This window comes from Bos javanicus, chromosome 15 (assembly GCF_032452875.1).
Source record: "Bos javanicus breed banteng chromosome 15, ARS-OSU_banteng_1.0, whole genome shotgun sequence".
NCBI lineage: Eukaryota > Metazoa > Chordata > Mammalia > Artiodactyla > Bovidae > Bos > Bos javanicus.
The window spans coordinates 576653-648741 of NC_083882.1; the positions used below are offsets into that span (position 1 = coordinate 576653).

The 72089-nt window shown below is 38.7% G+C and overlaps 1 long non-coding RNA gene and 2 pseudogenes across 1 annotated transcript; all 3 read left to right on the forward strand.

Annotated features, from left to right (window-relative positions):
- Positions 1 to 26013: 26013 nt before the first annotated feature.
- LOC133261585 (olfactory receptor 4A15-like) lies at positions 26014 to 26946 on the forward strand (annotated as a pseudogene).
- Positions 26947 to 49594: 22648 nt separating this feature from the next.
- Positions 49595 to 57906, forward strand: LOC133261613 (uncharacterized). Its single transcript, XR_009741064.1, has 4 exons — positions 49595 to 49681; positions 54189 to 54259; positions 54726 to 54847; positions 56692 to 57906. It is a non-coding gene; the product is annotated as an uncharacterized LOC133261613 (long non-coding RNA).
- Positions 57907 to 70974: 13068 nt separating this feature from the next.
- Positions 70975 to 72089, forward strand: part of LOC133261586 (olfactory receptor 4A15-like) — a 3665-nt pseudogene continuing 2550 nt past the window's right edge.

The window sequence follows — 72089 nt, forward strand, 5'->3', positions numbered from 1 at the left end:
GAACTATCCGACACTGAACTGACCCCACATTACCTGCAATAGCTCCAGAGAAATTCCTAGATATATTTTTTACTATTATCACTTTATAATTTATGTTTAAAAACTTAAATTCTTTATTACTCCTTTAATTTTCATTTTTATAACATATTACCTTGCAAAAAGGACCTTATTTTTAAAGCAAATTTCACATATACATTTTTTTAAATTTTGGTGGTTGATTTTTCTTTGTATTTTTTATATTGTATTTTTGAGAGTCTAACCTTTATTCTAGATTTTAATCTTTGCTTTTTGATATTTGTTGTCAATTTTGTACCTTTAAGAATCTAATCTTCAGTTTCCATTTTCACTTAGGGATTTGATTACTGGCTTAATTGCTCACTCCCCTTTCTCATACAGGTCACCTGTATCTCCTTCCTCCCTCTTCTCTTCTCTACTTAACTCTGTGAATCTCTCTGGATGTTCCAGGCTGTGGAGAACATTTAAGGAACTGATTACTTAGATTGCTTTCTCCCCTTTTGACTCTTCCTCTTCTCCAATTGGTCATCTCTATCTACCTCCTCCCTCTTCTCCTCTCTGTGTAACTCTGTGAATCTCTCTGGGTGTACCTCACTGTGGAGAATTGTTTCACCATTAACCTAGATGTTTTATCATCTGTGCTGTATGAATGGAGAAGTATTGAGGCTATTGTAAGAGAAGGACTGAAAGCCAGAGGCAGGAGGCTTAACTCCAAAGCTTGAGAAATGAGAAAACTCCTGATTCCAGGGAACATTAATAGAGCTCTTGCTCATCCAAAAGTCTCGATACCTACACTGAAACCAAGCTCCACCCAAGAGCAAACAAGTTCCAGTGCAAGAGATACCATGTTAATTCTCCAGCAAAACAGGAACACAACCCTGAGGATTAAAAGACAGGCTGCCCAAAGCTATGTCAAACCCATAGATGCCCTAAAACTTACTACTGGACACTTCTTTGCACTCCAGGGAGAAGAGATTCAGCTCGACCAAACCAGAACACAGACATAAACTTCCCCAACCAGTAAACCCTGACAAGCCACTAGTCCAACCCCACCCCCAGGGAGCAGACTCAGCAGTAAAGAGGAACCATGAACTTCCAGCCTACAGAAAAGGCATCTAAAACACAGTAATTTAAACAAAGTGAAAAGACAGAGAAATAGTCAGCAGGTAAAGGAACATGTAAACAAAGTGAAAAGGTAGATAAATAATTAGAAGGTAAAGGAACATGATAAATATCCACCAAACCAAACAAAAACGGAGGAGATAGAGAGTCCACCAGAAAAACAATTCACACTAATGATAGTAAAGATGATCCAAAATCTTGAAAATAAAATGGAGTTACAGATAAATAGGCTAGAGACAAGGATTGAGAAGAGGCAAAACTGTTTAACAAGGACCTAGAAGAAATAAGAAGAGTCAATCAATAATGAATAATTCAATAACTGAGATCAAAAGCACTCTGGAGGGGACCAACAGTAGAATAACTGAGGCAGAAGAGAGGATAAGTGAGGTGGAAGATAGAATGGTGGAAATAAATGAAGCAGAGAGGAAAAAGAAAACAAAGAATTGAAAGAAGTGAGGACAACCTCAGAGACCTCTGGGTCAATGTTGAACACCCCAATATTCAAATTATAGGTATCCCAGAAGAAGAAGACAACAAGAAAGGGCATGAGAAAATACCTGATATAGTAGTTGAAACTTTCTCTAAAATAGGGAACGAAATAGCCACCCAAGTTCAAGAAACCCAAAGTGTTCCAAACAGGATAACCCAAGGCAAAACACCTCAAGACACATATTAATTAAACTAAGAAAGTTCAAACACAGAGAGTGAATATTAAAAGTGGCAAGGGAAAAGCAACAAATAACACACAAGGGTATCCCCATAAGGATAACAGCTGATCTTTCAATAGTAACTCTTCAGACCAGAATGTTTTACAGGACATACTTAGTGATGAAAGAGAAAAACGTACAATGAAGATTACTATACCCAGCAAGGATCTCATTCAGATATAAAGGAGAAATCAAAAGCTTTACAGACAAGCAAAAGCTGAGAGAATTCAGCACCACCAAATCAGCTCTTCAACAAATGTTAAAGGATCTTCTCTAAACAGGAAACACAGAAAAGGTTTATAAAATCAAACCTAAAACAACAAAGTAAATGGCAACAGGATTGTACTTATCAATAACTACCATAAATGTAAATGGGTTGAATGCCCCAACCGAAAAACAAAGACTGGCTGAATGGATACAAAAACCCCCTTATATGCTGTCTACAAGAGACCAAACTCAAACAAAGGAACAGATACAGATTGAAAGTGAAGAGCTAGAAAATGATATTTCATGCAAATAGAGACCAAATGGAGAAGGCAATAGCACCCCACTCCAGTACTCTTGCCTGGAAAATCCCATGAATGGAGGAGCCTGGTGGTCTACAGTCCATGGGGTCGCTAAGAGTTGGACACGACTAAGAGATTCACTTCCATGCATTGGAGAAGGAAATGGCAACCCACTCCAGTGTTCTTGCCTGGAGAATCCCAGGGACAGGGGAACCTGATGGACTGCCATCTATCGGGTCACACAGAGTCGGACATGACTGAAGCGACTTAGCAGCAGCAGCAGCAACAGCAGAGACCAAAAGAAAACAGGAGTAACAATACTCATATCAGAAAAAAAAAAAAAAAAAGACTTTGAAATAAAGACCATAAAAAGAGACAAAGAAGGACACTACATAGTGATCAAAGGATCAATCCGAGAAGAAGATAAAACTATTATAAATATACATGCACCCAACCTAGGAGCACATCAAGGTGTAAGGCAAATGGTAACAAGTAGGAAGGGGAAAATTAACAGTAATACAATAATAGCGGGAGACTTTAATACCCCACTCACATCTGTGGATAGATCAACTAACAGAAAATTAGCAAGGAAACACAAGTTTAAAATGATACAATGGACCAGTTAGACCTAATTGATATCTATAGGGCATTGAATTTTACCTTTTTCCAAACAATGAAATTTACCTTTTTCTCAAGTGCAAACAGAACATTCCCCAGGACAGAACACATCCTGGGCCATAAATCTAGCCTTGGTAAATTAAAAAACAAAACAAAACAAACAAACAAAAAAAAACTGAAATCATTTCAAATGTCTTTTCAGATCACAATGCAGTAAGATTAGATGTCAACTATGGAGGGGGGGATTGGAGAAAACAACAACAACAACAAACTATTAAAAGTACAAACATATGGAGACTAAACAAGATACTTCTGAATAACCAACAGATCACAGAAGAAACCAAAAAACGCATAAAAGCAAATAAAAACTAAAACATGACAACCCAAAGCCTATGGGATTCAGTTAAAGCAGTTTAAGAGGAAGGTTCATAGCAATACAAATTTACCTCAAGAAACAAAAGAAACATCAAATAAATAACCTAACTTTACACCTAAAGCAATGAGAGAAAAAAGAAATAAAGAACTCCAAAGTTAGTAGAAGGAAAGAAATCATAAAAATCAGAGCAGAAATAAGTGAAGAAGAAACAACGGAGACTATAGCAAAAAATCAACAAACCTAAAAGCTGGTTCTTTGAGAAGATAAATAAAAAAGACAAACCATTAGGAAAACTCATGAAGCAAAAAAGGGAGAAGAATCAAATCAATAAAATTAGAAATGAAAATGGAAAAATCACAACAGACAACACAGAAATAAAAGGGATAATAAGAGACAACTATCAGCAACTATATGCCAATAAAATAGACAACTTAGAAGAAACGGACTAATTCTTAGAAAAGTATAACTCCAAAACTGAACCAGAAAGAAATAGAAAATCTTAACAGACCCGTCACAAACATGAAAATTAAAACTGTAATAAAAACATCTCCCTAAAAACAAAAGCACAAGATCAGATGGCTTCAGAGATGAATTCTACCAAATATTTAGAGAAGAGCTAACATCTATCCTGTTGTGGTCCTTTAATGGACCTGGTGGTCCAGAGTCAATGATAAGAAAATGAAAGAGAGAAAGAAGCTAATATTCCCTGGTTTATGCAGAGAACCAATAAAACCCTAGAACAGGGCTTGCACTGCTCACGAAGGCACAGGGCACCCTCTTGAGGAGGTCTTGAAAACCCGGGCAGGAGAGTGAGCTCGGTGGGTTTCCACACTCCAGAGAATTAGCTGGAGGGAGGGAGAGAGAGAGAGAGAAAGAAAGACACCAGGACCCAAGCCTCTGGTGGAGCAAGGGTGCTTTAATGATCTTTCTGTGAGTATATATAGGCTGTTGTACAAGGAATTTCTTTCAACAATGATAAATATCAGAAAACCTAATGTACAGCAACCATTATCAAGGGAACAAGGGATTAACAATGGTCATAAGGTCAGGAGACAATCCATATCTCAAGAAAGAAGATCGAGACCAAGCAGTTTTGTCGTTAGAAGAATATTTACTGAAGGAAATTCATGCATGTGTTTCATCTTATGACCTCCGTCCTGGGAGCAGCGTGCCATTCCACTTGTTCCTGTTGCCAGGAACTGATAAGGAATGGAGGGTTTATGAGAAACAGTATGCAGGAATCCTCCTGTTAGACGTTCCTTGACAATCTTACTCAAACTCTTACAGAAAATTGAAGAGGCAGGTAAACTCTCAAATTCATTCTTTGAGGCCACTATCACCCTAATACAAAAACCAGACAAAGATGCCACAACAAAGAAAACTACAGGCTAATATCACCAATGAACATAGATGTGAAAATCCTCAACAAAATTCCAGCAAACAGAATCCAACAATATATTAAAAATATCAAATATCATGGCCAAGTGGGCTTTATCACAGGAATGCAAAGATTCTTCAATATTTGCAAATCAAACAATGTGGTATACCATGTTAACAAGTTGAAAGATAGAAGGCATATGATTATCTCAATAGCTGCAGAGAAAACCTTTGACAAAATTCAATGCCCACTTATAATAAAAACTCTCCAGAAAGCAGGCATAGAAGGAATATACCTCAATATAATAAAAGCCATCTACAATAAACCCCCAGCACACACTATCCTCAATGTCAAAAAATTGAAAACATTTCCTTTAAAGTCATAAACAAGACAAGGGTGCCCACTCTCACTACTGCTATTCAACATAGTTTTGGAAGTCTTAGCCACAGCAATCAGAGAAGAAAAATAAATAAAGGAATCCAGATTAGAAAAGAGTAAGTAAAGCTCTCACAGTTTGTAGATAACATGATCCTTTACATAGAAAACCCTAAAGACCCCACCAGAAAATTACTAGAGCAAATCAATGAATACAATGAATTTGCAGGATATAATATTAACACACAGAAATCCTTTGCATTCCTATACAATAGCAATGAGAAAACAGAAAAGAAATTAGGGAAACAATCCCAATCACCATTGTAATGAAAATAGTAAAATACTTAGGAATAAATCTACCTAAAGAAACAAAAGACATATAAAACTATAAAACACTGATGAAAGAAATCAAAGATAACACAAATAGATGGAGAAATATACCATGTTCATGGATCAGAAGAATTAATATAGTGAAAATAGTATACTACCCAAAGCAATCTATAGGTTCAATGCAATCCCTATCAAGCTACCAATGGTACTTTTCACAGAACTAGAACAAATAATTTCCAGTTAACACACAAAAAAAATGTCAGATAGCCAAAGCAATCTTGAGAAAGAAGAATGGAACTGGAGGAATCAACCTGCCTGACTTCAGACTGTACTACAAAGCTACAGTCATCAGACATTATGGTACTGGCACAAAGATAGAAATATGGATCAGTGAAACAAAACAGAAAGCCCAGAGATGAATCTACACACCTATGGACACCTTATCTTTGACAAAGGTGGCAAGAATATGTACAATGGAGAAAATATAATCTCTTTACCAAGTGGTGCTGGGAAAATGGTCAGCCACCTGTAAAAGAATGAAACTAGAACAGTTTCTAATACCATACACAAAAATAGAAAATGGATTAAATATCTAAATTTAAGGCCAGGGACTATAAAACTCCTAAAGGAAAACCTAGAACACTCTCTGACATAAATCACAGCAAAATCCTCTATGACCCACTTCCCAGAGTAATGGAAACAAAAGTGAAATAAACAAATGGGACCTAATTAAACTTAAAAACTTTTGCACAATTATGGAAACTATAGGCAAGGTGAAAAGGCAGCCTTCAGAATGGGAGAAAATAATAGCAAATTAAATAACTGACAAAGAATTAATCTCCAAAATATGGAAGCAACACATGCAGCTCAATACCAGAAAAATAAGTGACCCAATCAAAAAATGGGCCAGAGAACTAAACAGACATTTCTCCAAAGAAGACATGCAGATGGCTATCAAACACATGAAAAGATGCTCAACATCACTCATTATCAGAGAAACGCAAATCAAATCCACAATAGGTACCATCTCATACCAGTCAGATGCCATCAAAAGTCTAGGGAACCATCTTACACTGTTGGTGGGAATGCAAGCTAGTATAGCCACTATGGAGAACAGTGTGAAGATTCCTTAAAAAACAAAAACAAAAACTGAAAATAGAACTGCCATACAACACAGCAATCCCAGTGCTGGGCATACACACTGAGAAAACCAGACTTGAAAGATACATGGGTACCACAGTGTTCATTGCAGCACTGTTCACAGTAGCTAGGATATGGAAGCAACCTAGATGTCTATTGGCAGAAGAATAGATAAGAAAGTTGTGGTACATATGCACAATGGAATATTACTCAGCTATATAAAAGAACACATTTAAGTCAGTCCTAATTAGGTGGATAAAACTGGAGCCTATTATACAGAGTGAAGTAATTCAGAAAGAAAAACACCAATACAGTATATTAATGCTATATATACGGAATTTAGAAAGATGGTAACAATGACCCTATATGCGAGACAGCAAAAGGGACACAGACGTAAAGAACATACTTTTGGACCCTGTGGAAGAAGGCAAGGGTGGGATGATCTAAGAGGATAAAATTGAAACATGTGTATTACCATATGTGAAATAGAGTACAGTCAAAGTTTGATGCATGAAACAGGGCACTCTAAGCTGGTGCACTGGGACAACCCAGAGGGATGGGGTGGGGAAGGATGTGTGTGGGCGGGGTTCAGGATGTGGACACATGTACACTCATTGTTGATTCATGTCAATGTATGTCAAAAACCGCCATAATATTATAAAGTAATTAGCCTCCAATTAAAATAAATAAATTAAAAAATTTGACTGTGTAAGTGTGGGTTTATTTCTGAGCTTTCTATACTGTTTATATGAATCTGTTTTCAGGTAAATACTAGAGTATTTTGATTGCTATAGATTGGTAATAAATTTTGAAACCAGCATTGTAAAGTCTGTCTCTGTATTTCTTTAGTCTCAAAATTGCTTTGGCTATTTGGGTTTTTAATGTGCTTTCATATGCATTGTATGATTATATTTGTATTTCTTTGGGAAAAAATGTATTTCTTTGAAAAATCAGTAAGTAGATTGATTTGGATGATGTAACCTTTTTTTTCATTTTTACAACTTTTATTTTATATTATTGAAGTATAATTTACAATGTTTTGTTAATTTCTATGATTTTGCAAAATTATTCAGTTTTGCATATTTTCCTATTAATTTCCATTGTGGTTTATCAGAGGATATTGAATATAGCTCTCTGTACTATATAACGGTAACTTGTCATTTATTCATTCTTTATATAGTAGTTTACATCTAATAATCCCAAACTTCCAACTCATTCCTCTCCCAGCCCCTACATATTTGGCAGCTGTAAGTGTGTTCTTTAGGTCTATGAGTCTGTTTCTGTTTCTTAGATAAGTTCATTTGTGCCGTATTTGACATTCCACATAAAAGTAATGTCATATTGTATTTGTCTTTCTCTTTCTGACTTTGATTATTATGACAACCTCTAGGTCCATCCAAGTTGTTGCAAGTGGCATTTTAATAATATTTACTCTTACATTTAATGATAACAGTATATCTCTCCATTTATTTGTCTTCAATTTGTGTCAATATCATATAATTTTCAGTGTAGATTTATAACCTATTTGACTAAAATTTTTCCTAAATATTTTATTCTTTTTAATGTTATTGCAAATAAAACTATGTTCTTAGTTTATTAGGATTGTTCATTGTCCACAAAGTAAATGTAATTAATTTTTGTATGTTGAACTTTCATCCTGCAACTTTGTTGGATTTGTTTACTAATTATAGTAGTTTTGGGTGCAACTTTTTTTTGCATTTTCTATTTGTGAGATCATGTATACTATACAGTCATATAAATTCTTTTATTTTTGCTCTTGGTATCATGCATTTGAGATTTATGCATATTATTGTGTCTATCATAATTTCATTCATTTTATTGCTAATCAGTATTCCATTTCATGGATGTATCAAAGCTTGTTTCTTTAGCATTTAAGAAATGTATTTATGATTTCCAGTTATTTGAAATTATGAATAAACCTGCTATAAACATGTATAGTTTTTGAAAAAAGCAACAATGCAGAAAAATATGACATAATTGTTTACAAAACACTAGATATCAGAAAAACAATGACACTGATTACTGAAAGGTGGTAAACAAACAAATTGATTCTTTTTTTTCTATCATTTTCATGTTTATTACTTTAAAGGATTTCAATGTGGTGGTATACAGAGAGATAATTCAAAAGATCCTGATAGAGTCTTTGAGTTGAGAGTGTGAAGTTGAGGGCTTGATGAAACTAAGTAAGCTAGAATTTTGGGAATAGAGACCTTGCTGTGGGGAGGGAGAGAGAGAGAGAGAAAGAGAATATGATGGAGAATTAATGAGGATCCTATTGCTTCAGTTCAGTTCAAACTGAACTTTATCAAATTTTAATTTTTTTGCATCAAAGACACTATTAATAGAGGCCAATAGCAGCCCACAAAATTGGATAAAATATTTGCAAATATATCTGATAAGAAATTAATATCAGAATAAAGATCTATATATCAACAATACAAAACCAAACTATGAATCTTTGAATCCATTACAAATTTCCATTGCCTTCTAGTTCACATCTCAACTTCCCTAAGATTCAAGACCCTCCCCAACGATAGATCTCATCTTTTTCTAAGATTCCCTCCCACTCAGTCAAGCCTATCTCTTATTCCTGAACACACCTCAGTCTATTTTATGCAGTGGAAAAGGCCCTGGGTTTCAGGGTGCACAGACTTAGCTCTCCACTGCAGTCAGGTCACTTACTAATCAAGTAAAATACAAATCCTAAACAAAACAAAACAAAACAAAGCAATAGTAGTTAAAGTCAGTATGTGTCAGGGAGTTGTTTGCAAGACTGTGATAAGACCTTTAAGATTTTTGGTTTTTAAGTCCCACAAAACCCATATGAAATAGGAACTAGCATTATCTTGATTGTTTAATGAAGTGGATAAGGCTCAGAGAGTTTGTGTAATTTGCCCAAAGCCTTTGGTGGCTATGTGGCTAAACTCCTAGTTCAAGCTAGTAATCACTCCCTTCTCAACCCCTCCAATAATTTTATGCCTTGCCTCACAACACTTTCATAAGAATCAAACAGGCATGAGAATATTTGGAGGGCACGATCCAAATAGTCATCATGATTATTTTCCATTCCTATAAGCTCTGGCCTTCCTGCTTCCTTTTGTTGTTGTTTAGTCACCAAGTTGTGTGTGACTCTTCATGACTTCAAACACTGTAGCATGCCAGGCTTCCCTATACCTCAACATCTCCTGGAGTTTGCCCAAATTCATGTCCATTGAGTTGTTGATCCTATCCTGCCAGGGTCCAGCCCCGGTGGATCCAGGGAATTCGAAGCAGGGACAGCGTCAGCAAACTGGATACAATAGCTTTAATTAAATATTAATTAGAGGTATAAAGAGTAAGAGAATAAGGATAGCTCAGCAGGAAAATTTAGTGGAGAAAAGAGGCTGAATAACTTGGTTTACATGGAAAACCAATAAAACTCCAAGACAAGGAGTTTGCATCACCTACGTAGGCCACAGGCATCCTTCCATTCTCCCAAAGGAGAGGAGACACTAAGGCCTCTCTGGTCAGATCTTAGAAGCCCAGGCAGAATTAGTAGGCTTGACGAGCCTCCACTCTCTAGATGGGAATTCAGCCAGAAAGTGAGAGAAAGGATGAATGAGGAGACCAGTCTTTCTAGGAACTGATCCCATTCTTTATTTTCCAGGGTCCACTTTTATACACAGAGATGTAATACAAAAGTCATGTGGGGTCAGCAGTCATGACTTTTATCAAAATCAGGTGCTTCATACAGATGTATACAAAGGTTTTAGGGGTGTTACATCATCTTCTGGCGAGGGGGCCTGCTTACAATTTATGACCCTCTCCTGGTGACAGCGGTTAGTCAACTAAAACACTTATTTCTCCCAGGGTGATTATTCTTAAAACAGACGCCACCTTCCGAAGGCACCAGATAAAGTTACATTCCTATAGGGTGAGGGTGCAGTGGGTTTTAATTAAGAAAAGAATCTGCTTAGCCTAAAGTCTAAAGTGATTAATATCAAAGGTTAATACTTATTTCTTCTATATATTCATTAATGTGTATAAGGGCAGGGGATGTGGAGACTTAGCAGCAAACATTGGCTCAGCAAATGAAAAAAACCCTTCACTAATATGATTACTAATCAGCTCACTATACTACACTAATAATTTCCTAACTTCTCAAAAGAATCTGTTTTTAGAAGGTTTAAAGCATCTCGTGCCTCTCACGGTTGGGAAGCTGTGGACAATCACATGTGGCCGGACAAACCTGTCAGGCAGGATAGAGAAGCTTCAGAGGAGTTTGTAGGTTGAAACACTCCTGTCACGCCCAGGAATTATTATTAACTGGAGCTGTAAGTTAACTCTTTCAGAGAGAGGTGGTGGGGGACAGCCCCCCATAAAGTCAGAGGTGTAGGTGAGAGCACAAAGCAGTAAAGTAGGCAGACTCTGGTTTTGGGGGCAGATGCTCGAGAATTTCCAGGGGGACTCCTGAGGCTCCATCATGCCTTTGCATATGCTGAGCCTCCTTCCTCATGACCATTGCCACGGGCAGAGTTCCTCATGCTGGCTCCCAGCACTATCCAACCATCTTGTCCTCTGTCCACCTCTCTCCTTCTGCCTTCAATTTTTCCTGCTTCCTATGTCTAAACATCATCTGTTAAACTAATACATGATTAGGTGTCTTTCAGTCCCATTTCATCTTGCAATCCCCCTTCACTTGTTATCCTAGATATCATCCACTCACTTAGTGGGAGTTATTTCGATAGGACAACAGTTCTAATGATTTTCAAGAATATTAAAATAGATGGTATAAGTGTCCAAAGATTTAAACAGAAAAATACCCTTATGGTTGCAAAAGAATTCACATTTCATCTACACAGTAAAGTAAACCTTTGCATGAGGTCGCCAAAGTACTGGAGTTTCAGCTTCAACATCATTCCTTCCAAAGAACACCCAGGGCCGATCTCATTTAGAATGGACTGGTTGGATCTCCTTGCACTCCAAGGGACTCTCAAGAGTCTTCAACACCACAGTTCAAAAGCATCAACCCTTTGGTGCTCAGCTTTCTTCACAGTCCAACTCTCACATCTATACATGACCACAGGAAAAACGATAGCCTTGACTAGACGGACCTTTGTTGGCAAAGTAATGTCTCTGCTTTTGAATATGCTCTCTAGGTTGGTCATAACTTTCCTTCCAGGGAGTAAGCGTCTTTTAATTTCATGACTGCAGTCACCATCCGCAATGATTTTGGAGCCCCAAAAGATAAAGTGACACTGTTTCCACTATTTCCCCATCTGTTTCTGATGAAGGGATGGGACCAGATGCTATGATCTTAGTTTTCTGAATGTTGAGTTTTAAGCCAACTTTTTCACTCTCCTCTTTCACTTTCATCAAGAGGCTTTTTAGTTCCTCTTCACTTTCTGCCATAAGGATGGTGTCATCTGCGTATCTGAGGTTATTGATACTTCTCCTGGCAATCTTGATTCCAGCTTGTGCTTCTTCCAGTCCAGCGTTTCTCATGATGTACTCTGCATAGAAGTTAAATAAGCAGGGTGACAATATTCAGCCTTGACGTACTCCTATTCCTATTTGGAACCAGTCTGTTTTTCCATGTCCAGTTCTAACTGTTGCTTCCTGACCTGCATAGGTTTCTCAAAAGGCAGGTCAGGTGGCCTGATATTCCTGTCTCTTTCAGAATTTTCCAGTTTATTGTGACCCACACAGTCAAAGGCTTTGGCATAATCAATAAAGCAGAAATAGATGTTTTTCTGGAACTCTCTTGCTTTTTTGATGATCCAGCAGATGTTGGCAATTTGATTTCTGGTTCCTCTGCCTTTTCTAAAACCAGCTTGAACATCTGGAAGTTCATGGTTCACGTATTGCTGAAGCCTGGCTTGGGAGAATTTTGAGCATTACTTTACTAGTGTCTGAGATGAGTGCAATTGTGCAGTAGTTTGAGCATTCTTTGACATTGCCTTTCTTTGGGATTGGAATGAAAACTGACCATTTCCAGTCCTGTGGCCACTGCTGAGTTTTCCAAATTTGCTGGTATATTGAGTGCAGCACTTTCACAGCATCATCTTTCAGGATTTGAAATAGCTCGACTGGAATTCCATCACCTCCACTAACTTGGTTCGTAGTGATGCTTTCTAAGGCCCACTTGACTTCACATTCCAGGATGTCTGGCTCTAGGTAAGTGATCACACCATCGTGATTATCTGGGTCGTGAAGATCTTTTTTGTACAGTTCTTCTACGTATTCTTGCCACCTCTTCTTAATATCTTCTGCTTCTGTTAGGTCCATACCATTTCTGTCCTTTATCGAGTCTATATTTGCATGAAATATTCCCTTGGTATCTTTAGGTTTCTTGAAGAGATCTCTAGTCTTTCCCATTCTGTTGTTTTCCTCTATTTCTTTGCGCTGATCACTGAGGAAGTCTTTCTTATCTCTCCTTGCTATTCTTTGGAACTCTGCATTCAGATGTTTATATCTTTCCTTTTCTCCTTTGCTTTTCGCTTCTCTTCTTTTCACAAGTATTTGTAAGGCCTCCCCAGACAGCCATTCTGCTTTTTTGCATTTTTTTCCATGGGGATTGTCTTGATCCCTTTCTCCTGTATAATGTCACAAACCTCCATCTGTAGTTCATCAGGCAGTCTATCAGATCTTGTCCCTTAAATCTATTTCTCACTTCCACTGTATAATCATAAGGGATTTTATTTAGGTCATACCTGAATCGTCTAGTGGTTTTCCCTACTTTCTTCAATTTAAGCCTGAATTTGGCAATGAGGAGTTCATAATCTGAGCCACAGTCAGCTCCCAGTCTGGTTTTTGCTAACTGTATTTTGACTTCCCTGGTGGCTCAGGCAGTAAAGTGTCTGTCTATAATGAGGGAGACCTGGGTTCAATCCCTGGGTCAGGAAGATTCCCCTGGAGAAGGAAATGGCAATCCACTCCAGTACTATTGCCTGGAAAATCCCACGGACAGAGGAGCCTGGTGGGCTACAGTCCATGGGGTCGCAAAGAGTCAGACATGACTGAGCAACTTCACTTTACCTATTGATAAATACTTGACTGTGTTTATACCATTATTACCCCTATGTTGAACCCTCTAATCTATACTCTGAGAAATGGTGAGATGGAAACTGCCATGAGAAAGCTCTGGATCAGAAAAAGAAAGTGAGGCAGCAGGGAAACATACTATCTATTTTCAAAGAATTGCTCTTTCCAGGAAAGTCTTGCATGATTATTTAACTGTATTAAATTTCTACTCAGAATTAGTAACCTGGGCATTTTGAAAGTATTTATGATTTGGATACTTAATGATCAAAATATGAATTTTAACAATTTCATCATTTAGTTAATCAAAGTATATATTTTGTTCTAAATGTAATTTTTAGATTATCAAAATTCTTATGAAATAATGTATAGTATGGGGGTATAACATTGTCTCTCTGGGGACTATAGATTTTTGGTCTCTGTGATAAGTTAAAGTGTAGCAAATACTGTAAAATTAGTCAGTGTAGGATTTTCTAATGTTTCTCAAATACTGTAGTCTTTTTCAGAATTAATAAGACACATTACGGATTTTGAAAAATAATGTCAGTAATACGTCATTAAACTTTTTGTTCATGTCTCTCTATACAAAGATCACCAATCTTGATATCTGAAGCATGTATTTTCATTTTATGTATGTAATATTGCTTACATATATTATTTTTTTAATATTGCTTAGCATGTTATTATCAAAGTAGAATGACACTTCAGAGTTAAAAGTATTAATCATAAAAAGCTAAATTTATAAAAATAATCTGAATGAACAAGGTTTATATACAGAAAAATAACCAATCTTAATTACTTTCCAGATTGGTTTATCATATCAAGTGGAACAACTTTGTTTGGAATTATATTTTCATAAAGATGATCCATTAATCTTCCCAGATAATTTAGAATGTCTGGTAATACCTCTGCTATTTTTCAATATCCCCATCTTTTTTTTGCTTATAGTGTTTCATAGCTTTCTACTGAGACCCAGGTTGTGCCTTTCATATGTTAAGCTTAGCATAACTCATAATCCATTAGCTTCAGACATGAATTACAGAGCTCAATACCATATATATTGGGTGATACAATTTTTAAGAAAGATGCCAATAATATATGCCATTCTTATTCCTTTATTAATGAAATATGGGTTACTAAGAAATAAATAGACCAGAATATATTATTTTACTTAATGGAGACATCCTTCATAAAATCCTCTCTCTCTCTCAATTAAACTTGAAATAAAATAGTATGTGCTTCAAAATGATGAAAGCATGTGATCAAAGAAATATTATGCTGCCTCTCATAATTTGTCTGGATTCATACTGGGCTAAAGCTATAGGGAAATGGGTTCTTTCCAGCAGTAAATCACACTGTAAGAAACTTCATATCCTGATTTTTATCCCAGTTACATGGAGATTTCTTATATTATCTCAAAGTCTTCTCAAACAAAATTGTTGTTTAGTCGCTAAGTCATATCAGACTCTTTTGCTACTCCATGGACTCTAGCTTGCCAGGTTCTTCCTTCTCCAGGGGATCTTCTTGACTTAGGGATTCAATCTGTGTCTCTTGCATTGGCAGGCAGACTCATTACCACTGAGCCACCAGACAACTCCCTCAAACACAATGCTACTGCTGCTAAGTCGCTTCAGTCATGTCCGACTTTGTGCGACCCCAGAGATGACAGCCCACCAGGCTCCCCCGTCCCTGGGATTCTCCAGGCAAGAACACTGGAGTGGGTTGCCATTTCCTTCTCCAATGTATGAAAGTGAAAAGTGAAAAGTGAAAGTGAAGTCGCTCAGTCGTGTCCGACTCTTAGCAACCCCGTGGACTTCGGCCTACCAGGCTCCTCCATCCATGGGATTTTCCAGGCAAGAGTACTGGAGTGGGGTGTCATTGCCTTCTCCATCAAACACAATACTATTCACAAAATAATACAAACCATTTGAATTGATCAGAACTTAGGAAATAAGTTCTTTCCACTTCTGAATGTTGCTATATAAACCTGAATGTTTGTGTTAGTCTCCAAAATCTTGCTAACTCCTTTAAAATGTGGTGGCATTTGGAGGTAGCTTTTCTCAGGTAATGAAGTTAGAGTCCTCATGAATGTGATTAATACCTTTATAAACATACTCCAAGTGTTCACTTTACCCTTCTGCCGTATGAGGAAACAGCAATAAGATGGCTGTCTATCAACCAAGGAGGTAACCTTATCAGACGTGGAAACTGTCGGTACTTTACTCTTTGATTTATAAGATTTTAAAACTTCAAAAAATAAATATTTATTGTTTAAACCATCCAGTCTATGATACTCTTTGATAACAGCCCAAAAGGACCAAGACAGAAATTTAGTTTTCGAATTTGTGCAGTTATTTCAAGTGGTGAGATAGATTTGTTTGTTAGTTTATTAAGTCCATGTTTATTGATTTGTAATCTCTTTGAAGTCAGGGAAAGTTACTTCATTGTCTTTTTGTTCTCTGATTCTTGCACAATGTATGAAACATAGAATTCATTCTTCAGACCTGTCAATTACTTGAATTCTTAACCTATTAGAGTGATATTTTTTACTGATAAATGTTGATTAGCTCTTTTTACATTATATATATATTTCAAATATTTATTTCATTATAACATTTTTGTTTTGAACATAAAGTTTTAATATAAAAATGGTGAAATAGTCTTTACTTTGTGATTAGTTTTATCATATAATTTTTGGAAAATTCCATGCTCTTCCAATGATCTTATAACTTTTAACTTTTTTAAAAATATCTTTTTAAAACACTTCATTTTTTCAAAACAAATTTATTTAATTTGTTTGTGATAAGGAAATATTTTATCCCAAAAAGGAAAAAAAATCTGTACATAATTATTAAATTCAGTAATAATTTGAAAATGTCCACTTACTATGCTAGGTTTTACACCATCTGGAAGCTTCAATTTAGGGACATTTTTTCTCCTCCTCTACATCCTTTTCCCCCTTTTCTAAACTTTAGAGTCATTTTTCAAAGTTTGAAAATTTTCTATAACATTATACTCAGGATATTATGACAATACATGTTCATTTTGAGGAAAACTACATTTTAATATCTTGATTTCTCATTAAGAGTAAAAAAATATTGTGAAAGATTGTTTGATGGCTCAATAAAAATTTGTAATCATCTCCATAGGTGTCATGAATCTTGCTTTATTGTTTTCTTCTTTAAAAAGAAGACTCTGTTATTTACATTTGACTCACAATTTCAATGACCCAGTCTGAAAGGGCTTCGTGTCTTTTGCTGGCATGAATTATATGGCACAATCCTCAAAGCTCGAGTGCCTGTGAAACAAATATTCATAGGCTTGGATTCAATAATGCAAATCTTAATATCCTACCATACTCTCAGATCTGTATCTAACTTCAGGCAAATCTCTATGACGACATGTAGGTATATATTCAATAATACGTAGGTGCGGGGATCGAGCTCCGCCCATGGCAAAGGTCATGAGGAAGGAGGCTTGGCATACGCAAAGGCAGGATCAAGCCTCAGGAGTCTCCCTGGAAATTCTCGAGCATCTACCCCCAAAACCAGAACCTGCCTACTTTCTGCTTTCACCTACACCTCAGACTTCACTGGGGGCTGTCCCCCACTACCTCTCTCTGAAACAAGAGTTAGCTTACAGCTCCAGTTAATAATTCCTGGGTGCGACAGTGTTTCAACCTACAAACTCCTTTAGAAGTCCTCTAGCCTGCCTGAATAGGTTTTTCTGGCCACATGTGATTACTCAGAGCCTCCCAACTGTGAGAGGCATGAGATGTTCTAAACTGTCTAAATACAGATTCCTTCGAGCAGTTAAAAGATTGATTAGAAATTGTATTGGTGAAGGGTTTTTCACTTGTTGGGCCAATGTTTGCTGCTGAGTCTCCATATCCCTTACCTGCTGTGTCCCTGGCAGTGTATTGATTAATATAATTGGTGTAAATAGTAGCTTTAATGTTTGTAAGCTGGGACCCTTGAATTAATTATTTTTATTGTTATAGCCCACCACACCTTTGCTCTGTAGGAATGCAACTTTATCTAATGCTTTTGGAGGGTGGCTCCTGACCAATCACCTTTAGAGAAAAATAACTTTTCTGAAGAAAGGGTCTTAAAATGTTAACAGGCCTCTGGGCCAGAAGATGATGCAAATCACCTAAGCTTTTGCATATGATAAGTTTGCAGGAAGAAAGCCTGGCTTGCTGCATGACTCTACCCCTTCCCCCATTATCCTCTATGCATAACTTAAGGTATACAAACTACTTTGGAAAATAAAGTGCAGGCCTTGTTCACCGAAACTTGGTCTCCCCATGTCGTTCTTTCTCTTACTTTCTGGCTGAATTATTCAGCCTCTTTTCTCCACTGAATTTCCTCACTGAGCTATCCTTATTTCAGCCTCTTTTCTCCACTGAATTTCCTCACTGAGCTGTCCTTATTCTATTACTCTTTATATCCTTAATTAACGTTTAATTAAGCAGTTGTTTCCTGATCTTCGCCAACGCCATCTCCACTTCGAATTCCCTGGATCCACCGGGGTTGGACCCCGGCACGTAGGTCTCTATTCAATTCAGAGAAGGCAATGGCAACCCACTCAACTACTCCTGCTTGGAAAATCCCGTGGATGGAGGAGCCTGGTAGGCTGCAGTCCACAGGGTCGCTAGGAGTCTGGCATGACTGAGCGACTTCACTTTCACTTTTCACTTTGATGCATTGGAAAAGGAAATGGCAACCCACTCCAGTGTTCTTGCCTGGAGAATCCCAGGGATGGCGGAGCCTGGTTAACTGCCGTCTATGGGGTCGGACAGAGTCGGACACGACTGAAGCCACTTAGCAGCAGCAGCAGCAGCAACAACAGCAGCAGCTATATTCAATTACATGTATACGTCTATATGTGAACATATCGGTCTGTGTATGACCACATATGGATCAGTATCAGACACCGATATGTATGTTTTTGCATAGGTACATTCACATTTATTTGATATGATCACACACAGGCCTGTATCTGTCCATAGACAGGGCTATATCTTGTCATATACTGGTCTGTATCTCACCATACAGAAATTTAGGCATTACTTGACTGAAAAATACTTCTGTTCCGTGTGGCATACACTGAAGTCGTTCTCTGGTATTCCACTGATTGCTTGATGTTTAAGAGGTGACCAAGATGATTTCAATTACATAAATGGTGCTTTGATACCAAAGGATAGAAGATCAGTTACTATGGGCCACTTTCCTCTCTGTGTAGATATAACAAAATGTAGACAATCTGTGTTCAGTGAAGTTGTCAGCATTGCAAACTGTCATCTCAGAGCTCCCAGAGGGAGGAGGCAAATGCTATCAAGTCTTTAAGTCTCATTATATCATGACATTAGCTTGAAGTCCAGGACCTCAAGTTCTAAATTCAGATTGCTCTTTCACACCAAAGAAAGCAAATCAACAAGGAGAAAACATGACCTATGAAATGGGAAAAAAAACATTTATATCATAGCAAATTAGTAAATAAAATGTGTAAGGAACTTCTACAAATTAATTTTTAAAAAGCAAAGAAATCAATTTACAAATGGGCAAAGATCCTGAATAGATATTTTTTCCAAATAAGACATTCAAATAGCCAATGGGAACACAACGAAGTGCTCATTATCACTAATCATCAGGGAAATGCAAATCAATCAAAATGAGGTATAACCTTATATCCGTTAGGATGGCTATGTGAGATATATATCAGGCAACAAATTTTGGTGAGGGTATAGTGAAAATGGGATACTACTATGCTATTGGTGGGAATCTAAATTTGTTCAGCCACCATGGAGAATATTACAGAGGCTTCTCAAAAAATTAAATATAAAACTGCCATGTGATTCTGGAGAAGGAATCGGCGACTCACTCCAGTATTCTTGCCTCGAGGATCCCAGAGACAGAGGAGTCTGGCAAGCTACAGACCATAAGGTTACAAAGAGTCAGACACAACTGAAGCAATTTACCACCATATGATTCAGCAATCCTACTTATCCTACTTTTGTTTATATATCCAAGAATGAGAAATTAGGAATCTGAAGAAATATATGTACTCTTATGTTCATTGCAGCATTATTCACAAAGCCAAGACTTGTGAAAAACTAAAATGTCCTCTGGTGGATGAATAGATAGAAAAAATATGATAGGCATATGTATATATACAGACAAAATTATGTGTGTATATATGTGTGTGTGTGTCAAAAAAAAAGATAATTTTATCCTGAAGATGGTTGTTACTAGATGGAAAAAGAAGGGGCAGATTTCTATGAATTCAGAAAGTTTTAGTAGTTTTATAGAAAGGGGGTCTTAAAAAAAGAATTTTTGTATGGTCTAGTTGAGATTAGATTAAATTTAATTTAGTAAATGGATTTAGTTATTAAAAGTAGGAAAAAAAAAAAAAAGTAAGATGGTGCATGCAGGACTAGATTGGTTCCTCTCTGTTACTCTCTGTTAGGAGAACAAATGTACTTAGGATGCTTCTTCATTTTTTTTTTTTTTCTATTTTTAAATGTTTTATTAAGATAAAATCTATACCATTTTTCCATGCAAAATGTATGATTCCATGTTTTCCTTTTTTTTTTTCATGTAATTGTAGGGTTATGCAATCATCATCACAGTCTCATTTTATTTTATTATTTATTTTTTAATGTTTCTAAATTGCTCTTAGAAAGTAATCTTCATTTATTTATTTTTTTAAATATAAATGTATTTATTTTAATTGGAGGCTAATTACTTTACAATATTTTATTGGTTTTGCCATACATCAACATGAATCCACCACAGCTTCTTGATAGTTTGTGTGAATTTCCTAGTCTTTAAGTATTCTTTGTTAGTGTTAGCTGCTCAGTCATTTTTGACTCCTTGCAACACATGTACTATAGCCCACCAGGCTTCTCTGAATCTTCCCAACCCAGGGATAGAACTGGGTCTCCAGAATTGTAGGTGGAATCTTTACCACTGAGCCACTTTGCTATAAAATCTTTTGTTACTTCAGTTAAAGTGAATAAATATCCACAGTGATTCTATATGACCAAACATTTGAATTTTTTGATATTTTTGTCAAACTGTTTAGCAAATTCAAAGTTTTTTTGACTTGCTAACTTTGGGATGCTTCAGAAGGCTCCTGAGTCACCTCATAGAGAAATATTAATCTAACTGTGATTGATGTTACATTGCATGGTTTTTTGTTGTTCAGGTGCTAAGTCGTGTACAAATCTTTGCAACATCATGAACTGTAGCATGCCAGACTCCCTTGTCCTTCATAATCTCCCATAGTTTGTTCAGATTCATGCCCATTGAGTCGATGATGCTATCTAACCATCTCATCCTCTGTCGCTGCCTCTTTCTGTTTTTGCCTTCAATCTCTACCAGCATCAAGGTCTTTTCCAGTGAGTCAGCTGTTTATATCAGGTGATGAAAGTATTGGAGTTTCAACTTCAGCATTCATTCATTCCTTCCAATGAATATTCAGGGTTGATTTCTTGTAGGGTTGACTAGTTTGATCTCCTTGCTGTCCAAGGAACTCTCAAGAGTCATCTCCAGCAGCAGAATTCAAAAGCATCAATTCTTCAGTGCTCAGCCTTCTTGATGGACCAACTCACACGTCCGTACACAACTACTAGAAAAACCATAGCTTTGACTACAGGGACCTTTGTCAGCAAAGTGATGTCTCTGCTTTTTAATATGAAAACTATAAAATAATTATTTTTTGACACTAAAAGTCAGAAAAAAAGAATACAATTATCACTGAGAGGTGTTAAACAAACAGGTTGAGTTTTGTTTAGGATTTTTTCTGGTTTATGATCATAAAGAATTTCCATCTATGGTACAAAGAGGACTAGCTCAAAAGATTTTGATAGTGTCTACTATCAAAATATAGATAATATATAGTCTACTTTGGTGAAAGGCTGATTAACACTTTGAGATGAATGGAATAATAGTTCCACAAATGTTTTCTTTATCCCCACTTCCATACTAAAACCGATTCTATCAACTTGCCTTTATGAAACTATGTGACAAACTCTATGGAAGATCTATCTGCATGTTAATAGGTTTTAAATGACTTGTTTTGATATTAGCATCCTTCATCTTCTGGAAATCAAGAAAGATTTCTTCTTCAAATATAAAGTTTAAATAGATTTGCCTATTTTGTCATCATAATTTAAACAAGAAAGTTTTTATTAACATACATTTTATTTCTGTCACGACTTTTCCCTCTTGGTGAAATGATCTCAAGTTGTTTTTATAACTTTACCCCTAGAGGACAGGGTTCTCTAAGTCCTATTCTTAGTAAGTAAATGCTAGTCATTCAGTCGTGTCTGACTCTTTGCAACCCCATGGACTGTAGCCTGACAAGGTCCTCTGTCCTTGGAATTCTCTAGACAAGAATACTGGAGTGGGTTGCCATTCCCTTCTTCAGGGGATCTTTCTGACCCAGGTCTCCTGAATTGCAGGCAGATTCTTTGCTGTCTGAGCCACCAGGGAAGCCCAAGTCCTATTCTACATGATGATTATCCTTGATCATCTCTGGAGGAAAATGGTGTGTTATCAAAATTATGACCAATGTCCCAATGAGTTTAACTAGTCAAGAATTATCCTTGGAGATGTAACAATTAAATGACTCAATAATGTGTGCCTATTTCAAATGTATATAATGTGTTTATGGATCTTTTGTCTCATCTCATATGTCAGACTTTTATGAATCTAAATAGTAGACTTAAATCATAATAAATTATGTGTATGTGTATGTAGTCATTCTCTATCCTTCAGGAAAAACAAAATTCAACGATGAAGAGAGGATACTAAAACTGAGAATCAAAATGCTATAAATGTTACTTCACCATTTTATTGTGATTTGTATAGAATACATACAGCAAAATTTTTATGTAAAAAATTCAGAAACAATTTTCCAATGTCTCTCCAATCAAAGTGTTGAGTTAACATTTGTTGGTGTTTAGGAGAAATCCTGACAGCAATCAATATTTAGGACCTCTGTTCACATTAAGAGTCAGGGTTCATTAGCTAACAGAACATTAATATTCATTTTAAAAATAAGAACAATTTGAAGGTAATATTTCTCTGAAATACTGAAGTGAATTCAGTTCAATTCAGCTCAGTTACTCAGTCGTGTCTGACTCTTTGTGACCCCATGAATCGCAGCACGCCAGGCCTCCCTGTTTATCACCAACTCCCGGAGTTCACTCAGACTCACGTTCATCGAGTCAGTGATGCCATCTAGCCATCTCATCCTGTCGTCCCCTTCTCCTCCTGCCTCCAATCCCTCCCAGCATCAGAGTCTTTTCCAATGAGTCAACTCTTTGCATGAGGTGGCCAAAGACTGGAGTTTCAGCTTCAGCATCATTCCTTCCAAAGAACACCCAGGGCTGATCTCCTTTACAATGGACTGGTGGGATCTCCTTGCAGTCCAAGGGACTCTCACAGTTCAAAAGTATCCATTCTTCAGTGCTCAGCTTTCTGCACAGTCCAACTTTCACATCCATACATGACCAAAGGAAAAACCATAGCCTTGACTAGACGGACCTTTGTTGGCAAAGTAATGTCTTTTGAATATGCTATCTGGGTTGGTCATAACTTTCCTTCCAAGGAGTAAGCGTCTTTTAATTTCATAGCTGCAGTCACCATCTTCAGTGATTTTGGAGCCCAAAAAAATAAAGTCTGACACTGTTTCCCCATCTATTTCCCATGAAGTGATAGGACCACATGCCATGATCTTCTTTTTCTGAATGTTGAGTTTTAAGCCAACTTTTTCACTCTCCTCTTTCACCTTCATCAAGAGGCTTTTTAGTTCCTCTTCACTTTCTGCCATAAAGGTGGTGTCATCTGTTTTCTGAAAACATGGGAGGAGTTAGTCACATGGAAACAATTCAAAGTAAAGTGATGCTACATGTATTTGGTTCTTTGTGTTCACAGAGTTGGCACCAGAAATGAAGGGCAAAGGAGGAAATACCAGAGCTCACAATGTGGATTGAATGGCTGTCTTCTTATGCAGGTAACTCAGACCTGCATTTATACACAATATTCTACACTAGATTTTTTATTTTGTAAGAGTACGTTGGTGGTGTGAGAGTTCAGTCTTTTAAGAGTTTTCCTTTGTGATTTTCTTTCTTTTTTTTTTTTTTTCTAATTTTATTTTATTTTTAAACTTTACATAATTGTATTAGTTTTGCCAAATATCAAAATGAATCCGCCACAGGTATACATGTGTTCCCCATCCCGAACCCTCCTCCCTCCTCCCTCCCCATACCATCCCTCTGGGCCGTCCCAGTGCACCAGCCCCAAGCATCCAGCATCGTGCATCGAACCTGGACTGGCAACTCGTTTCCTTCATGATATTTTACATGTTTCATTGCCATTCTCCCAAATCTTCCCACCCTCTCCCTCTCCCACAGAGTCCACAAGACTGTTCTATACATCAGTGTCTCTTTTGCTGTCTTGTACACCGGGTTATTGTTACCATCTTTCTAAATTCCATATATATGCGTTAGTATACTGTATTTATGTTTTTCCTTCTGGCTTACTTCACTCTGTATAATAGGCTCCAGTTTCATCCACCTCATTAGAACTGATACAAATGTATTCTTTTTAATGGCTGAGTAATACTCCATTGTGTATATGTACCACAGCTTTCTTATCCATTCATCTGCTGATGGACATCTAGGTTGCTTCCATGTTTTGGCTATTATAAACAGTGCTGCGATGAACATTGGGGTACACGTGTCTCTTTCCCTTCTGGTTTCCTCAGTGTGTATGCCCAGCTCTTTTTTTTTTTTTATCCATACCTGCATTTTATTTTTTTTTAATTTATTTATTTTAATTAGAGGCTAATTACTTTACAATATTGTATTGGTTTTGCCATACATCAACATGAGTCTGCCATGGGTGTACACATGTTCCCAATCCTGAACCCCCTCCTACCTCCCTCCCCATACCATCCCTCTGGGTCATCCCAGGGCATCAGCCCCAAGCATCCTGTATCCTGCATCAAACCTGGACTGGCGATTCGTTTCTTATATGATATTATACATGCTTCAATACCATTCTCCAAAATCATCTCCCCCCTCCCTCTCCCACAGAGAGCTGATTATACAGAGTGAAGTAAGCCAGAAAGAAAAACACCAATACAGTATACTAACACATATATATGGAATTTAGAAAGATGGTAACGATAACCCTGTATGTGAGACAGCAAAAGAGACATAGATGTATAGAACAGTCCTTTGTGATTTTCACAATCAGCAGTGTTAGGAATCTTTTGTGACTTCTAAACTATGTGAAAATTGGTTCTATTTTATAATACTCTTTTAGGTGTCTTCACATTCTAATGCTCTGAAGTAATGTTATTTTCAGTAAAATAAAGTTGTCTTAGATACTAATTTCAAGTGTAACTATTTGAGGATATTTTCATGGGCAGATATTTGCAATTCTGATGATATTTTCAATTACTGTTTTCTCTAAACATTCTTTGTTAAGCTGTTAAAATTGAAAAGGTGAGGTAGCATCTGTAGACCTTGATGCATTGACTTTCAATAAACAAAAGTAACACTTTAGTAAGCAAGCAGTTGCTGCAATTTCTACCTATCTGTTCACAGGTGAACTTCAGCATCTTGTTTTATGTTTGCTGGCTGTTTAGATGCATTCTTCCTTTAAGTAGTTGTTTATATTTTATTTATATTTTTATTCATACATTTCTCAGTTATTTATCTTTTTTAGTTATTAGCTCTATGTATATCCCCCAAATGCAAATCAATTTCCAAATTACTTTTTTCAATTGATGTTGCTGTATCTCTTCCTAAATCCTAAAGAGAAAATTCAAATTGTCAAATATATATATTTTAAACTTCAATCATTTGTTAAAAAGATCCTTCCATCCTAGAATGGAGACAGCCATCTCCTTAATAAATTGAAAGTAAAGAATATCTTTCTTTATATTTTAATTAAAACTTTGTTCATTTTTATCTCTGGGCTTTCTATTTTATTCCATTGATCAATATTTCTGTCTTTGTGCCAGTACCATACTGTCTTGATAACTGTGGCTTTGTAGTAAATTTTTATATAAGATATTAATTTTAAATACAATTTCATTAGCTTCCAAATGAAAATAGACTTGTGGCAACACATTTAGCTAGCAAATAAATTGTCCTTTTCCAATGTGTATCTTGATTATTTGCCACTCTGTAAGATTTTGAGATTCAAGACAATATTTTTATCAGCCTTATATGATAAGGTCTGAAAATACCAAATCATAATAAAGCTTAATGCTCAGTAGTTGGATGAGTAAACAAATTATCTTAAATTTCAGGAAGTCTCTAGTAATAAATAAATTTACAGGTAATTTTGTCCAAAACTCTGACATAAGATACAAACAAACACTATGGAACAAAGGAAAAATGTAACTGAGTTTGTCCTCTTGGGGCTCACTCAGAGCCTCCAGGGTCAGAGAACATTATTTGTTGTCTTCTTGCTCATCTACCTGACAATGATGGGCAACCGACTCAGTGTCCTGACTGTGGTGTTCAGCCCAACTCTGTGTTGCCCTATATACTTCTTTCTTAGTTACTTATCATTTCTCAATGGTGTTTATTCTACTACAGTTACTCCAAATATGATTATAGGCTTACTCTGTGAGGAGAAAACTGTTTCCTTCCAAACTTGCATGATACAACTTTTTATAGGGCACTTATTTGGTGGTGCTGATATAATACTCTTGGTGGTCATGGCCCATGACCGCTACATGGCCATCTCCAAATCCTTGCATTATTTGACAGTCATGAATAAACGAGTTTGTATTCTGTTGCTACTACTTACTTTGGTTAGTGGGTTTTTGCAAGGGGTACTTCATCCTCTCTTTGTTTACAACCTTCCCTATTGTGACCCCAATGTCATTGACCATTTCATCTGTGACATGTACCCATTGATAAAACTTGCCTGTCATGACACCTACATTACTGTCCTCACAGTGCTGGCCAATGATGGGACAATCTCCGTGGTCATCTTTACACTCTTACTCATCTCCTAGGGGGTCATTCTGTGCTCCCTAAAAAATGTTAGTCAGGAAGGGAGGCACAAAGCCTTGTCCACCTGTGGCTCCCACATTACTGTGGTGTTTCTCTTATTTGTGCCCTGTATTTTCATATATGTGAGACCACCCTATAACTTACCTGTTGATAAATCCTTGAATGTGTTTTATATCATTATAACTCCCATGTCGAACCCTTTAATCCCTTTAATCTATACTGTGAGAAATGGAGAGATGAAAAATGCCATGAAAAAAAAAACTCTGGACCAGAATAAGAACATGGGGTAGCAGGGAAATGTGTCACTTATTTTCAGAGAAGAATTGCTCTTTCCAGGAATGTCTTGTATGATTATCTGTATTAAATTTCTATTCAGGATTGAAACATGATGAAACTTGAACATGATGAAAACTTTTACTATTTTTTTATTATTTGAATATTTATATTGATCACAATACAAATGTTCATAACTTCATAGTTCAAAATACGTATTTTGTTTGAATTATACTTTTGAAGATTACTACAGTTTTTTATGTAAATATGTATAGTTGTGGGTTGTAATACACCTCTATAGAGGTTATAAATGTATGTTGTATGTGATGAAAAGACCCTTAGGCTGGGAAAGATTGAAGGCGGGAGAAGAAGGGTATGACAGAGGATGAGATGGTTGGAGGGCATCACTGACTCAATGGACATAAGTTTGAATAAACTCCAGATGTTGGTGATGGACATGGAGGCCTGGCATGCTGCAGTCCATGGGGTCACAAAGAGTCAGACAAGACTGAGCGACTGAACTGAACTGAACTTATATGATGAGTTAAAGGTATAGTAAATACTGTAAATTTATTTTAGCTAGTGGAAACTTTTATCATGTTTCTCTTTCCAAGAGTGCAATTTTGTTTTGGAATTAATGGGACACATTACAGATTTTGAAAAATACTAAAAGTGATGTGACATAAATGTTTTGTTCATTTCTCTGCACACAAAGACAGCTAATGTTAATATTTAAAGTATGTGTCTTACTTTTGTATCTATAGATTAGTTTTTTAAGTGAAAGTGTTTGTCTTTCAGTCATGTCTGACTCTTTGTAACCCCATGGACTGTACCCTGCCAAACTCCTCTGTCCATAGAATTCTCAAGGCAAGAATATTGGAGTGGGCTGCTATTCCCTTCTCCAGGGGATCTTCCCGACTCAGGGATCAAACATGGGTCTCCCACATTGCAGGCAGATTCTTTACAATCTGAGCCACCATGGAAGATTACAAACATTATTTAGTAAATATTGCTTGACATGTTGGTGTCAAAATAGAATGTAAAGTTACAGAAAAATAATCAAATCTTATTTGATTACTGGAAGTAGTCAAACAGGAGATTACAAGAGTGAACATTGACATTCTAGGAATCAGTGAACTAAGATGGACTGGAACGGGTGAATTTAACTCAGATGACCATTATATCTACTACTGTGGACAGGAATCCCTTAGAAGAAATGGAGTAGCCATCATAGTCAACAAAAGAGTCCAAAATGCAGTATTTGGATGCAATCTCAAAACCGACAGAATGATCACTGTTCGTTTCCAAGGCAAACCATTCAATATCACATAATCCAAGTCTATGCCCCGACCAGTAATGCTGAAGAAGCTGAAGTTGAACAGTTCTATGAAAACCTGCAAGACCTTTTAGAACTAACTCCCAAAAAAGATGTCCTTTTCATTATAGGGGACTGGAATGCAAAAGTAGGAAGTCAAGAAACAGCTGGAGTAACAGGCAAATTTGGCCTTGGAGTACAGAATGAAGCAGGGCAAAGGCTAATGGAGTTCTGCCAAGAGAACACAATGGTCATTGTCTGACCCTTTGCGACCCTATGGACTATAGCCCACCAGGCTCCTCTGTCTATGGAATACTCCAGGCAAGAATACTGGAGTGGGTTGCTATTTTCTTTTTCAGGGTATCTTCCCAATCCAAGGATTGAACCCACATCTCCTGCATTGCAAAAAGATTCTTTACCACTGAGCCAGATGGGAAGCCCTGTATATGTATGCTTTTGTATATGTGTGTGTGTGTGTGTGTACACATATATATTATATTTATATTTGCCTTTTCATAAATCACTGTGGTTGGTGACTGCAGCCATGAAATTAAAAGACACTTGCTCCTTGGAAGAAAAGCTATGACAAATCTAGATAGCATATTCTAGATATCACTAAAATGTTTCATTTTAGTAAAAGCAGACATCACTTTACTAACAAAGGTCCATATAGTCAAAGCTGTGGTTTTTCCAGTCACATATAGATGTGAGATTTGGAGTACTAAGAAGGCTGAGTGCGGAAGAATTGATGTGACTGAATTTTGATGCTAGACAAGACACTTGAGAGTCCCTTGACAGCAAGAAGATCAAACCAGTCAATCCTAAAGAAAAGCAACCCTGAATAGTCAGTGAAGGTACTGATGCTGATGTTCCAATACTTTGACCACTTGATGCAGTGAGCCAACTCACTGGAAAGGACCTGGTGCTGGGAAAGATTGAGGACAAAAAGAGAAGGAGGCAACAGAGGACGAGATGTTTGGATGGCATCACCAAGTCAATGAACATGAGTTTGAGCAAACTCAGGGAAAAAGTGAAGGACAGGGAAGCCTGTTGTTTTGCAGTTCACGGGGTTGCAGAGAGTCAGACATAACTTGGCAACTGGACAGCAATATATAATGTTTCTACTGTCTGTTAAGATCCTGTGAGTAGTGGAGGAAAAATAACTTCTAATATTATGACTTCCAAAAATTTGTCAGATTTGTCTCATAGACCCTAATCCTATCAAGGAAAATTCTCATTAAATACTTGCTGAGTGACTGTCTGAACTCATTTGACTGAATAAAGTGAAATAAAAGTGAAAATAAATGTTTGTTAAATGTGGTAGGAGTAAGATATATAGGAAATAGTGAGGTCACAAAGGAGAAATTAGTCATTTTCTTTGAAGACTTCAGGAAAGCAAGAAAATGAATTGAATGCTAATGGATGACTGGTTGCTAGTTAGTAAATAAAGGTAAATTGGGCTCAGTCTCTGTGGGGTCTCTGGGTCCTGGTGCACACAGGTTTTGTTTGAGCCCTCCAAGAGTCTCTGGAAGGTTTGGGATTTGAGTGTTTGAGTGTCTCCTTTGAGTGTTTGAGTGTCTCCTCCTATGGAGACATGGGTCAGCAGTGGCCTGCCATGGGGACAAGGTCTCTGGCTGCAGCATACCTGGAAGGCACAATGTGTGGTGTAAGTCCTCTTGGAGGAGGTCAACATTAGCTCCACCACAGAGCCACCAAGCAGACAACCCACAGACTGGAGCACAATTATACCAAGGAAGCTTTCACACTGTTATAAAGGGTCTAGGACCCACAATAGATCTGCCAGCTTGGGGATCCAGCAAAAGGACTTAAACCCCCCCGGGAATTTTACTTTGAAGCCCAGTGGGATTTGATTACAGAACTTCCACAGGACTGGGGAAACAGACACTCAGAAGGCACAAACAAAACCTTGTGTGCACCAGGACACAAGAAAAAGGAGCAGTGACCCCACAGGTGACTGAGCCAGACTTGCCTGTGAGTGTCCAGGAGTCTTGGATGGAGATGTGGATTGACAGTGGCCTGCCACAGGGTCAGGGTCACTGAATACAACAGTGCTGGCATAAGTCCTTTGAAAAGGTCACCATTACTGTGATTACCCATACCAGAGGTTGGCCTCAGGCCAAACAACAGGAAGGCGAAGCTGTTAACAGAAAATTGGATTAAAAATTACTGAGCATGTCCTTGCTTACCAGAGCAAGATCCATATTCCCCCACAGCCAGTTCTTCCCAACAGCCTTTTATCTTTATCCATCAGAGGGAAGACAGAATAAAAACCATAATCACAAAAAACTAACCAAACTAATCTCATGCATTGCAGCCTTGTCTAACTCAGTGAAAATATGAGCTGTGCCCGATAAGACCACACAAAATGGATGAGTCATGGTACAGTTCTGAAAAAAATGTCCACTGGAGAAGACTATGACAAACCACTTCAGTATTTTTGCCTTGAGAATCCCATAAGCAGTATGAAAAGGCAAAAAGAAATGACACTGAAAGATGAACTCCCCAGGTCAGTAGGTACCCAATATGCTACTGGAGATCAGTGGAGAAATAACTCCAGATGGAATGAAGAGACGGAGGCAAAGCAAAAACAATACCCAGTTGTGGATGTGACTGGTGATGGAGGTAAAGTCCAATGCTGTAAAAGAATAATATTGTATAGGAACCTGGAATATTAGGCCTGTGAACCAAGGTATTCAGTTCAGTTCAGTCGCTCAGTCATGTCCAACTCTTTGTGACCCCATGAATCACAGCACGCCAGGCCTCCCTGTCCATCACTAACTCCTGGAGTTCACTCAAACTCACATCCATTGAGTCGGTGGTGCCATCCAGCCATCTCATCCTCTGTTGTCCCTGTCTCCTCCTGCCCCCAATCCCTCCCAACATCAGAGTTTTTCCAATGAGTCAACTCTTCGTATGAGGTGGCCAAAGTACTGGAGTTTCAGCTTCAGCATCATTCCTTCCAAAGAACACCCAGGACAGATTTCCTTTAGGATGACTGGTTGGATATTCTTGCAGTCCAAGGGACTCTCAAGAGTCTTCTCCAACACCATAGTTCAAAAGCATCAATTCTTCAGTGTTCAGCTTTCTTCACAGTCCAACTCTCACATCCATACATGACCACTGGAAAAACCAGAGCTTTGACTAGACAGACCTTTGTTGACAAAGTAATGTCTCTGCTTTTCAATATGCTATCTAGGTTGGCCATAACTTTCTTTCCAAGGAGTAAGCATCTTTTAATTTCATGGCTGCAATCACCATCTGCAGTGGTTTTATTTTATTTATTTTATTTTTTAAATTTTATTTTATTTTTAAACTTTACAATATTGTATTGGTTTTGCCAAATATCGAAATGAATCCACCACAGGTATACACGTGTTCCCCATCCCGAACCCTCCTTCCTCCTCCCTCCCCATACCATCCCTCTGGGTCATCCCAGTGCACCAGCCCCAAGCATCCAGTATCATGCATCGAACCTGGACTGGTGACTCGTTTCATACATGTTATTCTACATGTTTCAATGCCATTCTCCCAAATCTTCCCACCCTCTCCCTCTCCCACATAGTCCATAAGACTGTTCTATACATCAGTGTCTCTTTTGCTGTCTTGTATACAGGGTTATTGTTACCATCTTTCTAAATTAGAGCCCCCCAAAATAAAGTCTGACACTGTTTCCACTGTTTTCCCATCTATTTCCCACAAAAGGATGGGACCAGATGCCATGATCTTAGTTTTCTGAATATTGAGCTTTAAGCCAACTTTTTCACTCTCCTCTTTCACTTTCATCAAAAGGCTTTTTAGTTCCTCTTCACTTTCTGCCATAAGGGTGGTGTCATCTGAATACCTGAGGTTATTAAGGTATTGGAAGTGGTCAAACAGGAGATGGCAAGAGTGAGCATTGACATTTTAGAAATCAGAGAATTAAAATGGGCTGGAATTGCAAATTTAATTCAGATAAGCATTATTTGTACTACTGTGGGCAAGAATTCCTTGAAAGAAATGGAGTATCACTCATAGTCAACAGAAGAGTCCACAATTTAGTACTTGGGTGCAATCTCAATAACAACAGAGTTGATCCCAGTACATTTCCAAGGAAAACAATTCAATATCACAGTAATCCAAGTCTATGAGGCAACCACTAATACTAAAGAAGGTGCAGATGAATTGTTCTATGATTATCTACAAGATCTTCTAGAACTAACACACAAAAAAAGGATGTCCATTTCATCATAGGGGGCAGGAATGCAAAAGTAGGAAGTCAAGAGTTACCTAGAGAAACAGGCAAGTTTGGCGTTAGAGTACTAAATGAAGTAGGGAAAAGACTAACAGAGTATTGCCAAGAGAACACACTGGTCATAGCAAACACCCTCTTCCAACAATACAAGAGATGACTCAACACATGGACATCACCAGATGGTCAAAACCAAAATCAGTTCCAGAAAGTTCCAGAAAAACATATGCTTCTACTTTATTGACTATGCTAAAGCCTTTGACGGTATGGATCACAACAAACTGCAGAAAATTCTTCAAGAGATGGGAATACTAGATTACCTTACCTGCCTCTTGAGAAATCTGTATGCAGGTAAAGAAGCAACAGTTAGAACCAGACCTGGAAGAACAGACTAGTTCCAGATTGGGAAAGGAGTATGGCAAGGCTGTATTTTGTGATCCTACTTATTTATCTTGTATGCAGAGTACATCATAAGAAATACCAGAAATGCAAATCAAAACCACTATGAGATACCATTTCAGGCCAGTCAGAATGGCTGTGATCCAAAAGTCTACAAGCAATAAATGCTGGAGAGGGTGTGGAGAAAAGGGAACCCTCTTACACTGTTGGTTGGAATGCAAACTACTACAGCCACTATGGAGAACAGTGTGGAGATTCCTTAAAAAAACTGAAAATAGAACTGCCTTATGATCCAGCAATCCCACTGCTGGGCATACACACTGAGGAAACCAGAATTGAAAGAGACATGTGTACCCCAATGTTCATCGCAGCACTGTTTATAATAGCCAGGACATGGAAGCAACCTAGCTGTCCATCAGCAGATGAATGGGTAAGAAAGCTGTGGTACATATACACAATGGAGTATTACTCAGCCATTAAAAAGAATACATTTGTATCAGTTCTAATGAGGTGGATGAAACTGGAGCCTTTTATACAGAGTGAAGTAAGCCAGAAAGAAAAACACCAATACAGTATACTACCACATATATATGGAATTTAGAAAGATGGTAACAAAAACCCTGTATATGAGTCAGCAAAAGAGACATTGATGTATAGAACAGTCTTTTGGACTCTGTGGGAGAGGGAGAGGCTGGGATGATTTGGGAGAATGGCATTGAAATATGTATAATATCATATATGAAACAAGTCTCCAGTCCAGGTTCGATGCACAATACTGGATGCTTGGGGCTGGTGCACTGGGACGACCCAGAGGGATGGTATGGGGAGGGAGGAGGGAGGAGGGTTCAGGATGGGGAACACATGTATACCTGTGGCAGATTCGTTTTGATATATGGCAAAACCAATACAATATTGTAAAGTTAAATAAATTAAAAAAAAAAAAAAAAGAAATACCAGTCTGGATAAGTACTAGCTAGAGTCAAGATTGCAGGGATAAATATAAAAAACCTCAGATATGCAGATGACACTACCCTTATGGCAAAAAGGGAAGAGGAACTAAATAACCTCTTGATGAAAGTGAAAGAGGAGAGTGAAAAAGTTGGCTTAAAACTCAACGTGCAAAAAATTAAAATCATGGCACCCAGTTACATCACTTCATGGCAAATAGATGGGGAAACAAAGGAAACAGTGACAGACTTCATTTTCTAGGTCTCCAAAATCACTGCAGATGATGACTGCAGCCATGAAATTAAAAGATGCTTGCTACTTGGAAGAAAGCTATAACCAGTATAGACATCATTTTTTTTTTCTTTGCCAAAGGTGTCATTTATTTATTTTTATTTTTATTTTGTTTTAGCTCTTTTTTTTTTTAATTTTTAAAATTAAAAAAATTTCAGGTATACACGTGCTCCCCATCCTGAACCCTCCTCCCTCCCCCTCCCCATACCATCCCCCTGGGCCGTCCCAGCGCACCAGCCCCAAGCATCCAGCATCGTGCACTGAACCTGGACTGGCATCTCGTTTCATACATGACATTTCACATGTTTCAATGCCATTCTCCCAAATCTTCCCACCCTCTCCCTCTCCCACAGAGTCCATAAGACTGTTCTATACATCAGTGTCTCTTTTGCTGTCTCGTATACAGGGTTATCATTACCATCTTTCTAAATTCCATATATATGCGTTAGTATACTGTATTTATGTTTTTCCTTCTGGCTTACTTCACTCTGTATAATAGGCTCCAGTTGCATCCACCTCATTAGAACTGATTCAAATGTATTCTTTTTAATGGCTGAGTAATACTCCGTTGTGTATATGTACCACAGCTTTCTTATCCATTCATCTGCTGATGGACATCTAGGTTGCTTCCATGTCCTGGCTATTATAAACAGTGCTGCGATGAACATTGGGGTACACGTGTCTCTTTCCCTTCTGGTTTCCTCAGTGTGTATGCCCAGCAGTGGGATTGCTGGATCATAAGGCAGTTCTATTTCCAGTTTTTTAAGGAATCTCCACACTGTTCTCCATAGTGGCTGTACTAGTTTGCATTCCCACCAACAGTGTAAGAGGGTTCCCTTTTCTCCACACCCTCTCCAGCATTTATTATTTGTAGACTTTTGGATCGCAGCCATTCTGACTGGCGTGAAATGGTACCTCATAGTGGTTTTGATTTGCATTTCTCTGATAAGGAGTGATGTTGAGCATCTTTTCATGTGTTTGTTAGCCATCTGTATGTCTTCTTTGGAGAAATGTCTATTTAGATCTTTGGCCCATTTTTTGATTGGGTCATTTATTTTTCTGGAGTTGAGCTGTAGGAGTTGCTTGTATATTTTTGAGATTAGTTGTTTGTCGGTTGCTTCATTTGCTATTATTTTCTCCCATTCTGAAGGCTGTCTTTTCACCTTGCTAATAGTTTCCTTTGATGTGCAGAAGCTTTTAAGTTTAATTAGGTCCCATTTGTTTATTTTTGCTTTTATTTCCAATATATTAAAAAGCAGAGACATTACCTTGCCAACAAATGTCCTTCTAGTGAAAATTATGTTGTTTTTTTTTTCAGTAGTCATGTATGGATGTGAGAGTTGGACCATAAAGAAATCTGAGCCCCTAAGTCTTGATGCTTTTGAACTGTGGTGTTGGAGAAGACTCTTGAGAGTCCCTTGGTCTGCAACTATTTCAAACCAGTCAACCCTAAAGGAGATCAGTCCTTAATATTCATTGGAGGGACTGATGCTAAAGCTGAAACTCCAATACTTTGGCTACCTGATGTGAAGTACTGATTCATTAAAAAAGACCATGATGCTGAGAAATATTGAAGGCAGGAGGAGAAGGGGTCAACAGAGGATGAGATGGCTGGATAGCATTATCAACTCAATGGACATGACTTTGTGAAGGCTCCAGGAGTTGGTGATGGACGGAAAAGCCTGGTGTGCTGCAGTTTCTAGGGTTTCAAGGACTTAGACATGATTGAGTGACTGAACTAGTAAAATCAGTTTTGAAATTAAAAAATAACCCAAGAAATGTACCCGAGCCATAACTATGGTGCCCTGAAGAAGTAAAAGAAGTTTTGGAGAAGGAAATGGCAACCCACTCCAGTGTTCTTGCCTGGAGAATCCCAGGGATGGGCGAGCCTGGTGGGCTGCTGGCTATGGGGTCACACAGAGTCGGACATGACTGAAGCAACTTAGCAGCAGTAGCAGAAGAACTATAAGTATTTTTATTTCATTGAATTTGAGAGGATTGGGGTAAAGCAAGGAAAGTCCTGGGTGCTTGGAACACCCACATCATGGAGAATACAATTTACTCATAATTTTGAGTTTTATACTGTATGAAATTGTGACCCACTGAAGAGTTTTTCAGCAATGAAGTAATATGGTAAATCATGCATTTTAGGAAGATTACTCTTGTATCTATGTAGAGGACAAATGGAGAAATTTAAGAGGCTGGAGAACAATTTTGGAAAATATGACAATAGTTGGGAGAATCTGAACTGAGACATTAACTGTGGCATTGGACTGAACAAATGAACAAAAAGTATAAAAATACAAACCTTATTTAAAACCTGTGGGAATAGGGGTAAAGGAATGTTTAAAAGATAGCTCCCAAGCATATTTCCTGAATGTCTTTATAGAGAAAAGTATTTGCCATCAAGAAAAGAAATATAGGAATAGTAGAAAGGTATCTACGGATTTTTTTTTTAATTGGAGTTTTCAAGTAAGTACTCTGATATACAGGACAAAACTTTTGAAGATGCTTTGTGCTAAATAAATAACCTAAAATCACCTACATAGAAAGTATTTGACATCATGGAAGAAATAAGTTCAAAAGTGAAGGGTGCATTAGAACAGGATAAGAAACAGGTTTTTAGGGGAACATGGGTGTAGCAATATATAGGAAGTAAACAAAGAAAGTATATTCAGTTACATTTTCAATATAGGGACTCTAAATTAATGATAAGAGAGACAGTAGAAGATAAGGCAGAATATGATGCAGTAATACCAGAAGCCAAAAAAAGGCAGTGTTTTAAAGACAAAATTTATTTTCTAATTAAGGGATAATTGCTTTGCAAAAATTTGTTGTTTTCTGTCAAAGATCAACATGAATCAGCCATAGGTGTACATATGTTCCCTGCCACTTGAATCTCCCTCACATCTCCCTCCCCATCGGACCCCTCTAGGTTGGTTCAGAGTCCCTGTTTGAGTTCCCTGAGACCTACAGCAAATTCCAATTGCCTATCTATTTTACATATGGTAATGTAAAGTTTCCATGTTACTCTCTCCATACGTCTCATCTTCTCCCCTCTCCCCATGTCCATAAATCTGTTCTCTACGTCTGTTTCTTCGTTGCTGCCTTTCAAATAAATTTACCAGTACCATCTTTCTAGATTACATATATATATATATATATATATATATATATATATTAGTATATGGTATTTATCTTTCTCTTTCTGACTTACTTCAGTCTGTATAATAGGCTTTAGGTTCATCCACCTCATTAGAACTGACTCAAACATGTTCCTTTTTTATGGCTGAATAATATTCCATTGTGCATATGTACCACAATTCTTTATCCATTCATCTGTCGATGGACATCTAGGTTTCTTCCATGTTCTAGCTATTGTAAACAGTACTGCAATGAACATTGGGGTACATGTGTCTTTTTCAGTTTTGGTTTCCTCAGAGTATATGCTGAGGTGTGGAATTGCTGGGTCATATGGTGGTTTTATTCCTAGGTTGTCTAAGGAATCTCCATACCACCTTCTATAGTGGCTGTATCAATTTACATTCCCACCAACAGTGCAAGAGGATTCTATTTTCTCCTTCTTCAGTATTTATTATTTGTAGAATTTTTGATGATGGCCATTCTGACCGGATTGAGGTGATATCTCATTGTAGTTTTGATTGTCATTTCTCTAATAATGAGTGATCTTAATCATCTTTTTATGTGTTCATTAGCCTTCTGTATGTCTTCTTTGGAGAAATGTCTGTTTAGGTCTTTTTACCACTTTTTACAACTTGTTTGTTTTCCTGGTATTGAGTTGTATAAGCTGGTTGTATATTTTGTAAATTAAACCTTTATCAGTGTTTCACTTGATATTATTTTCTCTCATTCTGAGGGTTGTCTTTTCAAAAGGCAGTGCCTTAGAAGTAAAACATAAAGCCTCTCAAAGTGTCTGTTGAGCAAACTATAAGAAGTAATGATGCCTGTTGTTAAGATATCTGAAAGTGAAATTTTGTCTGAAGAATATACTTGCAACCTTTTATTTAGCCTAGAATCCTCTAACATCTCATTGAATTGCTAAGTTCTTCTGAGATTAAATCCATCTCTTTGATCATCATAAAGTAGAGTAAAAGAAGAGACTCCATCATTGCAAATATGTAACTAATAATCTAGTTGGGTAATATGATTAGCAGTTGCTTACAGAAAAGAAAATAATGGAATGTGACTAAATGGCAAGACAAATTACATAAGTGCTGTGGAAATCCGAGGGCCTGAGAAGTCAATTTTAGATGAATCAGACTGAACAAAAACAAGAAGTGAATGCCTTGGGAGCAGTGTTCAATAGAATTATTGGTTAGATTTCTCGTATTTGTGGGTAGAAAAATGAAGATGAGTTCATTGAACAGACGTTTGGAATTGACATTATGTTTTGGAAAATCTTGGTGATGAAATAATGAAGAAAGATGGTATAGTAATATCACAAGCCAATGCAGCACTAATATTTTTCCAATACAGATTTTGTATATGACTGTGAGCTGAACAGAAGAAAACAGTGGGAAAGAAAACATTGAAAGAATAGGAGAAAAATGTTCTGAACAATATAATGCCTCAGCTTTAAGTACTAGCTATAGGTCCCTATAGTCAAAGTTATGTTTTTCCCAGTGGTCATGTATAGATGTGAGAGTTGGACCTCAAAGAAGGCTGAGAACTTAAGAATTCATGCTTCTGAAGTGTGGTGTTAGAGAAGACTCTTGAGAGTCCTTTGGACAGCAAGGAGATCAAACCAGTCAATCCTAAAGGATATTAACCCTGAATATTCATTGTAAGGTCTGATGCTAAAGCTAAAGCTCCAATACTTTGGCCACCTGATATGAAGAGCCAACTCACTGGAGAAGACCCTTGTGCTGGGGAACATTGAGGGCAGGAGGAGAAGGGATCAACAGAGGATAAGATGCATGGATGGCATCACCAAGTCAACGGATATGAGTTTGAGCAAATTCGGGGAGATAGTGAAGGACAGAGAATCCTGTTGTACTGCAGTTCATGGCGTCACAAAGATTGAACGCGACTTCGCAACTGAACAACAACACCTATCAGATCTTATCTACGTTGATATGACTCATGCTATGTGCAAAAAAGGGTGTAAATCCTCTCAGATGCTTGAAACTAGATACATTTTGTATACATCAACTAATGCTCCAGAAATAATGTCAAGACTGATTCACAATTCACACTCTTGATAAAGTGCAATGCCCAAGAAAACTATTGATTGGAAAGACTTTGTAAGAATTGTACTGATACAGAAGTTCAGCAGGTGTGATTAGGCGGTGAGAACAGACAAACCACAGGTAAATGTAGGAACAAGATTCTCATCCCCTTATACTGTAGAATAGACACACTTCCACAATCAATGGTCCTGGATGAAGAAGGATTTACCTGGTGACTTCCCAGCAGGAAGCTGATAGAGAGCAGTGGGAGAGATTTTCTTCCTTAGATGAATGGGAGTACGGACCCAGAGGAAAACAAGGCTTTCATACAGTTAAAATCTGCTAGGGAAAGACCTTGTGAAGGAAAGCTTTATGCAGAAACTGGTCACATGCTAGAGTTCTACACAAGAGGATGAAATATAAACTTCTCCCTATAAATAGGAATAGGTAAATATATATATATATATATTTGTAAATGTATATTCCTATAAATATAAACAGGTAAATTTATTCAAATCTTCAAACTGCTGTGCCATACAAATTTTTCTCAGGTTACTTAGACCCTTGCAAAAGCAACAAATAAAAAATGTTAAATATCCTATCCAGAAATTAGGGTGTTACTCTTAAATCTTCCTTTCTAATAAACTACAAAAGATGCTGTGATTCAGTGACACAAATACAGGACATGGTCATCAAGCAACTTCAATATAGATATAATTGCCTAATAGTCAACCTGTTCCAACTTTACAGTCTTATAATACATCCAGCATAAAAGCAAAGCAAAAGTTTCTTAAGCATTAAGAACTATACATAAAAGGTCTTAATGACCCAGATAAGCACAATGGGATGGTCACTCACCTAAAGCCAGATATCCTGGAGTGTGAAAGCTACTGGGATGATGGAATTCCACCTGAACTATTTCAATTCCTAAAAGAAGATGTTGTTAAAGTGCTCCACTCAATATGCCAGCAAATTTGTAAAACTCAACACTGGCCACAGGACTAGAAAAAGTCAATTTCATTCCAATCACAAAGAAAGGCAATGCCAAATAGTATTCAAACTACTGCACAATTGCACTCATTTTACATGCTAGCAAGATCATGTTCAAATCGTTTATGCTAGGGTTCCACAATACATAAACCAAGAAATCCAGATTGCAAGCAGGATTTAGAAAAGGAAGAGGAACCAGAGATCAAATTACCAACATCTGCTGTATCATAGAAAAAGAAAGAGAATTCCAGAAATTTCTGCTTCATTGACTTTGCTAAAGCTTTTGACTATATGAATCACAATAAACTGTGGAAAATTCTGAAAGAGATGGGAATACCAGACCACCTTACCTGCCTCCTGAGAAACCTGTATTCAGGTCAGAAAGCAACAGTTAGAATTGGACATGAGACAATAGACAGGTTCAAAAAATTGGGAAAGGAGTATGTCAAGGCTGTATATTGTCACCCTGTTTATATAACTTATACACACAGTACATCATATGAAATTCCAGACTAGATGACTCACAAGCTGGAATCAAGATTGTCAAGAGAAATATCAACAAAATCAGATATACAGATGACACCACTTTAATGGCAGAATGTGAAAGTGAACTGAAGAGACTCTTGATTAAGGTGAAAGAAGAGAGTGAAAGAGATGACTTCAAACTCAACTTTCAAAAAACTAAGATCATGGCATCCAGTCTTATCACTTCACGGCAAATAGATAGGGGAAAATTGGCAACAGTGACAGATTTCATTTTCTCAGGCTCCAAAATCACTGCAGATGGTGACTGCAGCCACAAAATTTAAAAACATTTGCTCCTTGAAAGAAAAGCAATGCCAAACCTAGACAGATGGAATGATTGTGGTTAGTATATAGGTTGCTTAAAGAAGAAATCATCTTCCAATAAATGTCTTAAATCCATCGATATTCCTTCAGGCTGCTGCCCCATTATCTCCCACTTGAAGCACATTTTAATCTTCATCCCTCCTCCCTTCATAAGGCATACCCGTGATTTTCACAAAACTTTGTCTTTTAACTTTGTGCCTCAACTTGTAGAGTTCCCTCTGCCTGAACTATTTTATCCATCTGCCTTACTGCTTACATTTCAAAGATTAACTACTAGAATCTCTTCAAACCTTAAACATTTGAGCATTTTCATTCTTTTGTAAAGTCATCCTTAACACTGAAATGATTCCAACTGACACATTTAGATTTTGTCTTCCCTATTCCTTTTCCCATTCCCTCCTTGTGCTTAAATACCTGCTTCCCATTGGTGAACTGTACCTCCCTTACCCTCTTGATGCTGGTAGATTTTTAATAAAGTGATTCCCCTCCTCCATGAAATTAAAAGATGTTCACTCCTTGGAAGGAAAGTTATGACCAACCTAGATAGCATATTCAAAAGCAGAGACATTACTTTGCCAACAAAGGTCCGTCTAGTCAAGGCTATGGTTTTTCCAGTAGTCATGTATGGATGTGAGAGTTGGACTGTGAAGAAAGCTAAGCACCAAAGAATTGATGCTTTTGAACTATAGTGTTGGAGAAGACTCTTGAGAGTCCCTTGGACTGCAAGGAGATCCAACCAGTCCATTCTAAAGGAGATCAGTCCTGGCATTTCTTTGGAAGGAATGATGCTGAAGCTCCAGTACTCTGGCCACCTCATGTGAAGAGTTGACTCATTGGAAAAGACTCTGAAGCTGGGAGGGATTAGAGGCAGGAGGAAAAGGGGACAACAGAGGATGAGATGGCTGGATGGCATCACAAACTCGATGAACATGAGTTTGAGTGAACTCCAGGAGTTGGTGATGGGCAGGGAGGCCTGGCGTGCTGCAGTTCATGGGGTCGGAAAGAGTCGGACCTGACTCAGCAGCTGAACTGAACTGAACTGAATTCCCCTCGACCAAAAGGAGAAGGAGACAGCAGAGGATGAGATTGTTGGATGGCATCCTCTACTCAGTGGACATGAATTTGAGCAAACTGCAGGAGATAGTGAAGGTCTTGGAAGCCTGGAGTGCTGCAGTTCATGGATTTGCAAAGAGTTGGATACAACTTAGCCACTAAACAACAATCTCTGCCAGGGTAAGCATATCTGTCAGGCTAAATTTAAAGAGCCCCTTACACCCCTGAAGTCAGTGATTGTTCCAAGAAAAGGTGCAAGGTCTATCAACAGGCAGTCAAAATAGTTTGTGACATACTTACAAAATGATAAAGAAAAATCTTTTTAAAAAGAACCAATAATAGGAAATTGAATGAAACGATGGAGAGCAAGTGACAGAGTACTGACAACAGTGATCAGCCTGTGGGCCCAGACTTTCCTGAAGCCAGTCAGCCTTCAGAATCTCTGGCTTTATGTGAGAAAAAGGCACAGAAATATAATGGGTTTAAAAAGTTAATTTAATTACACTTGCTAACTAATACTGCTTCCACATATCTTCACCAACAAAACACATACGACATTAGTTTGTAACTCTGCCAACTACCAATTTCTCCCTAGACTAGTGGGCTAAAGTCTGTGGGGTTGCAAAGAGTCAGACACAACTGAGTGACTGAGCACATACACAGACTCTAAAATATGATAGGAGAAGGAGAATGTTGCTTGTTGGCTGTACCATTCCAAGAGTTCACTGTCATGTCTATTACCTTTAATCATTGGGAAATATTTATAAGAATTTAAGTCAAAATACAACTATCTTTACCGTATTTTCCATGTTACTTTATATCATAACTCTGAGCTGGACACCTCCGAGTCTATGTTGAGGTTTTTAAATTTTATTTCTCCTTTTTATTTCAGTGGAATTTTTTCTCCCCCTTCTGTTGATCCCTATAATCACACATTACAGGGGATGCAGGTTATTCTCTCTTAACTATAATTATAGTTAGGACAGTCTCAGTAATTGGTGGGGATTTCCAGTCCATCTATGACCTTTCTTATAACAGAAAATTTCTTTTTATTTAGAGCACCACTAAGATACCACTCAAGAATCTAGTGGCTTTCACTCATCGATGATTGCTGTTGTTGTTCAGTCACTCAGTTTTGTCCAACTCTTTGCTACTGCATGCACTGCACTAGGCCAGACTTCTCTGTCCTTCACTATCTCCTGGAGTTTACTCAATCTCATGTCCATTGAGTTGATGATGCCATTCAACCATCTCATCCTCTGTTTCCCTTCTCTGCTCCTGCCCTGAATCTTTCCCAGCATCAGTGTCTTTTACAATAAATCAGCTCTTCACATCAAGTGGCCAAAATATTAGAGTTTCAGCTTCAGTATCAACCCTTCCAGTCAGGGTTGATTTAGTGTTGGATACACTTGTTTGAGCTCCTTGCAGTCCAAGGGACACTCAAGAGTCTTCTCCTGCACTACAATTTGAAAGCATCAATTCTTTGTCACACAGCCTTATTTATGGTCCAACTCTCACATCCATACATGAATCCTGGAAAAACCATAGCTTTGACTAGATGGACCTTTGTCAGCTAAGTGATGTGATACTTTTGTAAGTACCAATTATCTATATTATATATATACATATATTTGCTTGAAGCAACCAAAGTAGGCAGTGGTTTCTTCACACAACTATAAATGAAATGATATGGATAACTATGAATGAAATCCCGTGGACAGAGGAGCCTCATGGGCTATAGTTCATAGGGTCACAAAGGGTCAGACAAGACTGAAGTGACTTAGCACATATGAATAAAACAGACTAGATCATCAAAGTGTTTCCAAGGAAAAGACCATCAAAAATGGCAACTGGGATATTTTTGGTTCATTTTAAGTTGATTGTTATTAATGACATAAGATAGAGATCTGGTTTCATTTTTGGATGTGACTGTCCATTTTCCCCAATATATGTATTGAAGTGACTATTTTATTCACATATTCTAAATTAATTTATCACTGATGTGTGGTTTTATTACTGGTTTCTCTATTCTGTTCCGCTGATTTATGTCCATTTTATGTCAGTGCCATACTGTTTTGACTACTATAGCTTTGTAATGTAATTTAAAATCAAAGAGCATGAGATATCCAGCTTTGTTTGGTTTTCTCAAGGTTCTTTTTGCTATTTGGACCTTTTATGTTTCTGTACACATAGCAAGATTGTTTCAGTACTGTGAATAATGCCACTGATATTCTGTTAGGGATTTCATTGAATCAGTGGATTGCTTTGGCTAACATGGTGGTTTTACAAATAACATTTCTTTCAATCCATGAGCACAGAATATTGATTTGCTTCCTTTGCCTTTCTCAATTTCTTTTATCAATGTCTTAGACTTTGCAGTGTAAAAAAATCTCACTTTTCTTTACTAAATTTACTCCTAGGTGTTTTATCATTTTTTGATGCAACTATAATATCTAAAGCTCAGGTACATTTTCTGCTTATCTTATCTATTTTTTATTGAATAGCTGTTAGAAAGACCAAAATTTATTAAGAGAGTTTAATCAGATATCGATCACATGGTTATATGCAGTTTTATTCAATATATGCACTTTAATAAATGCCTCCTTTATTAAGGTTAAGCTTCAAATTTCTATGGCAGATTTACTTTCTTGGACTCCAAAATGACTGGGGATAGTGACTGCAGTCATGAAAATAAAAGATGCTTGCTGCCTGGAAGGAAAGCTATGACAAACCCAGACAGCACTTTAAAAAGACATCACTTGGCTGACAAAGGTCCATCTAGTCAAAGCTATGGTTTTTCCAGTAGTTGTACAGATGTAAGAGTTGAACCATAAAGAAGGCTGAATGCCAAATAATTGATGCTTTTGAATTGTGGGGCTGGAGAAGACTCTTGAGAGTCTGTTTGACGGCAAGTGGATCAAGCCATGAGTAAAGCCATCCTTTACAATGAGTAAAGCCATGAGTAAAGCCATCCTTTACAATGAGTAAAGGAAATACTCATTGAAGTGACTGAAGCTGAAGTTGCAATATTTTAGCCTCCTGTTGTGAAGATCAGACTCATTGGAAAAGTCCCTGATACTGGGAAAGATTGAAGGCAAAAGGACAAGAGGGAAGCAAAGGATGAGGTAGTTAGATAGCATCACTGACTCAATGGAAATTAAGTTGAGCAAACTCCAGGAGATAGTGAAAGACAGGGAAGCTGGGTGTGTTTCAGTTCATGGGATCACAAAGAGCTGGACATGACAGAGACTGAAAAATAACTGTCACACAGTAACTACACTGTTTTAGATTTAAAAATAAGACCAAGACTTTTCCAATTACACTCTCATATCCAGCAAATTGTATTATATAGGAAATATTTTCAGTGAGAAATAAGTGATGTCAGGTACTCACTAATGGATTTAATTATGATCCTAATGCCAGAATCAATGAAGGACTAGGAAACCTGGCTTGCCGCAGTCCACAGAGTTGCAGAGTCAGACAGGACTTAGTGACTGAACAACAACAACAAACTATACTTTAATAAGCTATCTTCAACTTTACCCTTCCTAATATGCTTGCAAATAAGAATATGCACGTATCTATGTGTTCAGTGGTCTGGGTGTCTCAGTGGGACCCCAAGGTGATAGAGGAAGTCTGGCATGACTCAATGTTACATCTAGCCCTTCTCATTTATCTTCAAGTGGCAGAAAGAGAGAAAGAAGTAGACTAGTTCTACTTCTCTTTTTGTAAAGATGGTAATGTCATGGGGACTCCACCCTCATGGCCTAATTACCTCCCAAAGGCCCCACCTCTTGCAACCATCCCACTGGAGGTGAGGGTTTCAATATGGGGTCACAGAGATTCAGTCCATAACAATAATAGCTCATGCTATTTATAGTTAGCAGAATTTACTTAGAATACTAAGGCACTATACATTCTCTAAGGTGGTCCTGTTTTATTGTTCTTACATAATTTATCCTGTTTAATTATTACAAATATTCACCAGCTTTTATAAACAGTTGTTGAATCAACTATAGGAAAATTTTTTTTAAATCCAATATGTTGCTTGGTCAAAGAAATACAAATCTACTTGGCAAATTGGAGCTATATTAAAACTCAGTTAATTCTTCACCATTGAAATCATTAATAGGACATAGCAAATTTAATCACAAATTCTTTTAGTGTTCTTTAACATTAATTACAGAGAAGGCAATGGCACCCCACTCCAGTACTCTTGCCTGGAAAATCCCATGGATGGAGAAGTCTAGTGGGGTGCAGTCCATGGGGTCACTAAGAGTCGGACACGACTGAGTGACTTCCCTTTCACTTTTCACTTTCATGCATTGGAGAAGGAAATGGCAATCCACTCCAGTGTTCTTTCCTGGAGAATCCCAGGGATGGCAGAGCCTGGTGGGCTGCCGCCTCTGGGGTCGCACAGAGTCTGACATGACTGAGTGACTTAGCAGCAGCAGCAGCAGCAGCAACATTAATTAAAAGTGCCCCTCTTTTCTCATCAAACAACTACAAGTTCATCTGATGAATAGGCACATTGTAAATGAAATCTGTAAAATGACTTAAACATTGATGTACCATCATCACTTCCAAAATGTTCTAAGGTTTTTGAGACATAAATTACCACATGTGCTTTAAAAAATACTGTGTTCCTTTTATGACTGTATCAGGATATTTCTACTCTATATCATTTCTGGGGGAAAATTTCTATCATCCTAAAAAAATAATTAGTCCATCTTGACATACATCTTTAGAAATATTCAGAATTGTTCAATAGAAAAGTTTGTCTTGAAACACCTGTAGTTATTTTCCTATTTATTAAAATATTTTAAAGAAATATTTAGCCCTTAATAAGAATATTAGTCATAATATCTTTCTCCCTTTTTCCTTCTCACAGCCAAAATAACAAAAATACTTAAATTACTGATGCTTTTGAAAATAAAATAAATGTCTTCATGATATAAGTAAAAGTAACTGTAATAAAAAGACAGTGATGGGACTTCCTTTGTGGCCCAGGGGTTCAAATCTGCCTACCAGTGCAGGGGACATGGGTCTGATCCCTGGTCTGGGAAGATCCCACATGCCACTGAGCAACTAAGCCTGTGCACCACAACTACTGACCCAGGCCTCTAGAGCCTGCGAGTTACAGATACTGAAGCCTATGTGCCTAGAGCCTGTGCTCCACAGCAAGAGACCAGTCCCCACTCAGGACAACTGGAGAGAAGCCAAGCACAGCAATGAAGACCCAGCACAGACAAAGACAAATAAATAAAAATTAAAACAAAAAATTAAAGATAGTGATAAATTGAAAACATGCTTGCAACCCACAACAAAAACATTCATTTTTGTGAGAAGAATTTACGGGGCTCCAAATAAAGAGTACAAGTGGATACATTAGCTATGAAAAACTTAATTTTGTTTATATGATTAAATCTAAGGCTTTGTTTCTTCTAGGGAAATCTGGGGACTCAGGAAGAGTAGAAATGGGTGGAGACTGTACTAGGGGTGGGGTAGGCACACAGTAAGACCTTTAGCGAAACCCTTAGACTAGGGTTAGAGATCATGCTCCACCAACAGGAAACCCGTCAGCAGTCCTTGCCAGAGTGTGGTGAATGTGGGACAGAGGCCTTCTCCGTGTGCTATCCAGGCTCTCAGGCCTCAGGGAAGGTGGGTGAGATGGGGGCCCAGCACAGTTTGGGGACGGTGTCCAACAGAGACCCAGAGCCCTCGCCCCACGGGCCCACAGGCCAAATCCAGGCTACAAAGCAGCGGAAGTGAAAGTGAAAGTCACTCAGTCGTGTCTGACTCTTTGCAACCCCATGGACTACACAGTCCATGACTTTCTCCAGGCCAGAATACTGGAGTGGGTAGCCTTTCCCTTGTCCAGGGGATCTTCCCAACAGAAAGCAGTGAATCTCTCCCCAGTCCCCACCTCCATGACCTATAAGTTGCAGAGGTCAATATGTGCATGGTCCCCGGTGCCCTGGGCAGCTGGAGGACATGACCCTGGCTATTAAAGTAAGAGTTCACCAGCTTCTGTCTCTCCATTCACGTTTCCACACTTGGTCCAGTGTTGATCAGTTGTTCACCCCCAGGAGATGGCAGGAAGTTAGGTTGGTATGCAAGGATCTTACACATCACTACTTCAGGCTCGCCTCTGTTGTTGGGACCTCTCTCAAAGAAGGTAATTGTTGCAAACTGGGAATTAACCCAACTGGTATTTGCTACAAGTGCATCTCTCCAGTTTAAATGAAAATCCTGAGGCCCGGCTGGGTCTTGGGCGCCAGGCTCCCTCAGAGATGAAGGTTGGGTGGGGTTTGGGACCTTGCTCTGAGGCTGGTGCCAGCTGAGACCTGCCCCCTCAGCTAGGGCTGGGCACTGCTTGGAGGCCCCAGACTGGGTGTTGGATGGATGCTTCCCCCCACTGCTGACAGGATAACTGGCCAGCCCAGGACCCCCTCCTCCTGGCCTGGCCTGGACCCCAGTGGTAGAGCATGGTACCTGGGACCTGATGCTTTCTTATCAGAACTGAGAATAGCATTTGTTTTATTGGAGGTTTACAGGAACATTAGGGCTTCCCTTATAGCTCTGTCAGTAAAGACTCTGTCTGCAGTGCAGGGGACCTGGGTTTGGTTCCTGGGTTGGGAGGATCCCCTAAAGAAGGAAATGGCAACCCACTCCAGTATTCTTGCCTGGAGAATCCCATGGATAGAGGAGCCCGGCAGGCTACAGTCCATGGGGTCGCAAGAGTCGGACATGACTTAGTGACTAAACCACCACTACCACCACAGGAACATTGTGACCTGACCATGACCTGACCTCAAGTACAAAGACTCTGACAGAAGTAACCAGGCCACTTCCTCAGTTTCTTAGAAAAGTGCTTTGCTGAAAGCTTTCTGGGTGCTCAGCTTTTTTTGTTTGTCTTTTCTCCTTGTGTGGCCCTGCAGGAAGGCTTTCTCTGCTCCAGGCTCCTGATTCTTGGTGTTGTTTGGCCTCACTGTGTGTTAGGAACACTAACTTGTGATCAGTACCAAGATGATATTCTAATCAAGAGTAGAATCTCTTTTTTTTTTTCTCAATGTGCTATTTTTGTCCCTCCTCACCATGAAATATTCACTATCAACTATATTTAGGGATAGAACATGTTCACTCATATAAATTATTTTCTTAATCAGAGAGGAATCTGAGAGCCTGAGATTCAATTTTTGAAATAAAATGTTTACTCTGAAAAGCCAAACATGTGCATAGAATCACAGTAGCAGTTGGACAGTGGCAATTGGACTCATCCTGTGCAGAGTCCAGTTAATTCTGAATGTTCTGTGAAGTGTTGTTGCCACGGTAATGTGGTAATACACATTCTACATTCTGTACCAAGTTTGCCAGTTTACGAACTGAGAGGTTCACATACGGTGGCAAGGGAGAAGGGCTCAGCTTTAACCTTTTGAAAATGGGTAACCTGCACTGCTTCTCTGGAGGTAGGTTCCCACTGATCCTCTGAAGGCTTTTCCTTCAAATGAGCTGGTTAACTTTTACTGATGAAAAATAAATAAATAAATAATAAAAAAATAAAAAATAAAAAAAAAAACTTTTACTGATGAGTTTTCCTCAATTTTTTTTTCTTTTCCATCAGTAATTTATCTACAGAGTTATAAATGTTTTATAGTTGTTTTTTTATTCCTTAAATTATGTTTTGATTCTCCTGTCAGCTGGTTCCCTTAAATATCTTCCTAAATTTCCAATTTCCCAATGCCAGTTTTGTACACATTCTTACCAGAGGACAGATGGAAAGAACTAACACAGGAGAACCATGATGTCTCCCTAACATCAGCCATTACAGTAAAAGGCAATCGCATCTCAACTCTTCTCAATGTTGCTCCCCAAATCTGCAAACACCAGCAGTGTAAATCCAGAGACTTAAAAAGGAAAGAAATTGGGATTTACTGGTGGGATTCCCATGGGTTGATGTGGGCTGGGTCATTGTTTGGCTGTTGCCAAGGAGTTTAGTGAGATGGCGTAGTGCTGTTGGGTTAGTAGGATGAACATTTGGTCATGGAGGGAAGGAGAGTCTGTCTGCTGATCCTCAAGGAGAATCTAGGGTTACAGTCTCCAGGCTGTGACGATGGAGATGATTTTCAAAAAGAATATGGGGCTCTGTTGTCTTCCACTACAAGGTCTAGAGCATGATGGGGAGTTGATAGAGTCAGAATTTTAGTGGGGAAAGATTGAACTCCTGTCCATTCTTAGCTAGCACTTGGTCCAGGCTGCTCAAATAAGTGCTCAGATCAGCTGTGAAACTTTGAGCATCTCAGACTTAATTAAGCCACCAAAGGCCAGCACAGATGGCCACCTCCCCAGTTAATTCACGTTAACTGTTCATCCAGACTTGGTCAGTTGAAAGGAAGCTAATTCTTGTTGGAACCATCTTGTGGTCTTTGATTTAGAAGTTTCTGAGTTCTGAGCCAACTTGGTGGCCAAACAGACCACTGGTCACTTAGCAAGGTTAACTGGGCTTTGGGAAGGCTGCTTGTGAGATGGCTGAGTGTGTGAAGAGGCTCTGGAAGATGGAAAGATTTGGAACCCTATGGTCTTTCTGAGGGGCTTTGCTCAGAAAAAAAACTTGTATTTTGGATCAGGAACTGAAATACAGAGACAAGTGGTAGAAGGAGGATTTAAACTCTTTTTAAGGCTGAGGCATCTTCTCCAGGGCATAAGCTCTCATCCACATAAAACTAGGGGCAGGATAATTTGAGTGGGGGTAGGGTTGAGGTCCTGGTTGAGGGGTTTCAGCACAGGTCTCAGGGGTGCAGGCATCTGTGTCCTCAGATAACCATCTACAATCCTGTCCCAGATTCACTATTTATCATTGTGTGACTCTTGGAAAGTCACTTCATCTCTCTAAATTTCAACACCTTCTAATGTAACATATGGATTACAGCATCCACTTTGTCCGCCCTTCCTCTTGAACAGGGCTGAGTGTCAGAAGAGGTGATAATAGATACTGTCTCAGAGCTATAAAGCCTTGTTTTCTGTGAAAAAGCTGAAGAATAATCTTCCATCCCTGCTTATTGGAGCCATCAAAATGCCCTCTCTGCTTTAAACTACTGCTAAAGATCCACCTTATTCTTCCCATCATTCAAGGTTGGACACTTACAGGGCAATTATGAACCGCCAGTCCTTTACTTTTCTATTTATTTATTTATCTGTTTATTTACTTGGTTGCATTGGGTCTTAGTTGTGGCACATAGGATCTTCATCACATCATGCAGACCTTTCACTGCAGGGCACTGACTCTCTAGTTGTGGTGCTTGGGCTCAGTAGTTGCAACATGTAGGCTTAGTTGCTCCAAGGCATGTGGGACAGGAGTTTGCCAACCAGAAATCAAACCCTGTCTCCTGCACTGGGAGGCAGATTCTTAACCACTGGACTTCCAGGGAATCCCTTCTTTATTTTTCTAATATTTTACCTGTATTTAATCATTCTTGGCCTCATAATACTAAAAATAGGCCATGTTAACATTTCTCTCACTCAGGACAGGGAACTGAGGCAAAGAGGGATCCATACATCTTTCCCCAGTACCTGCTTCTCCTAAACGGGATTTGAATCCAGTCCATCAGGCATGGTCACCATGCTCTGCTGAGCTGCTAGGTTTCAGTTAAATAGAGATATTTGCACACACAGCCAGTCTGTTGGGTGTTTTCAGTGCACATCAAACTGCAGATCTTCCTAAGTCCACCTTGGATTCAGGAGGCCCTGCTAGGCATCTGGTGAGGAAGGGGATCAGAGGATTGAATTGTGGATCAATTATTATTAGTTCCCAGGTGGTCCTCTGCCAGGAAGATGTAGACAGCTCTCACCATTGTAATCATTTCATAGGATGTTTCGTCCAGAAGGCGAAACGAAACATCCCTCAGAAGTCAAGAATATCAGTGACCAGCTGGGTGAAGAGAGTTCGTTGTTGGCCACGTAATAGGGTGCACCCTATAACTGACCCAATTGAAGGTTCCGTGGAATTTTTCTCATTAAGTTCATTCAAGAATAAATATTGTAGCATGTTCAGTGCCTCATATTTAAGAAAAAACTGAAATATTAAGCATTGTTCTTCTTTTGTTTCATGTGTCAAATTGAAATTTACTATATTAGTTGGTACTGTTTTAACTATAGGACTAAAATGCATTTTAAATTCAACATCTGGTTCATGTTTAAGAGTGAAGATAGTCTCTACCCATGGTTTGGACACTAGCTAATTTTTTAACATTAGCTGTGATATGTTCCTCCCTGAAGCCATGTTTCAAGATTTCTTTAAATTGTTAGACTTTATTTAGAACAGAATTGCACTAACATAAAAGTTGTACAGATAGTGGAGAAAAATCATATATCCTATCACTTCAGTTTCAACTATCATAAGTTACTCACATATATGTGTGGTACATTTACTACAATTAGTGAGATAATATATATTTTAGTAATTAAAAGTCCTTAATTAACCTTAGATTCACACTTTGCATTGTTGCATTCATGATATTTTAAATATGCACAATATTATTTATCACCATTAAGGTACCATACAGAAATCTGTACACTAATGTTCCCAGTATTATTGAGTATTGAGTATTATTAGTACTCAAATTTTAGCAACAACCCAAAGACCATCATGTGATGAATAGATAAATGAAAAATGATATATACTCAGAATGGAACATTATTCAGCCATAAATATGAATAAAGAATTGAAATATGCTACAAAATGGAAGGCCCAAATAATACAAAAATGTATTATGGTTAGTGAAATAAGGCAGGCACAGAAAGACAAATATTGTATTATTCCACTGGTTTAAGGTACATAGAATAGGCTAACTCACAGAAGCTGGTTATAGAAATTACCAAAGCCAGGAGGCAAATGGGAAGGTGGATTATGACTTAATGGGTACAGAGGCTATATTGGATCTGATGAAACTGATTTCAATGTAGATGGTTTTGATAGATACACAGCATTGTGAATATAAAAACTGTTACGGAACTTTTTAATTCTGAAAAGAATTGCCAGTCTAGGTTTGATGCATGATACAGGATGCTTGGGGATGGTGCACTGGGATGACCCAGAGGGATGGTATGGGGAGGGAGGTGGGAGGGGGGGTCAGGATGGGGAACACATGTACACCCATGGTGGATTCATGTTGATGTATGGCAAAACCAATACAATATTGTAAAGTAATTAGCCTCCAGTTAAAATAAATAAATTTATATTAGAAAAAAAGCTGAAAAGGAAAAAAAAAAGTTATGAAAGGAATAAATACAATGTATCTTTGATCACAATGCTCAGCTGCTAAGTTGTATCTGACTGTTTGTGAGCCCATGGACAGCAGCACACCAGACTTCCTTGCCCTTCACTATCTCCTGGAGTTTGCTCAAATTCATGTCCACTGAGTTGATGATGCCATCCAACCATCTCGTTCTTCCCCTGCCCTCTTTTCCTCCTGCCTTCAGTTTTCCCACCATCAGGGGCTTTTCCAGTGAGTTTGACTTTCACATCAGATGGCCAAAGTATTGAAGCTTTAGTATCAGTCCTTCCAATGAATATTCAGGGTTGATTTCCTTTAAGATTCATTGGTTTGATCTCCTTGCAGTCCAAGGGACTCTCAAGAGTCTCTACAGCACCACTGTTGTAAAGCATCAGTTCTTTGGCACTTGGCCTTGCTTATGGTCCAAGTCTTATAATTGTACATGGCTACTGTTTCCCTTTTTCAGACTGACAATTTCAAGTCAATCAGGGTCCCCTTAAGTAAAAAGTTAAAGGCTGTATGACTCATTTCTGAAATATTCATCTCCTTAGCCTTTCTCCACCCACCAGGAAGGTTGTCCAACAGATTCCAGCCCACACTTATTTAGCACCCACGTCCATACACGCCCCCCATGTGTCCACATTAACAAGGTCTTCCTGATCAGCATCACAGATGTCCTGACAATCCCTCTATGTCCTCCTAGAGCTCCCTGAGGACCAGAGAGAGGAGCTATCCAATTCAAAGTTGGAGGAAGCAGCTCTGCCCACCTCTGTGGTAAGTACCCCTTATTTTTCTGGGATAAAAGTGTTGCTTCATGGCTTTACTTTTTACCTGAATTCAGATAAAGTTTCAAAATATTCAAAACAGCTGATATACACAGTTTTTAAATTGATGGATGAATATTGAATCTTACCCAGCAGATAATTTATTGAAAAGGATATTTTTCAAAAATGACAATGTATATTAAGAACTGTAGTCAGGAGAAATTTCCTCAGCCAAATATGTTCCTTTTTGAAAAAAAAAAAAAAGGTTGTAATTGCTGGTCAAAATTGGCTGGATAGATCTTCCAGGAAAAGCTCCAGCCTTTTCCACAGGCATCCTCTATGTTTTGTTTTGAGGCTGTGGACTCAACAACACTTTCCCAATTGGTTTTCTGAGAACAAAACAAGAATGAAAGATCTGAATGTGCAGTACTCAAGATGCTGACTCCCTCACACTCTTTTCTTCTCTCTACTCACAGGCATGCGAACCAGCCTATGAGCATGGGCCATTCCTCTGTTGAGGAAAAATCTAACTGATGAAGGTGGGGCTCTCTTGCTGACTCTGGTTGGAGAGGTGCCCTGATGCTGGATTCCTACAGGGGTGAGGGCTGAGGGTACAGAAAAGAGACTGATCTCAAGGAAAGAGCAATGTCTGTATTCAGTGGTCCCTGGGAACAACTACATCATCTAGATTCTGTGGATTTGTATGAAGCAGGGTTTGAGACCCAAGTGTGGGCTCATGTGGTGTGATTTTGAAGCTCTGTGTGTGTTTCCTCAGGAGATGTTTCCCTCTTACACAGCTCAAGTCAACTAGAAACTTTCTAAACACTTATCACCACAGCAACTGGCCATACATTACCTGATTCTTTCTTCAACTCAGTCATTCCTCAAGTTTGGTTAATATGCATTTTCCTCAGATGGAGATGGTGCTGAGAAAAATGGCCCAAGCTCTTCATCTCCTAAGTGGAAAAGCCAAACTGAGAACCTGGGGGTGGTCTCAGCGTGACTGCTCTGGACCCCTGACCTGCACTGATCACTCAGCCTTGAAATCCTAGTCACAGAGCAAGGGGGTCCCTGCATCTGTGTTAATGCCTGGAGGTACTAGCAGCTCCATAGATCCAGACCATGCTTATCATTTTAAGGTGGACTCAGTGGTCATGGAACCCAGGGCAAGCATAGGTGTATTAAGAGCCAACTTTGGCACAATCATTAGTGTGAAAGGCACCTCAATACTAGCATCCTTCTGGTCAACTCACAGATTCTGAGAGTTGTGTGGCCTTATTAGACAATGTAGATCATATTTGTTGGTGCTAGTGTCATTGCTTAAACAAGCAAAAATGTACATTATCATCAGGGAGATATCTCTGATGTATAGAACAGTCTTATGGACTCTGTGGGAGAGGAAGAGGGTGGGAAGATTTGGGAGAATGGCATTGAAACATGTAAAATATCATGTAGGAAATGAGTTGCCAGTCCAGGTTCGATGCACGATGCTGGATGCTTGGGGCTGGTGCACTGGGACGGCCCAGAGGGATGGTATGGGGAGGGAGGAGGGAGGAGGGGGAGGGAGGAGGGAGGAGGGGGAGGGATGGGGAACACATGTATACCTGTGATGGATTCATTTTGATATTTGGCAAAATTAATACAATTATGTAAAGTTTAAAAATAAAATAAAATTAGAAAAAAAACACAAAAAAAAATAAATAAAATAAAATAAGCCTTACATTGATTAAACCCTGTAGGACACACTCAAGGGAAGGTGTCAAATAGATCTCACAGTGTAACTTGATAGTTAGGATAGTGACTATGATTTGTGTTGTAAATCTCCTGCACAGCCTAGTCACAGACAGTCAGTATTCACCTCATGGTATCTCTCCATAATAAGCTGTCCCCAAAATGTATCACTTCTGTGAGTGTGGACAGCCACAGTGTCCATGACTCAGTGGACAGAAAAATATTGTTTGGAAAATGAAGACTGAAAAAATAATCTCATGATTGATTATAGCTATTTGGAAAAGTAGGATTGAATTCAGTCATCTAAAAAATTTGCTTTTAATTAAGAAGAAATTCTGATGGAAGACTTGATAAAGTATAATAGCTGTAACTGTGGATCCTGGGGAGGCAGTGATCTAGGAAGAAATCCAGGAGACAAGGGCAGTTTAGCAGAAGCTCTAAACAGGCAGGAGAGTCATGGGTCTCTTTCATTGAAAGCTGGCATGCACTTTAGTGGTTTTTTTCCCCATCGTTAATGCAGTTAATGCAGCTTATGCATCCTCTTCATCCAGCTAAGAGGATGATTCAACAGCAGCTCAGTCCATAGTTACTAACCTCCCCCATGCATACACTCCATCTCATGTCTCCATCAAAAAAAGAAAAAAGAAAAAACCCTGAGTGATGGGTGAGCAGCCTCACTAGTGTCCTAACAGTTACTCTGCATCCCTCCAGATCCCGAGGATGACCTGATGGAGAAACTGCCCCAGGCTTGGGCTGAGGAACAGCCTCTGAGTACCCTGAAGGTAAGCTCACCTCTTTATCAGGGGTAAGACTATTGCTTCACTTCTTTATTTTTTATTCAGTAGAATACAGTTATAGTAATCTGACAATGTTCATTACCACAGAGGTATGCAAGTCTTTGGGGGAATATTGAGGATAAATCTATTATCAACAGAGACTTGATTCAAAAGGACATTAAAAAAAGACAGCATCAGTTACTACTGTAGGTACTTTGATCAGTGGAAATTTTTCCTCATCGATAAATAAATTTGTAATTGATGGTCAAATTGAAACTGAGAGATCCCACATGAAACAGTCTAGAATTCGCAACAGGGGGGCCTCTCTGTTTTCATATGGGGCCAAGGATTAAAGAGTTTTGGCTATCTGAGGACAGAACTCCGATAACAGAAGGCCTAGTTCAAAGAACACAGGATGTTGACACCCTCACTCTTTTCTTCTGTCTAATCACAGGAATCTGGAGCAGCCTATGAACACGGTAAATATTCAGGGATCAACCCTCTGCTGAGGAACAATCTAACTGAGGAAGGTGGGGTTCTCTGGCTGGCTCTGGCTGGAGAGGTGATCTGATGCTGGATTCCTACAGGGGGTGAGGTCTTGAGGTGCAGAAAAGGGACTGATCTCCCAGGAAAGAACAATGTCTGTGTTCTATGGTCTCTGGAAACAGCTACATCATTTAGATGCTGTAGGTTTGTGTGAGTCAGGTTTGGGGGCCCATGTGGTGTGATTCTGAAGCTCTGTGTGTGTGTGTGTGTGTGTGTGTGTGTGTGTGTATGTGTGTGTATGTGTGTTTCCTTAGATGTTTCCTTCTTACGCAGCACAAGTCAACTGTGAGCTTTCTAAACACTTCTCATTGCCACTGCACATTGACGATACACTACCTGATTTTTTTCTCAATTCATCCATTCCTCAAGTTTGCTTAATATTCATTTTCTTCAGATGGAGATGGTGCTGAGAAAAAATGGCCCAAGTTCTTGACCTCCTATGTTTAAAAGCCAAACCTAGGGGTGATCCCAGTGTGGCTTCTCTGAACCCCTGAACTGCACTTACTGCTCAGCCATGATCCTCAGTCATGGAGCAACAGGGTCCCTGCATCTGTGTCCATACCAGGAGGTAATTCAGCTCCAGAGGTCCAGACCATGCCCGTCATTATAAGGTGTGCTCAGTGGTCACAAACCCAGGGCAACCATAGATACATTAATGCAAACTTTGGCACAGTCATTAGTGTGAAAGGTACCTCAGGACTCACATCCTCCTGGTCAGCTCACAGATTCTGAGAGTTGTGTGGCCTTGTGTAGACTCTGTATGTCATATCATTTGGTGCTAATGTCACTGTTTAAGCAAGGAAAAAAGCAGATTATCATCAGGGAGATATTTCATTGTACTGGGTGACATTACCATAAGCCTTGCATTGATTAAACCTGGTAGTACACACTCAAGGGAAGGTATCAAATAGACCTCACAGTGGAACTTGATAGTTAGTCTACTGACCATGACTCTTATTGCAAATCTCCTGTGCAACTGAGTCTGAGAAGGTCAGCATTCATCCCATACTTCATTACAATAATGAACTGTCCCACTAATGTATGACTTCTGTGAGTGTGAACAACCACTGGGTAAGTGGACATGCAAATATGTTTTGGAAAATGAAGACTGGCAGAAAATATCACATGATTGATAATAGCTATTTGGAAAAGTAGGATTGAATTTAATGTTCTAACAAAGCTTGCTTTTAATCAAAAGCAAAGTCTCATAGAAAACTTGGTAAGTACAATAGCTGTAAGTGTGAATAGTGGGGAGGCAGTGATCTACAAAGAAATCTAGAAGATGGGGGCAATTTAGTAGAAGCTATAAACAGGCAGGAGGGTCATGAGTCTCTGTCACTGAAAGCTGGCATGAATTTTAGTGTTTCTTTTTTTCACCAGCTGTTAGGTTATCACTAGATAAAAGGAATAACCTCTGTTTTGTTTCTTTCCTAAACCTCTCTTTTGCTCTTCTTCCTTCTGCAAAGAGGATGATTCAACAGCAGTTCATTCCATAGTTACTAACCTCCCTCATGCAACACACCACCACATGTACCCATCCAAAAACATGCTGAGTGATTGGAGAGCAGACTCACCTCTGTCCTGATGGCTGTTCTGTGTCCCGCTCGTGTCTCAGGAGGACCTGCTGGGGGGATTGCACCAGGGCTGGAATGAGGCTGCACCAGAGGCTGTTCAGCCTCTGAGTTCCCTGAAGGTAAGCTCACCTGGCTTTATCTGGGATAAGAATGTTGCTTCACTGCTTTATTTTATATTAATTTGAATGCAGTTATAGTAATCTGACAATATACATTATCACTGAGGTATGCAGTTCCTTGGCTGGGGAAATATTGAGAAAAAATCTATTATCAACACAGACTTGATGGTAACGATAACCCTGTATACGAGACAGCAAAAGAGACACTGATGTATAGAACAGGCTTATGGACTCTGTGGGAGAGGGAGAGGGTGGGAAGATTTGGGAGAATGGCATTGAAACATGTGAAATGTCATGTATGAAACGAGATGCCAGTCCAGGTTCAATGCACGATGCTGGATGCTTGGGGCTGGTGCACTGGGACGACCCAGAGGGATGGTATGGGGAGGGAGGAGGGAGGAGGGTTCAGGATGGGGAACACATGTATAATAATTTTTTTTTAATTAAAATTGAATAAAAAAAATAAAAAAAGAAAAAAAGAAAAAAAGAAAAAGGACAGCATCAGTTACCACTGTAGGTATTTTCCTCACTAGAAATTTTTCCTGTTTCAAAAATAATTGTTGTAATTGTTGGTCAAATTGAAAGTGAGAGCTTTTATGTGAAACAGTCCAGCCTTTTCAACAAGGATCCTCTTTGTTTTCTTTTGGAGACATTGACTTAAAGAGTGTTAGTCATCTAAGGACAAAAATTAGTGACAGCAGGCTTACTGCAGAACAGCAGATGCTGACACCCTCACACTGTCTTCTCTCTAATCACAGGCCTATGGAGTAGCCAGTGAACAAGGTAAATATGCAGGGCTTGTCCCTTTGCTGAGGAACAATCTAGTTGATGGAGGTGGGGCTCACTTGCTGGCTCTGTTTGGAGAGTCACCCTAATACTGAATTTCTAGAAGGGATGAGGCCTGGGGCTGCAGAGAAGAGACTGATATCAAGGAAAGAACAATGTCTGTGTTCTATGGTTTCTGGAAACAACTCCATCGTTTAGATGCTGTGAGTTTGTGTGAGTCAGATTTGGGTCCCATATGTGAGCCCATGTGCTAAGATTTTGAAGCTCTGTGTGTGTGTATGTGTGTATGATTCCTCAGGAGATGTTTCCCTCTTACACAGCACAAGTCAGCTGTGAACTTTCTAAACACTTCTTATCACAGCACACTGGTTATATATTACCTGATTCTTTCTTCAACACAGATATTCCTCAAGTTTGATTAATATCAGATAGAGATGGTGCTGGGAAAATGGTCCAAGCTCTTGACCTTCTAAATGGAAAAGTCAAACTGAGAACCTGGGAGTGGTCCAATGTGGCTGCTCTGGACCCCTGATCTGCACTGATCACTCAGCCATACGATCCTAAGTCATGGAGCAAGGGGCTCCCTGCATTTATGTTTATTCCTGGAGGCACTAGCAGCTAGAGGTCTAGACCATGCCTATCATGTGGTGGGCTCAGTGGTCACGAAACCCAGGAAAACCAGAGTTGGATTAACAGCAAACTTTGGCACAGTCATTAATGTGAAAGGCACCTCGGGACTCGCACCCTTCTGGTCAAATCACTGATTCTGAGAGTTCTGTGACATTGTGTAGACAATGTAGGTCATAACCCTTGATGCTAATATCATTATAAACAAGGAAAAAACATTATCATCAGGGAAATATTTCATTCTACTGGGTGACATTACTGTAAGTCTTACACTGATTAAACCCTGTATTATAAAATCAAGGGAAGGTGTCAATAGATCTCACAATGGAACTTGATAGTTAGCCTACTGACTATGACTCTTATAAATCTCCTGCACAGCTGGGTCAGACACAGTCTCTTCACACAATGTTTCCTCACCATAATGAACTGTCCCAGTAAATGTATGACTTCTGTGAGTGTGGACAGCCACTAACTGAGTTGATGTGCAAGCATTCTTTGGAAAATGAAGATTGGAAAAAATATCACATGATTGATAATAGCTATTTGGAAACTGATTGAATCAGTACTCTAACAGCTTTGTTTTTAATCAAGAAGTCTCATATAAGACATGATAAGTACAATAGCTGTAGCTGTGGATTCTGGGGAGGTAGTGATCTTGGAAGAAATCCAGAAGACTGATGATTTACCAGAAGCTCTAAAGAGGCAGAAGGGTCATGGGTCTCTGTCATTGAAAGCTCGGGTGCACTTTAGTGTTTCTTTTCCCCCCTATCAGTTAGGTTATCATTAGTTAAATGCTGAAGCTCTGTTTCATTTCTTTCCTGCATCTCTCCTTTGCTTTCCTGCATCCAAGAAATAGGATGATTCTATAATATCTCAGTCCATAGTTATTAATCTCCCTCATGCATACAGTCCACACTATGTCACCATCAAAAGAAAAAAAAAAAAAGTACTGAGTGATTGGTGAGCAGTCTCACCTCTGTCCCAGTGGTTATTCTGTTTCCTTATAGCTCACTCAATAGCGAACTCAAATGGACTGGAATGGGTGAATTTAACTCAGATGACCATTATATCTACTACTGTGGGCAGGAATTCCTTAGAAGAAATGGAGTAGCAATCATGGTGAACAAAAGAGTCTGGAACGCAGTAGTTGGATGCAATCTCAAAAACGACAGAATGATCTCTGTTCGTTTCCAAGGCAAACCATTTAATATCACAGTAATCCAAACCTATGCCCCAACCAGTAACGCTGAAGAAGCTGAAGTTGAATGGTTCTATGAAGACCTACAAGACCTTTTAGAACTAAAACCCCCAAAAGATGTCCTTTTCATTTTAAGGGACAGGAATGAAAAAGTAGGAAGTCAAGAAACACCTGGAGTAACAGGCAAATATCGCTTAGAGTATGGAATGAAGCAGGGCAAAGGCTAATAGAGTTTTTTTTTAAGAGAATGCACTGGTCATAATAAACACCCTCTTCCAACAACACAAGAGAAGACTCTAAACATAGACATCACCAGATGGTCAACACTGAAATCAGATTGATTATATTCTTTGCAGCCAAAGATGGAGAAGCTCTGTACAGTCAGCAAAAACAAGACCAGGAGCTGACTATGGCTTAGATCATGAACTCCTTATTGGAAATTCAGACTTAAATTGAAGAAAGTAGGGAAAAGCACTAGACCATTCAGTTATGACCTAAATCAAATCCCTTATGATTATACAGTGGAAGTGAGAAATATATTTAAGGGACTATATCGGATAGATAGAGAACCTGATGAGCTATGGACGGAGGTTCATGACATTGTACAGGAGACAGGGATCAAGACCATCCTCATGGAAAAGAAATGCAAAAAAATCAAAATGGCTATTTGAGGAGGCCTTAAAAATAGCTGTGAAAAGAAGAGAAGTGAAAAGCAAAGGAGAAAATTAAAGAAATTCCCATTTGAATGCAGAGTGCCAAAGAATGGCAAGGAGAAACAAGAAAGTCTTCCTCAGTGATCAATGCAAAGAAATAGAGGAAAACAACAGATTGGGAAAGGCTAGAGATCTCTTCCAGAGAAGGCAATGGCACCCCACTCCAGTACTCTTGCCTGGAAAATTCCATGGATGGAGGAGCCTGGTAGGCTGCAGTCCATGGGGTCGCAAAGAGTCGGAGACGACTGAGCGACTTCACTTTCACTTTTCACTTTCATACATTGGAGAAGGAAATGGCAACCCACTGCAGTGTTCTCACCTTGAGAATCCCAGGGATGGGGGAGCCTGGTGGGCTGCCGTCTATGGGGTCGCACAGAGTCGGACATGACTGAAGCGACTTAGCAGCAGCCACAGAGATCTCTTCAAGAAAATTAGAGATACCAAGGGAACATTTCATGCAAAGATGGGCTCGACAAAGGACAGAAATGGTATGGATCTAACAGAAGCAGAAGATATTAAGAAGAGGTGGCAAGAATACAAAGAAGAACTGTACAAAAAGAGCTTTACGACCCAGATAATCACGATGGTGTGATCACAAACACTCAGGTAGAGTCATCCATCCTGGAATGTGAAGTCAAGTGGGCCTTAGAAAGCATCACTATGAACAAAGCTAGAGGAATTGATGGAATTCCAGGTGAGTTATTTTAAATCCTGAAAGATGATGCTGTGAAAGTTCTGCACTCAATATACCAGCAAATTTGGAAAACTCAGCAGTGACCACAGGACAGGAAAAGGTCAGTTTTCCTTCCAATCACAAAGAAAGGCAGTGCCAAAGAATGCTCAAAGTACAGCACAATTGCACTCATCTCACACTCTTGTAAAGTCATGCTTAAAATTCACCAAGCCAGGCTTCAGCAATACGTGAACCGTGAACTTCCAGATGTTCAAGCTGGTTTTACAAAAGGCAGAGGAACCAGAGATCAAATTGCCAACATCAGCTGGATCATAGCAAAAGCAAAATAGTTCCAGAAAAACATCTATTTCTGCTTTATTGACCATGCCAAAGCCTTTGACTGTGTGGATCACAATAAACTGTGGAAAATTCTGAAAGAGATGGGAATACCAGACCACCTGACCTGTCTCTTGAGAAACCTGTTTGCAGGTCAGGAAGCAACAGTTAGAACTGGACATGGAACAACAGACTGGTTCCAAATAAGAAAAGGAGTCAGTCAAGGCTGGATATTGTCACCTGGTTTATTTAACTTATGTGCAGAGAACATCTTGAGAAACGCTGGGCTGGAAGAAGTACAAGCTGGAATAAAGGTTGCTGGAAGAAATATCAATAACCTCAGATATGCAGATGAGGCCACCCTTATGGTAGAAAGTGAAGAAGAATTAAATAGCCCCTTGATGAAAGCAAAAGAGGAGAGTGAAAAAGTTGGCTTAAAGCCCAACATTCAGAAAACGAAGATCATGGCATCTGGTCCCATCACTTCATGGCAAATAGATGGGGAAACAGTGGAAACAGTGGCTGACTTCATTTTTGAGGGCTCCAACATCACTGCAGAGGGTGACTGCAGCCATGAAATTAAAAGATGCTTACTCCTTGGAAGGAAACTTATGGCCAACCTAGATAGCATATTAAAAAGCAGAGACATTCCTTTTTCAAAAAAGTTCCATCTAGACAAGTTTTTCCAGTAGTCATTTATAGATGTGAGAATTGGAATATAAAGAAAGCTGAGCGCAGAACAATTGATGCTTTTGAACTGTGGTGTTGAAGAAGACTTGAGAGTCTCTTGGACTGCAAGGAGATTCAACCAGTCCATCCTAAAAGAGATCAGTTCTGGGTGTTCATTAGAAGCACTGATGTTGAAGCTGAAACTCCAATACGTTGGCCACCTGATGGGAAGAGCTGACTCATTGGAAAAGACCCTGATGCTGGGAAAGATTGAGGGCAGGAGGAGAAGGGAACAGCAGGATGAGATGTTTGGATGGCATCACTGACTCAATGGACACGAAGTTGTGTAAACTCCGGGAGTTGTTGATAGACAGGGAGGTCTGCCATGCTGCTGTTCATGGGGTCACAAAGAGTCGGAGACGACTGAGCAACTGAACTGAACCGAACTGAAACAGGAATGCACTGGGATATTTGTATCACTAAAAATGAATTAGAATTATTTATCATATGAATGTAGTAATTTCATCAGAGTGGAAGATAGTAATTTCAACAGAGTGGGATGGGATTTAGTTTGAATAGCTTTCCATGTTAAAAACTCTAGGTAGTGGTTATAGAGAGTGTAACTTTGAAGAATAGGGAAAAGATTCCTTTGTTATGGAATGATAAAGGAATTAAAAATCACTGCCTACCAAGCTGGTTCTCTCATTCTGGTTCTGGAGCAAACAATCACAGGAAAAAGGAAATTGTATGCTTTGACAATTTAGTAGGCCTGATTCCTCAATAAACACCTTGACAAAAGGATAATTGTGGATTTTTTAACTCCATGATAGGCAATGATTTTCTTTCCTTCAGAAAATCTGAGATATCAAAAGAGCAACTTCTGTATACTTTTAAAAAACACTGGTATGATCTTCTCTCTAAATGAACCCACAGGAAAAAAAAAAGTATTTCAAAAAGCAGATGGTTAAAAATAATGCAGACATACTTTGTAAAGTTTCTGGAAAATGGGTCTGCTATTTAGGAGATGGTTAAATTATTACCTTTGTCAAATAATGTATATTCATACTTCTAAGTATGCTCTAGATATAAATTCATGTTTTTGTCCTTTCTGAATATTTTTCTCAATAACTTTCACTAAGGAATTGGATACATTACTTTTAACCAACTGCCTTTTAGCAAGGTTTTCTAAAATGCTTTCTCATCTATCTTTTTTTCTCAGTTCTCATATAGATTCTCCTGATCCAATCACTCATCATGTAACTTTAAAGCTTATATTTTTTCATTTCCAATCCATATATTTCAGTAAAAAGCATCAGTTATACTTAATTTCGGTGTGAATCCTCATTTACAGTTTCACACTTCTTACCCAGGCACAATTAATAATACTGCCATCTTTCATTCAGAAAGTATCCCAGTTTTTGTAAGTGTAAATGTAATTGATAATGTAAATGTACAATGCAAATTAAAATGTAAATTCAAATTACATGGTCACTCTCTTTCATAATCAAGGATATCACTCCCAGACTAGACTTCTAGTATTTCACCACATTTTTGCCAAGTAGGTCATACAATTATATTCAATAGTTTGCGTAGGTTTTCCTATTGTAGCCTCCATTACATATGATTTTACAGTATTTCCCCATTCTCCAGTATTTGTTGGAGGTAACTCAACAAAACTAGGCCAAGCTTCTACATCTTTAAAGGATTATTTATTCACTAAACAATCATTATATCTTTCCTTATTTATAGCTTTGATTTTCTAGAACAGATATACAAGTGTTGTCAGCAAGAATTCATTTGAAATTTTATAACACTTACTGCCACCATAGTGACTTCATTTAAGCGTCTGACACTATGACAGTTATCTGTGTTTCTGATTTCTTTTAGAGTACATATTTTCTCTTAAATTTTAGATAAAAATCGAATACTACAAGAAAATAAAGATACCAAACAGAAATAACCATATTCCTGTGTCCAGAATTGACAAGCTTAATATTTGTTTTCTTCAGGTAACTGTTTAAGTGAATAAGGTAAATTATAGATACATTTGAAGAAAACATTGACCAATTTTAAATTATTTATATTTCACTTACTCCTCAAATGATTTTTCATCTTTTCCTAAAAAGGCAAAAACAAAAACATAAAACTTTGGATATATACACATATTTGAATATATATGAGTATCTATGTAGAACATATCAGATCAGATCAGATCAGTCACTCAGTCGTGTCCGACTCTTTGTGACCCCATGAATTGCAGCATGCCAGGCCTCCCTGTCCATCACAAACTCCTGGAGTTCACTAAGACTCACATCCATCGAGACAGTGATGGCATCCAGCCATCTCATCCTCTGTCGTCCCCTTCTCCTCCTGCCCCCAATCCCTCCCAGCATCAGAGTCTTTTCCAATGAGTCAACTCTTTGCATGAGGTGGCCAAAGTACTGGAGTTTCAGCTTTAGCATCATTCCTTCCAAAGAAATCCCAGGGCTGATTTCCTTCAGAATGGACTGGTTGGATCTCCTTGCAGTCCAAGGGGCTCTCAAGAGTCTTCTCCAACACCACAGTTCAAAAGCATCAATTCTTCCATGCTCAGCCTTCTTCACAGTCCAACTCTAACATCCATACATGACCACAGGAAATACTATAGCCTTGACTAGATGAACGTTTGTTGGCAAAGTAATGTCTGTGTTTTTGAATATGCTATCCAGGTTGGTCATAACTTTCCTTCCAAGGAGTAAGCGCCTTCTAATTTCATGGCTGCAGTCACCATCTGTAGTGATTTTGGAGCCCAAAAAAAATAAAGTCTGACACTGTTTTCCCATCTATTTCCCATGAAGTGATGGGACTGGATGCGATAATCTTCGTTTTCTGAATGTTGAACTTTAAGCCAACTTTTTCACTCTCCACTCACACTTTCATCAAGAGGCTTTTGAGTTCCTCTTCTCTTTCTGCCATAAGGGTGGTATCATCTGCATATCTGAGGTTATTGATATTTCTCCCAGCAATCTTGAATCCAGCTTGTGTTTCTTCCAGTCCAGCGTTTCTCATGATGTACTCTCCATAGAAGTTAAATAAACAGGATGACAATATACAGCCTTGACGAACTTCTTTCCCTATTTGGAACCAGTCTGTTGTTCCATGTCCAGTTCTAACTGTTGCTTCCTGACCTGCATACAAATTTCTCAAGCGGCAGATCAGGTGGTCTGGTATTCCCATCTCTTTCAGAATTTTCCACGGTTTATTGTGATCCACACAGTCAAAGGCTTTGGCATAGTCAATAAAACAGAAATAGATGCTTTTCTGGAACTCTCTTGCTGTTTCCATGATCCAACAAATGTTAGCAATTTGATCTCTGCTTCCTCTGCCTTTTCTAAAACCAGCTTGAATATCAGGAAGTTCACGGTTCACATATTGTTGAAGCCTGGTTTGGAGAATTTTGAGCATTACTTTACTAGCATGTGAGATGAGTGCAATTGTGCGGTAGTTTGAGCATTCTTTGGCACTGCCTTTCTTTGGGATTGGAATGAAAACTGACCTTTTCCAGTCCTGTGGCCACTGCTGAGTTTTCCAAATTTGCTGGCATATTGAGTGCAGCATTTTCACAGCATCATCTTTCAGGATTTGTAATAGCTCAACTGGAATTCCATCACCTCCACTAGCTTTGTTCGTAGTGTTGCTTTCTAAGGCCCACTTGACTTCACATTCCAGGATGTCTGGCTCTAGGTGAGTGATCACACCATCGTGATTATCTGGGTCGTGAAGATCTTTCTTGTACAGTTCTTCTGTGTATTCTTGCCATCTCTTCTTAATATCTTCTGCTTCTATTAGGTGCATACCATTTCTGTCCTTTATCAAGCTCATCTTTGCATTAAATGTTCCTTTGGTATCTCTGATTTTCTTGAAGAGATCCCTAGTCTTTCCCATTCTGTTGTTTTCCTCTATTTCTTTGCATTGATCACTGAAGAAGGCTTTCTTATCTCTTCTTACTATCCTTTGGAAGTCTGCATTCAGATGTTTATATCTTTCCTTTTCTCCTTTGCTTTTCGCTTCTCTTCTTTTCACAGCTATTTGTGAGGTCTCCCCAGACAGCCATTTTGCTTTTTTGCATTTCTTTCCCATCTAGACCATTCAGGTATGACCTAAATCAAATCCCTTATGATTATACAGTGGAAGTGAGAAACAGATTTAAGGGCCTAGATTTGATAGATATAGTGCCTGATGAACTATGGAATGAGGTTCGTGACATTGTACAGGAGACAGGGATCAAGACCATCTCCATTGAAAGGAAATGTAGAACATATAACATTATGTAATTTGATTTTTTTTTTTTTTAGGTGGCTCAGACAGTAATGCAATCCAGCCATCTCATCCCCTGTCATCTCCTTCTCCTCACGACCCCAATCCCTCCCAGCCTCAGAGTCTTTTCCAATAAGTCAACTCTTAACATGAGTTGGCCAAAGTACTGGTGTTTCAGCTTTAGCATCATTCCTTCCAAGGAAATCCCAAGGCTGATCTCCTTCAGAATGGACTGGTTGGATCTCCTTGCAGTCCAAGGGGCTCTCAAGGGTCTTCTCCATCACCACAGTTCAAAAGCATCAATTCTTGAGTGCGCAGCTTTCTTCACAGTCCAACTCTCACATCCATACATGACCACTGGAAAAACCATAGCCTTGACTAGACGGACCTTTGTTGGCAATGTAATGTCTCTGCTTTTGAATATGCTATCCAGGTTGGTCATGACTTTTCTTCCAGGGAGTAAGCGTCTTTTGATTTCATGGCTGCAATCACTATCTGCAGTGATTTTGGAGCCCAGACAAATAAAGTCTGACACTGTTTCCCCTGTTTCCCCATCTATTTGCCATGAAGTGATGGGACCAGATGCCATGATCTTCATTTTCTGAATGTTGAGTTTTAAGCCAACTTTTTCACTCTCCTCTTTCACCTTCATCAAGAAGTTTTTGAGTTCCTCTTCACTTTCTACCATAAGGGTGGTGTCATCTGCATATCTGAGGTTATTGATATTTCTCCCAGCAATCTTGATTCCAGCTTGTGCTTCTTCCAGCCCAGCGTTTCTCATGATGTACTCTGCATATAAGTTAAATAAGCAGGGTGACAATATACAGCCTTGACATACTCCTTTTCCTATTTGGAACCAACTTTTGTTTCACTGATTCGATGGACGTGAGTCTGAGTTAACTCCGGGAGTTAGTGATGGACAGGGAGGCCTGGCATGCTGCGATTCATGGGGTTGCAAAGAGTCAGACACGACTGAGTGACTGAACTGAGCTGAACAGACAGTAAAGCATCTGCGCACAGTGCGGGAGACCTGGGTTCGTCCCTGGGTCGGGAAGATCCCCTGGAGAAGGAAATGGCAACCCACTTCAGTAGTCTTGCCTAGAAAATTCCATGGATGAAGGAGCCTAGTGGGCTACAGTCCATGGGGTCGCAGAGTCAGACACAACTGAGTGGCTTCACTTTCTTTCTTATTCTTAATGTATTTATTGAATTTGTTACAATAAATCAAAACATAAATACACTGTTAAATACAACTGCTTCTGTTTTGTTTTGGTTTCTTGTCCAGGAGGCATGTAGGATCCTAACTTTCTGACCAGGGATCGAATCTGCACCCTTTGCATTGGAAGGGGAAGTCTCAACCACTGGGCCATCAGGGAAGTCCCTGTAACTTAGCTTTCATGACTGTTTCCAAAATATAGTTGAGGAAATGTTCCCCTTTTACTCACAATTTACTTTTGAGCTGTATCTTTAGTTGATGGATACTAGAGGTGACTAATATTGGCTTGCAAAAGATCATTGTTTCATTTTCACATCAGTAACCTGAAATCAGCCACAGCATATTTACAACATACAAATTGGCAAAACATTATAAATCAGGACTTTACTTTTTATAAACTGACTGTATTCCTTATGTATCTCATTTTTCATTTTACTGTTTCTTTTTATGACCATGCTGAACTCAATTAGAGATCAAATTGCCAACATCCGCTGAATCATCAAAAAAAGCAAGAGAGTTCCAGAAAAACATCTCTTTCTGCTTTATTGACTATGCCAAAGCCTTTGACTGTGTGGATCACAATAAACTGTGGAAAATTCTGAAAGAGATGGGAATACCAGACCACCTGATCTGTCTCTTGAGAAACCTATAGGCAGGTCAGGAAACATTTCAGTATTCTTGGGCTTCCATAGTGTCTCAGATGTAAAAAATCTGTCTGCAAGTCAGGAGTCCTAGGTTTGACCCTTGGGTTGGGAAGATCCCCTGGAGAAGGAAACAGCCACCCACTCCAGTATTCTGGCCTGGAGAATTCCATGGAGAGAGGAGCCTAGCAGGCTACAGTCCATGGGGTTGCAAAGAGCAGGACACAACTGAGCAACTTTAACTTCACTTTCAATAGTAATAGGAGTTGGGATGTGACTTTCCAAAAGTGCCTTGTGGTCATGCTCAGACATTCAGTCACATCCAGCAATTTGTGACCCTATGGACAATAGCCCACCAGGCTCCTCTGTCCATGTTATCCACCAGGCAAAATTTCTGGAATGGGTTGCTATTTTTTTCTCCAGGAAATCTTCTCACTCAAAGGATTGAACCCACGTTTCTTACACCTCCTGAATTTGCAGGCAGATTCTTTAACTTTAGCCCCACCTGGAAAGTCCTAGCCTAAGGAAAATCAAATAATATTTCTATATTTTTGGTAGAGAAGTCTTTCCATTACACAATGATTCAGTTTATTTTTTTAATTTTTTAATATAAATTTATTTATTTTAATTGGAGGCTAATTACTTTACAATATTGTATTGGTTTTGCATGATTCAGTTTAAAATCTTTATTTTGACATCTTAATTGAGCTATGGCTAGCAATAATCAGTTCTAAACAATTTCAGGAAGCAGAAAAAAATGTTTCTGTAGTACCCAATCCCTTACATTTTCTTTGTCCGGTTTTTCCCTCCAATACCTAGTTTGTAAAAAATGTCTATTTTTTTTTTGTATGTATTGTTTGAGTGTGTATATGTTCAAACAAAATGATGATGTCATTGTGCTTTCTTTAATAGAAAGATTTCATACCTTTTATCTATGCTCAGTTACTCTTTGATGAGTTTTCAAATTCAGTTTAATTAGAGTTTAATAAGCACTGAGGGTTTCACTGCTGGCTCAGATGGTAAAGAATTGGCATGCAATTGAGTAGACCCAGATTCAATCCCTGGGACAGGAAATCCCTGAGAGAAGGATATGGCTACCCACTCCAGTATTCTTGCTTGGATAAACCTATGGACAGAGGAGCCTAGTGGACTAAAGTTCATGCAGTTGCAAGAGGGGACACACCTGAGTGAGAAAAAATAGGCATTGAAAAATAGCCAAAGAACCTGCCTAGTTCTTTCACTATTGTGGGTGACTTATGTCTCAATTTTCAGAACTCAAAATTTTCAGAAAGGTATTTATCTAAAGGTCAGCTTATAATTTTATGTCCCATGACTAGGTGTCACTTCACATAAATATGTAAAGAAAGGTATTAGACTTTGGTTATTTATATGGTAGATCTCAGAAGGCCAAAATGCACTGAGAAAAAAAGAAATGATGTGTAAAGTAAAAAAAAATTACAGTTCTTTGTGAAAGATATTCTGGAGAAATCATCTTTTTTTCTCACTTGGTACATAAACTTACACATATACCCACTAATATAGCTACCCAGTTGGAATACTGAAGTCTCATTAGTGGATTTGAAGCATGGATTTGATAAAATGAATGGAGTGCTGTGAAAGGATATTGCAAAGTGTCATGTTCCAAAGGCTTACTCTGTGTGAGATCCGATAGAGCAAACACTCTCGAGTAAGGCATCCCATATTTTTCACAAAGCATGTGATCTTCTCAAATTCATTACTGACCCCTTGATTTGCAGCCTCTGACACCTGATCAACAGCTTCATAAGAACACATGGAAAATAGGAACAATGTGAATGAGTTTGTCCTCCTGGGGCTCACACAATATACTGAGATTCAAAAAGTTCTATTTATCTTATTCTTCACTTCAGTTCAGTCGCTCAGTCGTGTCTGACTCTTTGTGACCCCATGAATTGCAGCA